This window comes from Typha angustifolia, chromosome 4 (genome assembly GCF_048772165.1).
Source record: "Typha angustifolia cultivar Huaian chromosome 4, ASM4877216v1, whole genome shotgun sequence".
Lineage (NCBI taxonomy): Eukaryota > Viridiplantae > Streptophyta > Magnoliopsida > Poales > Typhaceae > Typha > Typha angustifolia.
In genome coordinates this window covers 8806309-8878397 of record NC_133242.1, presented here as the reverse complement: position 1 = coordinate 8878397, position 72089 = coordinate 8806309, and the positions used below count along the sequence as shown (strand labels likewise).

Genomic DNA, 72089 nt, shown 5'->3' with positions numbered 1-72089 from the left:
AATTTATCTATGAAAAAATGAAAGCTTAATTCGAGAGGTAATCGGAGAAGATAAGGAATACTGATTTAGTTGGTTTGTTAGGGTTTCATATTGTTTTAGGACTCGTTGGCTAGCCTCTATAAAAATGTGGATAGCACCCAACTTCATTATGGATTGGATTATTGATTTCTTGCCTCTTATCTTCTCTTTAGACTTTCTCCCTCCTCCCTCTTCACCATCCTTCCACCTCTACCGTTGGCAAGGTTTCTCCTCGCTTCTAATCTCCCTCATCTGTCAAGTCACCACTCTTCTTTGGGATCTCGACCACTTCGTTCCCTCGTCTACTTTTCTTAATCACTTCCACAATCCACTCTCATCTCCATACCCATCCATAACCCTAACATCTACTCCTCGAGGACGAACAGAGTTTCAAGAAGGACCAGCAGTGGGAACCCATAGATACGATACCCTACTGGTCCAGGTGCATCATATGAGTGTCAATAATCCTCTCCTACCTATGCCTTCACATCATCCCCCACCTCCGTTACAAAACCCAAGACTGGCGGTGGTAGAACCCGAGAGGCGTGCGGTACCGGTGCGCTTCGTCGATGAGGAGGATTGGCACTATGAAGCTGAGATTGATCTCTATGAAAATGTTGATGGATGTGCTCGAGAATTTAGAGAAGGTGAAAACATAATTTCAAAAATCTAGCTCTAAAGGGTCCATGCTTGAGCATAGCTGAAGGTAGACAAAGGGATACACCTTTAGAATACAACAACTGTGAGGGGATTTTCGTTCCTAAAACCATAAAAAATGAAGAAAGAATTCAAAAATTAAAAAACATACACCAATCCTTTATGAGAGAAAGTTAACTTTTTAAGAGGTATTATAGCAAAGTCAATTAGTGAGATCCCCTTTTCTTTTTCTTTTTGAAATACAAAACTATTATTTTCATTTTTTGTGAGCAATATGGCATTTTCCCAATTATCCTTTGATTCATTCGTCTTTCCTTGACCATCTTCCATATTTTCCTTTTTCCTTTCAATGTTTATACTTTGAATTTGCTAGAACGATTAGAAGAAAAAAAAGATATACTAGAAATTTATGACGACGATCTACTTAGAGAAAAGATACTTTACGCACTACTGAGAATTAAGGAAGCCTTTGATGATCTAGTTATAAAAAAAATGAAAACGGAAACTTGCGAAAGTAGAATTAAGGCTTACTTAGAGGAAAAAGGATATCCAAAAGAATACACTATTGAAGAAATACAGGATTGGTGTATGTCACCTTGAATGCCAGAGTCCTCATTTGGTTCATGAAATTCATGAAAGACCCATAAATCATAATAGTCATTCGCTCCCGTAAAATCATTCCTTCTAGAACTTACAAAATAAATATTCAAAACTTTTTGTAAAAGTTGAAAAATTAAAGTTTTTTGTGTACTTGGTTCGCCATAGATGTTGTCAAAGAAGAATAGAAATCACTTTGGGAAAAAACTTTGATGAAACACTCCAAAGGGATACACCTTTAGAATACAACAACTATGAGGGGATTTTCATTCCTAAAACCATAAAAAATGAAGAAAGAATTCAAAAATTAAAAAACATACACCAATCCTTTATGAGAGAAAGCCCTTGCTTAAGTTCAGAACAACATGCACAAAGGTTTAGACCTGAATTGAGGATCTTTCACAAACCCGACAACGCTATTCGAGGGAGAACTGCATGCTTAGACTTTCCAAAATTCCAAGGCTGTGATCCAACGGATTTGGTGTTTCAAGTTGAACAATATTTTGATTGTCAAGGTACAGCGGAAGATGCAAAAGTCCAGATGACAAGCTTCCACCTCCAAGGAACAGCATTGCATTGGTATAGATCGGTTATTCATGGTGGTGGATTTATCGGATGAGCTAATTTTTGTAGAAGGATTACACGCAAATTTGGGACAGTGGTATATGAAGATTTTGCTACCATATTAAGCAAGATGGTTCAAAGGACTACCGTATTGGAGTACCAAGCTAAGTTTGAAAGAGTTAGTAGTTGTTGTGAGCCACCATGACCCGAATGTGCATTGATGAGTACATTTATTTCAGGGCTGCAAGAGAAGATATAAGCAGGTGTTTGTGCTCTATGTCCTAGTACTTTTGAGGAGGCCTTTGAGAAGGCCGTGAGGATGGAACAAAAGCATAGGGCTCTAAAGATGGCAGCGAAAACTAATTGAGGCAACCGAGATGGGCAGTTTGCACCTAGAATGCCGGCTGAAAATTCTACGGTTTCAAAAACAGCGGCTGCGACTACTAGACCATGATCACCTTTGAGACCTTCTTTTGATGTTAGAGGAGGTACTAGATCCCCCGTTTGAACTCTCACACCTACCGAGGTGGAGGAGCGAAGAGCGAAGGGCCTTTGCTTTCGATGTGATGAGTGTTTCAACCCCGGTCATCGGTGTTCTAAACCGATCGGGAGAGTGATGCTTATCGATGGTCCTGGGGAGGATGATGAGGTAGTTGATGATGGAGAGTGTCCAGAGGAGAACCATGAGGAGATTGTGGAGGAGGGCGTGGAGGAAGATATATAAGCTGAAATATCGATGCATGCATATTCGAGTACTTCCGTGCCGAGAACGTTACGAGTAGATGGACTCATTAGAAAGCATTGTGTGCACATCCTCATCGATTCGGGGAGTATACACAACTTTCTAGACGAGAGGCTAGTGAGGAGATTGGGTTTGGATACTGAACCGACTATGGGGTTTGACGTTGCTATTGGAGACGGCACGAAGCTTTGGGCGGAGAGCTTGTGTCGCCGAGTTGGTATACGGGTGCAAGGGCACGGCATCATTGTGGACTTGTATCCATTGGCGTTGCGAGGAGTGGACATTGTCCTTGGTTCTCATTGGTTACAAAGTTTTGGACCCGTCACACATTTGATTTTCGAAGCATATGGATGAAATATAAACAAGGAAACAAAGATGTGCGGCTTGATGGTGTTCGGACTTCGCCGATTCCTACGATGCAGTAGGTGCGTATGATTTGACCTATCTTCTTCAGTTAGGGCCAACAGGAGATGAGCCTCAAACGAGTTCAGGTACTACAATTAAATTATCGAATTTATCAGATAACTTTCCTAGACTGTTTGAGGAGTCGTAGGAGTTGCCACCGAGGAGAGCGGCGAACCATCGTATAGAGATTGTACCCGAGGCTGCACTGGCGAATGTGAGGCCATATCAGTATCCACATGCGCAAAAAGAAGTTATTTCAAAGATAGTAGCCGAGATGTTGGAGCAAGGCCTCATACAACCAAGTCATTGCTTATACTCATCCCCCGTGCTTTTGGTGCGAAAAAAGAATGGAACATGGCGTTTTTGTGTTGACTATCAAGCACTAAACGCTATTACCTTCAAGGACCGGTATCCCATTTCGGTTATCGAGGAGTTGCTAGACGAGCTTATAGGGGTGACTATATTTAGTAAGCTTGACTTGAGGGCCAGGTATCATCATATTAGAGTTCACCCAGCAGATGTGCACAAAACTGTATTTCAGACTCCGAATGGGCATTACAAGTTTCGGGTGATACCTTTTGGTCTCACCAATGCTCCAGCTACCTTTCAAGGCCTCATGAATGATATATTTTGGTCTCTATTGCGAAGGTATGTCTTAGTATTTTTTGACGATATTTTGGTGTACAATAGGACTACATTGGAGCATTGGCGGTATTTGGAGCATGTGTTGAATTTGTTGAAGCAAAATTAATTGAAGAACAAGAAGTCTATGTGCCTTTGGGGAGTACCAAAAGTGGAGTATTTAGGCCACATCATTTCAGCGGATGGTGTAGCGGCGGATCCACAAAAGGTTGCATGCATGACTGCTTGGCCTATTCCTACTACTACCATTGGATTAAGAGGATTTTTGGGGCTGATCGGATATTATCACCAATTCATCACCAAATATGGCAAAATCGCTGCTCCTCTCACTTCTTTATCAAAAAAAGACTCTTTTAGATGGACAGATGAAGCCACTATATCCTTTGAAAAACTAAAAACAGCAATAACGACGACACCCGTTCTAGTGCTACCGGACTTCACCAAAGAGTTCATTGTGGAATGTGATGCGTCGGGTGTTGGCATATAAAATGTCCCATTGCCTATCTTAGCAAGGTTTTATCTCAAAAATCTCAACAATTATCGACTTATGAGGGAGCGATGTTGGCAATTCTGTATGCGATGACAAAGTGGGGTCTTTATTTGATCAATAGGCGATTAATTATCTGAACCGATCAAAGGAGCCTTCCATATTTTATGGGACAGCGAATACACACTCCGGCACAACATCGATGGGTCACAAAATTGCTAGGATATGATTATGAAATCTAATACAAGAAGGGAACGGAAAATAGAGCGGCGGATGCACTATAGCACCAACCCGATACCGCCGAGCTTGCAGCCTATTCATCTCCTACCTTTCCCTTCCTTGATGAGCTGAGGTATGCATGTTCATCTGACCCAAATATTTTGAGATTGTTATAGGAGGTGATGGATGATTCAGAGCACCATCTAGAGTTGGAGAATCGAGGCGGGTTGTTGTTGGATCGCAGATGCATTCGGGTTTTGGAGCGTATTGGTCCGATTGCATATCGTTTGGAGTTGCCGGAGAGGTCGAGAGTACATCTTGTCTTCCATGCTTCACTACTGAGGGAGCACATTGGAGTTCATGAGATCGTTGAATTAGTTCTACTAGAGCAATTGGAGGAGATAGAGATTGTAGAGCCAGTTCGTCTACTTGCTAGGCGCCGACGATGATATGGTACTAGATTAGAGATGGAGATTCTAGTTGAGTGGCTTGGCAAGCCATTCGATGAGGTGACATGAGAGTTGGAGACTGACATTTTGGAGAGTTTTCCTGACTTTTCACCTTGAGGGCAAGGTGGGGGAAGCGTGGTGGATTGATATGAATCAGGTCAAATTGAATCACATCAAAAGGAGATTAGGCTCAATGGATTGAATCTAATTATCTCATTTGGTTATTTGGTTTAGTTAGAGTTTTAATAGGTTAGGATTTTATTTAATTAGCTAAATCCAACTCTAGGCAGTCTTGGAAAAAATTCATAAAATATTTTACACATATCCAAATAATATCAAACTAGTTGGATAAAGTCGCCAACCTCCAGATCTACAACTTTTATATTCATGACTTCTCCAGATTCAGAATTTATCTATGACAAAACGAAAGCTTAATCTGAGAGGTAATTGGAGAAGATAAGGAATAATGGTTTAGTTGGTTTGTTAGGGTTTCATATCGTTTTAGGACTCGTTGGCTAGCCTCTATAAAAATATGGATGGCAGCCAACTTCATTATGGAATTAGATTATTAATTTCTTGCCTCCTATCTTCTCTTTAGACTTCTCCCTTCTCCCTCTTCACCATCCTTCCACCTCTACAATTGGCAAGATTTCTCCTCACTTCTAATCTCCCTCATCTGTCGAGTCACCACTCTTCTTTGGGATCTCGACCACTTCATTCCCTTCATCTACTTCCCTTAATCACTTCCATAATATACCCCCATCTCCATACCCATCCATAATCCTAACATCCACTCCACCCGTCACCACCACCATCACCCACGTTATTCCGTATTTTTGTCCCTACTACAATTCAAATCTGCGAAGGGCATAATATGGAAATTGTAGATCAGGAAGTTACAGATCCAACCCAATTAGTTTCGTAATTTTTTGAGTACCGAAGAATAACTAATGAATATTTTTCCATAATTGCACGGACTGCTTCCTACAATAAATTCAGATCTCAAAGAATTGTTCGGTAGCCGATCTTTGGATTCTAGATCTTAACAATTTGGTATCCGAGTTTATCAATTTGGATTCAGAGTTTATCATGTTCCAGCAGCCCCATGGACTGCCACCACCTAGAGTGCAAGACCATCGCATCGAGATCTTACCAAGGGCGGGTCCAGCCAATGTGAGGCCATACTGATATCCATTTATCCCAAATGAGGCTATATCAAAGATAGTCCAAAAGATGCTGTCCAGCGGGGTGATAAAGCCAAGTAGAAGCTCATATTCTTCATCGGTCTTACTTGTGCAGAATGACGGGTCGTGGCGGTTTTGTGTGGATTATCGAACTCTTAATTTCATCACTATCAAGGATCGGTACCCCATTCCGGTGATTGAAGAGTTGTTTGATGAACTAGTTGAACCATTCGACGTGCACAAGACGGCGTTTAGAACTCATGATGGACACTATGAGCTCCTAAACATGCCTTTCGATCTTACCAATGCCCCAGCCACTTTCTAGAGCTTGATGAATGATATCTTTAGGCCTCACCTAAGGCAATATGTGCTGATATTCTTTGATGATATATTTGTATACAGCCGCACAAAGGAGGAACATTTGGGGCATCTTCGGACGGTTCTTGGACTACTTCGGCAACACGAGCTAAAGGCAAAGGATTCCAAGTGTTTATGGGGGCAACAAAGGGTCGACCACCTAGGTCACATCATATCAAAAAATGGTGTAGAAGCAGACCCTAAGAAGATCCAAAGCATGGGGGATTGGCCGCTGCCAAAGACTACCAAGGAGTTACGTGGTTTCCTTGGTTTAATCGACTACTATCACCGGTTTGTAGCGAACTACGACAAGGTGGTAGCTCCCCTCACGGCCTTGCTACGAAAGGGTGCATTCTTATGATGAACAAAGCGAGGGAAGCATTTGAAGCCTTGAAGAAGGCAATGGTTTCAGCCCCAGTCCTTGCCTTAGCAGATTTTACCAAACTGTTCACTATTGAGTGAGATGCATTCGAAGTCGATGTGGGGGCGGTTTTAATGCAAGAGGGAAGGCCTGTAGCCTACATGAGCAAAGCTCGTTTTGAGCGTTCATAGCTACTATCTACCTATGAAAGAGAGATGCTCGCTATCATCCATACTATCACCGAATGGAGACCTTATCTCATCGAGCGACGCTTCACGATCCTTACAAATCAAAGGAGTATACTATTTTTTCTTGGGCAGCGCATTCACACACCAGCCCAACAGAGGTGGGTGTCTATGCTACTTGGATATGATGATAAGCTCTGATACCACTTAATAGGCTCTGATACCAATCGATAGGATCTGAAACCAAAAGATCTGCTACGGAACAATTCCTTAAGATCTGAATTTATTATAGGAAACAGTCCGTGCAACTATAGAAAAATATTCGTCAGATATTCTTCGGTAGTCAAAAGATTATTAAATCAATTGGCTTGGATCTATAACATCCTGATCTACAACTTTTGTATTTACGCCCTTCATAGATTAATATTGTAGCAGGGACAAAAATACGAAATAACGTGAGTGATGGCGGTGGTGATAGGTGAAGTTGATGTTAGGGTTATGGATAGGTATGGAGATGAGGGTGGATTGTGGAAGTAATTAAGGGAAGTAGATGAGTGGAACGAAGTGGTCGAGATCCCAAAGAAGAGGGGTGGCTCGACAGTCGAGGAAGATTAGAAGCGAAAAGAAATATTGCCAATGATAGATGTGGAAGGATGGTGAAGAGGGAGGAGGAAGAAGTCTAGAGAGAAGATAGGAGGTAAGAAATTAATAATCCAATAGCATAATAAAGTTGGCTGCCATCCACATATTTATAGAGGCTACCCAACAAGTCCTAAAACAATATGAAAACCTCATTCTAGAGGGTTCCCATCGATCACGTTCGAACGCACTCAGAAAGCTCCATCCCTAGATGTGCGAATGAGATACAGGCATTCGAACGCGGGCGTTTGAACTTGCCTGACCGCGTTCGAATGCACAATATGTGTTCTCTGTTTTTACAAACCTAATGCAGGCGTTAACAAGGGTGTTCGAACATTACCCCACCTACGTTCGAATGTGATCTACAGAAATTTTATTTTAATAAATAAATACCTAATACAATAAAAAAAGATCCTAACTAAATGTATCATGGTCCTTCTTAAGGCATCGATCATCGTCGAGGAGATGACGAAGCCAATAGGTTCATAACATATTCCTTTAAATCATTGTGATCCTTCTACATTGCGTCAACTTTATACAGCAATGCTTGAAACATGCCCCTAAGTTCATTCGTTAAGCCCATATTCACACCCATGGATGTTGGTTGACTTGGTCATGCCGTAGTTGTTCCAAAGAAATCGGCCTCACGATTAGGGATATCGTGGGTTGAGTCTTCCCTTGTCGGTGTGCTCTCCATTGGTCTCCTTGTTGATATCATCTTCCTTGTTTCTACCATTAATGGAGAGGTATGAGGTTCGCCTGGCTCTGATACTAATACACTTAGTTAGGATTTTTATTTAATTAGCTAAATCTAGTTTTGCACAGTTTTGGGAAAATATTCGTATAATATTCTACACATATCCAAATAATATCAAACTAGTTGGATAAGATCGCCAACCTCTAGATCTACAACTTTGATATATATGAGTTCTCCATATTCGAAATCTATCTATGACAAAATGAAATCTTAATTCAAGGTATAATCGGAGAAGATAAAGAATAATGGTTTAGTTGGTTTGTTAGAGTTTTAACTTAGTTGTTGATTTGTTAGGATTTGTTGGAGTTGTTTAATTTAGTTGATGAGTCCCTAGGGTGAGCCTCTATATATATGCGGAGGAAACCCTAATTGGAGTATGATGTTGAAGAATGGAATTGGATTATTGATTTCTTCCCTCCTATCTTCTCTCTAGACTTCTCCCTCCTTTCTCTTCACCATCCTTCCACCTCTACCGTCGGTAAGATTTCTCCTAACTTCTAATCTCCCTTGACTATTGAGCCATCCCTCTTCTTTGGGATTTCGACCACTTTGTTCCCTTCGTCTACTTCCCTTAATCACTTCTACAATCCACTCTCATCTCCATATCCATTCATAACCCTAACATCCACTCCACCCGTCACCACCACCATCACCCACTTTATTCCGTATTTTCGTCCCTGCTACAGTTTGAATATTCAAAGGACATAAATACAAAAGTTGTAGATCAGGAAGTTACAAATCTAACCAAATTTGTTTACTATTATAGAATATTTGACAAATATTTTCTCATGATTGCACGGACTGATTCCTATAATAAATTCATATCTTAACGAATTGTTCCATAGCCGATCTTTTAGTACAAGAACCCATCAATTGGTATCAGAGCCTTTTAAAGTGGTATCGGAGCCTACAATTGGTATTAGAGCCTATGAAAGTGGTATCAGAGCCTATCAATTTGGTATTAGAGTAGGCGAATCTCAGACCTCCACTAATAGTTGAAACAAGGAAGATGACATCAACAAGGAGACTTATGGAGAGCACACCAACAAGGGAGAACTCAATGCACGATGATCCTAACCGTGAGGCTGATTCCTTTAGAGCGACCATGGCAGAACCGAGTCAACCAACGCCCATGGGTTCGAAAATGGATGAACTTAGGGGCATGTTCCAAACATTATTGCATAGAGTTAATAACATGCAAAAGGATCACAATGAATTCAAGGAATATGTCAGGAATCGATTGGGTTCGTCATCTCCTCGACGACGATCAAAGTTTCAAGAAGGATCAGCGGTGGGACTCATCGAACCGATACCCCACAGGTCTAGGTGCGTCATATGAGTGTCAATGATCCCCTCTTATCTATGCCTACACATCATCCTCCACCTCTGTTACAAAACCCAAGACCGACGGTGGTAGAACCTGAGAGGCGTGCGGCACCGGTGCGCTTCGTCGATGAGGAGGATTGTCACTATGAGGATGAGGTTGATCCCTATGGAGATGGTGATGGATGTGCTCGAGGATTTAGAGAAAGTGATAAACATACACAAAGGTTTAGACATGAACCAAAGATCTTTCGCGATCCCGACAACGTTATTCGGGGGAAAGCCGCATGCTTGGACTTCCCAAAATTTTAAGGCAGTGATCCAACAGATTGGGTGTTTTAAGTTGAACAATATTTTGATTGTCAAGCTACAGTGGAAGATGCAAAAGTCCAGATGACAAGCTTTCACCTCCAAAGAACGGCATTGCATTGGTTTAGATCGGTTATTCGTGGTGACGGATTTACTATATGGGCTGATTTTTGTAGGAGGATTACACACAGATTTGGGATAGCGGTATATGAAGATTTTTCTACAACTTTAAGCAAGAATGGAATTAGCTTATTGATTTCTTGCCTCCCATCTTCTCTCTAGACTTCTCCCTCCTTCCTCTTCACCATCCTTCAACGTCTACCGTTGGCAAGGTTTCTCATAACTTTTAATCTTTTTTGACTGTCGAGTCACCCCTCTTCTTTGGGATGTCGATCACTTCGTTCCCTTCGTGTACTTCCCTTAATCACTTCCACAATCTACCCTCATCTCCATATCCATCCATAACCCTAACATCCACTCCACCCGTCACCACCACCATCACCCACGTTATTCCATATTTTCATCCTTGATACAGTTCGAATATGTAAAGGGCATTAATATAAAGTTGTAGATCAGAAAGTTACGGATCTAACCAAATTTGTTTCGTAATTTTTTGACTATCGAAGAATATTTGATGAATATTTTTCCACGGTTGTACGGATTGATTCCTGTAATAAATTCAGATCTTAAGGAATTGTTTCATAGTCGATCTTTTGGTAGAAGAACCCGTCAGATACCAAATTGATGGGTTCTTACTGAAAGATCAGCTACGGAATGATTCCTTCAACATCTAGATTTATTACAAAAGTTAGTCCGCACAACCGTGGAAAATTATTCGTCAAATATTCTTCTATAGTCAGAAACTTACAAAACTAAGTGGGTTAGATTCTTAACTCTATGATCTATGAACTGCAACTGGGACTAAAACATGAAATCACGCGAGTGATGGTGGTGGTGACAGGTGGAGTGGATATTAGGGTTTTAAATGATTATAGAGATGAAGGTGGATGGTGGATGTGGTTAAGGGATATAGACGAAGGGGAAAAAGTGGTCAAGATCCAAAAAAGTATAGAGGACTCGACAGACGAGGGAGATTAGAAGCTAGATAAGACCTTGCCAACAGTTGAGGTGAAAGATTGGTTAAGAGGGAGTAGGGAGAGAGAATAGAGAGATGAAAGGAGGCAAAAAAATCAATAATCTAATAGCATAGTGAATTTGGTTGCCATCTACACCTTTATAAAGGCTAGCCAAAAGCCCTAATAATAATAAGTAACCCTAATCCTAGTGTAATCCCACCGATCGTGTTCGAATGCATCCGATCGTGTTTGAACGCACAAAAATCGTTTTGTATATGTGCGAATGTGATGCAAGCATTCGAACGCGACGTTCAAATGCGCCCGACCACGTTCGAACACAGATTTTGCATTCTCTGTTTTTGCGAACCTGATGCAGGCGTTCGTAAGGGCGTTCGAACGCGACCCCACCTGCGTTTGAACGTGACCTACAGGAATTTTATTTTAATGAAAATAAAAACCTAATATAATAAGAAAAGATCCTAACTAAATGTATCAGCCCACCACGGTTCTCCAAAATGTCAATCTCCAACTCCCATGTCACCTTATCGGATTGCTTGCCAAGCAACTCAACTAGAATCTCCATCTCTAATCTGGTACCATGTCGTCGGCAGTGCCTAGCAAGTGCACGAACTGGCTCTACGATCTCTATCTCCTCCACTGGCTCTGGTAAAACTGATCCAACAACCTCATGATCTTCATTCCACTCCCTTAGTAATGAAACAGGAAGACAGGATGCACTCTTGACCTCTCTGGCAACTCCAAACGATATACAACTGATCCAATACGCTCTAACACCCGTAATGGACCGAAGTAGCGATGTGCTAACTTCTGGTTTCGCATTGCACGCAAAGTCACCTATCGATACGGTTACACCCTCACAAACACCCAACTACCGATGTCGATCTCCTGCTCCCTATGGCTGTGATCATAAACTTGCTTCATGCAGTTTTGAGTAAGTTTAAGATGGGCAAGCAACCTCCTCAATGTGGCATCTCTATCAATCAAAGCTAAGTCCACCTCCGACCGATCTGCAGATGCCACTGGATCATAAGTGCGTAATGTCGAAGTCGTGCATCTATACACTATCTCAAATGGTGTCATGCTAATGCTACTATAGTAGGCGGTATTGTAAGACCACTCTGCCCATGGTAAGAACTATAACCATCATCTCGGCATCTCTCCAACAAAGCACCTCAATTACTGCTCAATATCTTGATTGACCACCTCGGTTTGGCTCGTCCGTCTATGGATGGTAGGCCGAATTGAAGTTCAATCGAATCCCCTATAATCTGAAAACTCCGTCCAAAAGTTGCTCATAAATACATAATCACGATCCGAGACAATCGTGCGTGGCATACCATATAACCGAGCAACATCTCTAACAAAAATTTTAGCCCCTAACTTGGCTGAAAACGAATATGACAATGTTGAAAAGTACATATACTTGCTCAATTTATCAACCACCACAAAGCTAATGGAATAACCATGTACCAGCAGAAGACCTTCTATGAAATCCATAAAAATGTTTTCCCAAAAACGGTCCGGTATAGATAAAGGTTGAAGTAATCCGATTGGTTTCAATTTGGTTGCTTTAGCCCTTTGACAAATTTTGCAAGCACAGACAAAACTCTTCACATCCCGCCTCAATCTTAACCATGTGCAACTCTGAGATATCCTCAATAAGTCCTCAAGACACCCTCATAACCAGCCTCTGGAGTTTGGCAGAAGTGCTCCAACAATTTCTGCCATAATCCATTTTTTGTAGGCACCCGAATGCTTCCGCGGTCCAGCAACAAACTGCCTCGGTTCTCCAACTCTGGATGGCACTTTGGATCATCCATCACCTCCCCCAACAATCTCAAAATATCTGGGTCAAATGTACATGTATACCTCAGCTTGTTAAGGAAGGAAAAGGTAGAAGAAGAATAGGTTGCAAGCTCAACGGTATCGGGTTGGCATGATGGTGCATCCGCCGCTCTATTTTCCGTTCCCTTCTTATATTGTATTTCATCATCATACACTAACAATTTTGTGACCCATCTCTGTTGTGGTGGAGTGTGTATACGCTGTCCGATAAAGACTAGAAAGTTCCTTTGATCGGTTCGGATAATAAATCGCCTACCAATCAAATAAAACCTCTACTTTGTCACCGCATGCAGAATTGCCAACATCTCTCTCTCATAAGTCGATAATTGTTGAGATTTTTGTGATAAAGCCTTTCTAAGAAAGGCAATGGGACATCCTCCTCGCATTAGTATAGCTCATATGCCAACTCCCGACGCATCACATTCCACAATGAACTCTTTGGTAAAGTCCGGTAGCACTAGAACGGGTGCCGTCGTCATTGCTGTTTTCAGTTTTTCAAATGCCATAGTGGCTTCATCTGTCCATCTAAAAGAGTTCTTTTTCAATAAAGAAGTGAGAAGAGCGGCGATCTTACCATACCCGGTGATGAAGCGGCGGTAATATCCGGTAAGCCCCAAAAATCTTTGCAATCCAGTGGTAGTAGTAGGAATAGGCCAAGCGGTCATGCATGCTACCTTTTGAGGATCTGGAGCTACACCTTCCGCTGAGATGATGTGGCTTAAATACTCCACTTGTGGTACTCCCCATAGGCACTTGGACTTCTTGATCTTCAATTGGTTTTGCTTCAACAAATTCAGTAAATCCTCTAAATGCCACCAATGCTCCAATTAAGTCTTGCTATACACCAAAATGTTGTCAAAAAAATACCAAGACATACCTTCGTAATAGAGGCCAAAATAAATCATTCATGAGGCCAAAAGGCATCACTCGAAACTTGTAATGCTTGTCCAAAGTCTCAAATGTAGTTTTGTGCCCATCCGCTATGTGAATTCTAATTTGATGATACTCGGCCCTCAAGTCAATCTTACTAAATATGGTCGCCCCTACAAGCTCGTCGAGGAACTCCTCTATAACCAGAATGGGATACTGATCTTTGATGATAATAGCATTTAGTGCCCGATAGTCGACACAAAAATACAATGTCCCATCCTTTTTTCGCATCAATAGCATGGGCGATGAGTATGACCTATGACTTGGTTGAATGAGATCTTACTCCAATATCTCGGCTACCATCTTGGAGATAACTTTCTTTTGCACATGTGGATACTGATATGGCCTCATGTTCGTCGGTGCAGCCTCGGGCACAATCTCGATGCGGTAGTACACCGTTCTCCTTGGTGGCAACTCCTTTGGTTCCTCAAATAGTCCAACAAATTTGTCTAATAAATTAGATAACTCAATGGTAGTATCTGGACTCATTTGAGGCTCATCTCCCGTTGGTCCTAATTGTAGAAGATAGGCCAAATTACTTGCACATGGCAACCCCACCATCGACTGCATCGCAGGAATCGGTGGAGATCAAATACCATCAAGCCGCACATCTTTGTTTCCTTGCTTAAATTTTATCCACATGCTCCGAAAATTAAATGTGATGGGTCCCAAGCTTTGTAACCACTGATGTTAAGAACAATGTTCACTCCTCGCAATGCCAACAGATACAAGTTCACAATGATATCGTGTCCTTATACCCGTATACTAACCCGGCGACACAAGCTCTCTACCTTAAGCTTCGTGCCGTCTCCAATAGCAACGTCAAACCCTATGGTCGGTTCAGCATCTAAATCCAATCTCCTCCCTAACCTCTTGTTTAGAAATTTGTGTGTACTCCTAGAATCGATGAGGATGTGCACACAATGCTTTCTAATGAGTCAATCTACCCGTAACAAGGCCCTTCGCTCCTCCACCTAGGCAGGTGTGGGAGTTCGAACGAGGGGATCTTGTGCCTTCTCTAACGTCAAGCCGAATCCAAGAATGCAAGACTTTGTCGGGTTCGCGAAAGATCCTTATATCAGGTCTGAACCTTTGTGCATGTTGATCTCCTTCTCTAAATCCTCGAGCACGTCTATCACCATCTCCGAAGGGATCAATCTCATCCTCAAAGTGCCAATCCTCCTCATCGACGATGCGCACCGGTGCCGCACACCTCTCGGGTTCTACCACCGTCGATCTTAGGTTTTGTAATAGAGGTGGGGGGTGATGTGTAGGCATGGGTAAGAGGGGATTATTGACACTCACATGGTGCACCTGGACCCATGGGGTATCGATTCGATGAGGTCCCACCATTGGTCCTTCTTGAGTCACCAATCGTCGTCAAGGAGATAACGAAGCCGATCGGTTCATAACATATTCCTTTAAATCATTGTGATCCTTCTGCATTGCGTCAGCTCTATGCAGCAATATTTGGAACATGCCCCTAAGTTTATCCGCCAAGCTCATATTCACACCCATGGATGTTGGTTGACTTGGTCCTATCGTGGTCGCTCCAAAGGAATCGACCTCACAATTAGGGTTATCGTGGGTTGAGTTTTCCTTTGTCAGTGTGCTCTCCATTGGTCTCCTTGTTGATGTTAAATTTCTTATTTCCACTATTAATGGAGGTCTGAGGTTCACCTGGCTCTAATACCAAATTGATAGGTTCTTGTATCGAAAGATCAACTATGGAATAATTCCTTCAAGATCTGAATTTATTATAGGAATCAGTCCGCGCAACTGGGGGAAACTATTCGTCAAATATTTTCCTATTGTCATAAAATTACAAAACAAAGTGGGTTAGATTCATAACTCCCTGATTTACAATTTTCATATTTATATCCTATGCAGATTCAAATTACAACTAGGACGAAAATATGAAATCACACGGGTGATGGTGGTGGTAACGAGTGGAATGAATGTTAGGGTTATGGATGATTATGAAGATGAAGGTGGATGGTGGATGTGGTTAAGGGATGTATACAAAGGGAAAGAAGTGGTCGAGATCTCAAAGGAAATTGAGGACTCGACAGACGAGAGAGATTAGAAGCTAGATTTACTAACGATTTAGGTGGAAGGTTGGTAAAGAGAGAGGAGGGAGAGAGAATAGAGAGAAGATAGGATATAAGAAATCAATAATCCAATAGCATAATGAATTTAGCTGTCATCCACACCTTTATAGAGGCTAGCCAAAACCCCTAATAATGATAATAAGTAACCATAATTCTAGTGCAATCCCATCGATCGCATTCAAACGTGCTCGATCGTATTCGAACGCACAAAAGGCATTCTCTATATGTGCAAACGCGATACAGGCGCTTGAACGAGCCTGATCGTGTTCGAACGCACATTTTGCATTCTCTGTTTTTGTGAACCTGATGTAGGTGTTCGCAAGGGCATTCAAACACGACCCCACCTCCGTTCGAACGCGACCTATAGGAATTTTATTTTAATAAAAGTAAACAACTAATGTAATAAGAAAAGATCCTAACTAAATATATCACAATGCCGTTAATCAATGGCTCGGGTGGCAATTAGTGATGGTTGATGATTGCTTTGGGATTCCTAGCTGTCAATGTGGGCAGCAAGGTCTCCTTTGATGGTGTTGTATACCTCGGTGATCCTTCGTCATGTTGTGGAGGTGCCCTCGGTGCAAGTTCAGCCTCCGTTGCCACGGCTTGATCTGGTTTGATAGCTGCGCTTTCTCTTGTCAGTGTGCCACTTTGATTGCCTTTTGGACAATTGGTATGCTTAGGTGTATGCCCTAGAAGCCTTTGGTTTCATCTCCACAAGGGTTGTATTCATCTCCTTTATCGCCTGCCTCATGGAAGCTACGGCTTGAGGTAAATCAGCTAAACTCGCTAGGCACTCCATGGGATCTTGCGGACGTGGTGGAGATGGCGACCTTGACAGAGCCATGTGGTCTGTCTCCAAGCCTTGGTTGCTCGTTTGCCTTACTACCTTCGATTTTGTGGTAGCCGTGACGGTCCAAGGAACGTTGGCTCGGATACCAATTGTTACGAACCAGTTTGATATGATTTGTAGGAATTCTACAAGATTCAGGTCTGCATGGGATTTGGGATCCGTGGGTGGAGAAATGAATTTCTAGGTATAGGATGGAGGTGATGATGGATTGGAAGCCGAGTAGTTGATAGAGGTGGCTCGACAATAGATGATGGTGGTGGTGGTTTACGGGTGCAATGCGATAGATGGTTGAAGGCTATGATTGGCCTACAACTATAGTAAAAATCGTACGAGAGGTAGAGATAGTTAAGATTAAGGGTGGCAAAACTTGACCCGACCTGATAACCCGACACGATAACTCGGCTATTAATCGGGTTTGGGTTTAGGTTAATCGGGTTCTGATCATAAACGGGTCAACCCGCCTAACCTGATTATTAATCGGGTCGTGTTCAGGTTTATGCCTCTGACCCGCTTGACCCGTTTAAGTAAACGGGTTGGGTGGGTCGGGTCGACCCGCCAACCCGCCAGACACATATATATTCTAAATTTCTAATTTTACCAAAATACCTTCATACATTGAGGACTTGAGGTTCTAATACATTTTAGTCATGATATTTTCAAATTTATTTTTAATTTTAAAAGGCAAAGTTTTATCTTTGATTCACCATGATCTGTACTTTTGGTCTTTGGATGATCTGTACTTAGTGTCCTTTTCTTCTCCAATTTCTCATATAAATTTTCCCTGAATATTTTCAGCAAAAGTATGTCTAGCTACATGTTATTGCTGTATTTACTTGTTTTGAAATCTTTCTTAGCATAGATGTGAAAAGGATTGGAATACGAGATGAACCATGAATGTATACTCCAAGTGATTTGAACCTTTGCGGCTCAGTTAACATGTTATTTAGATAGATCAATAGTCTTGATTTTCTTTTCAAAGAGAAGGAAGGATTCTAGTGTTATAATAAAAATTTGCATAGTAGCAAATGCAAGTTCAGAAAGATCTATTTTAGAATTCCAATTAATTAGCCATTTAGCACACCATTCAGCCAAGTTCAGAAATATCTATTTTTTTAACTTCTTATTAGATCTATTTAGTCAAGTCTATCTTACTTGATTTTAGTTCAATTTAGTTTCATAGCTTTGGTTCCATATTATGATATTATTTTTCTTGCTCTCATTTTAGTTATGGGTGATGATAGTATGGAGATATTTCCTAAAGATGGAGAAAATATTTCTAAGGAGGTTCCTTCTCCCATAGTTGGTGGAGAGAATTCTAGTAGTAAAAGAAAAAGAAAACAAGCATCCAGTGTTTGGGAAGTGTTTACGAAGCTACCAAAAGAATAAGATGGGTTACAGAAAGCCACATGTAAATTGTGTGGTGTTATATATATATCAGATAGTAAGTATGGGACTGGAAATATAAAACGCCATATACCTGTATGCCCAAAGTTGAAAACTAAAGATATAGGGCAATTATTCCTTGCCAAATCAGAAGGATCAATGTTTCTACAAGTTTCTAAGTTTGATTAGGAGAAATACTGTGAATTGATGATAATGACAATTGTTAAGTATGAATTGCCTTCCTAATTTGTTGATTATGAAGGAGTTAGAATATTGCACAGTTACTTATATGATGAGGTCAAACATATTAGTAGAAATACAGCTAAGGCAGATGTTTTGAAAATATACAGAAGGGAGAAGAATATGATACGATTCGGACTTCACCGACGTCGTCTTGAGCATGGAGTCACTTTAGGAGTGTCTTTGTTTCTTGTTTTAGTGTTTAATTTCTATGAAAATAAGTTTTCTGTAAGTCGCGTTCGAACACGGATGAAGTGAGTTCAAATGCGGTTGTGAACGTGGGTGGAGAGTGTGCATGTTCGAACGCACTGTGAACGCCTGCATCGCGTTCGCAAATCCAGAGAAGTGGAAAACAGGCGCGTTCGATTGCGCGTTCGAATGCTTGCATCGCGTTCGCAAATTCAGAGAGAAACGAATTCGGTGCGTTCGAACGCGGTTGGCGAAATTGTATTGTTTAGGGTTAATTTTGAGTTGTTGGTTAGCCTCTAAAAGGATGTGGATGGCAACCAGAGGTAATTATTTATTATTAAATAATTGAGTTTTGCCTTACCTCCTTTGCCTTCTTCGCTCTCGTTCTCTCAATCCCCGACGACGCCGCTTCTAACCTCCCTCGACCGGCCAATCACCCTAGACCCTTAGGGGCGGCCCTCTCCTCCCCCTTCTTCCAATCTATCCAACACTTGCCTTAACCCTTCCATTGACCATAACCCTTCACCACTTTTCCACCGATGCCACCCCATTAATACCGGTCCTCCACCAACCACCATTACCTAGGGTCACGTGCCTCCATCCACGGATCCTAAACAGACCACCCTGATCTTCGTCCACTAATTAGACTATATCTCAATATTCCTATGTCTGATTCGTCTAAAACTAGATTTGTTGGAAAGATTTTTTCTGGGGCTACAACATATCAAAATTTCACGTCAATCCGATTGCAGAATCTTTCGGGATCTTATTTTAAAATTCTGTGCCAGATCTAGTCTAAATAAGAGAATTGGAAGAGATCGAACCTTAGCCTAAGGGGAGATCATATCAGAATAAACTCAAAGATTGGTCATATTTTATTCCTAGAAGAATCAGTTTAATATCTGACTTGTGGACCTCCATAACCACTGATGGTTATCTATGTCTCACAGCACACTTTGTTGATGAAAATTGGGTATTGTAAAAAAAAATTATAAATTTTTGTGCACTGCCAACCCCACACACTGGAATAGCTTTGTCTGATAAGATTTATACATTGTTGACTAAATAGGGTATAGAGAAAAAGTTATTTTCTATAACACTTGATAATGCATCTGCAAATAATTTATTTGTTGAGTTGTTAAGGAGCTAACTTATGTTGAATGATGCTTTATTATGTGATGGTGATTTCTTTCATGTTCGTTGTTGTGCTCATATTCTTAACTTAATAGTGCAAGAAGGTCTGAAAGAAATAGATGATTCTATATTCAAAATCAGAGAAAGCATCAAATATGTTAAGGGGTCACAAATCAGAAAACAGAGATTTGCTAAGTGTGTTAAACAAGTTTCTTTAAATAGCAATCAGTAAAGGATTAAGACAAGATGTGTCTACAAGATGGAATTCAACTTACTTAATGCTTGACAGTGCTATTATATATCGCCGTGCATTTCTTCATTTACAATTGAGTGATTTAAATTACAAGTATTGTCCATCACTAGAAGAATGAGGTAAAGCTGAAAAGATTTGCAAGTTTTTGAAGTTTTTTTATGATATTACATCTCTATTTTCTGGATCTATATATCCTACAACAAATTTGTACTTTCCTAAGGTGGTTTTGATCCAATTGAATATAATGGAAGGCATACGAAGCTCAGATAATTTTATTAGTCATATAGCCACATAGATGAATGTGAAGTTTGAAAAATATTGGAAACAATACAATATTATTTTAGCGATAGCTATCATTCTAGATCCACGATTCAAAATATATTTTGTGAAATTCTCATACAACAAACTCTATGGCTCTTCTTATGAGATGATAAAGATCCGCGAGAAGTTGTTTGCTCTTTTTGATTACTATGTTCAGAACACTTCTAAAGTTTCCAAATATGATATCTTCAGCTACTTTATATAAAGTTTCAAATGATATCGAAGATAACAACTCTATGATGAAGGTAATTTAATACCATTAGTATGTTGTTATCATTATATTTTTTAATATTTTTTATATATTCAGAATAATAATTCTTTTTTTTTATGTAGGAGTTTGATTCATTTGAGAGTTTTGAGTTTGTGAGCAAATCACAAAAGTCACAATTAGAATTGTATCTTGAAGAGCCTCGAATTGATCGAAGTTCTAAATTGGATATTCTTAATTATTGGAAATCCAACCAATTTCAATATCCAGATCTTTCTCTCATGGCATGCGATATATTAAGTATTCCTATCTCCACAATTGCTTCTGAATCTACTTTTAGTGTTGGTGGTAGAGTACTGGGTCAATATAGAAGTACTTTAAAGCCTGAAACTGTGGAAGCTTTAATTTGTACTCGAGATTGATTGTTTCATACTAGAGGTAAGTATATTATTGTTTTCTTATATAAATATTCAAAAAGTTTAATCTACTAATTATTTTATCCTATTATGACAGACAATAGGGTAGCATTGGAGGAGCTAACGGAAGATATTACAAATTTAGACTTAATGACTAATGCAAGTAAAGTTGTAGAATCTGGTGAATGCTCAAATGCATAAATCTAAATCCGATGAATGCTCATTGACTAATGTAAGTGAGGTTTTGTATATATCTTATATTTTAGATGTTTACTTTTTGTTCTTTTTGGCAGGGTTGTGATATTTGGAGATGGAGAGTTTAATGATAGTGTTTACATATTTCAAACTATTTGTAATTTGTAATAGATTGTAAACTCTAAATTTTGTTCTAATTGTCATGGGATTGTATGGACTTTGTTGGAACTTTGTTTTAAACTATATTGTATGGACTTTTGATATGTTAAATTATTAGGATTGTAATTTTGATATTTTATAAGTTTTGAGTTGGAAATATATTATTTTGTTTGTATGAATATATGATACACTTTTTGAGAATTGAAACTTTGTTTTAAACTCTATTATATGGGTTTTGTTATAATGAACTATTAGGATTGTAATTTTGATATTGTATAAGTTTTGAGTTAGAAATGTATTATTTTGTTTGTCTGAATGTATGATACACTTTTTGAGAGTTGGAACTTTGTTCTAAACTCAATTGGATGGGTTTTATTATTAGGATTGTAATTTTGATATTGTATGAGTTTTGAGTTAAAAATAGGTTATTTTATTTGTGTAATACACCATTTATATATAATAAATCAGTAAATATTAAATTTTATATAGGATTTATATTAAACGAGTTAGATGGGTCGTGTTAACGTGTCGGGTTAACACGACCCATTTAAGTATACAGGTTAGACGGGTCGTGTTAGCGTGTTGTGTTAACTTGACCCGTTTATTAAACGAGTTAGGCGGGTCGTGTCGTGTTACCCGTTTATTAATCGGGTCGTGTTCGTGTTTACTAAATGCAACCCGTTTATTAATCGGGTCATGTTCGTGTCAAGGTAATGTTGACCCGACCCAAATCTGACCCGACTTGAACCCGCTTAACCCGACCCGATTGCAACCCGTAGTTAAGATAAAAAGACAAAGGGGGAGAAGTATGTCTGCCTTTGGGACTACGGGGATCGGCGGAAGGAGATTAGAAGTTTGACGAGACCGTGCCAAAGAAAGATGTGGCGCTGGTTAGTGAAGGAGGAGGGAGATGTAGAGGTCGATGGCCTAATTGAGAGAGATGCTAGGGTAAATGCCATTTAATCTTTCATTCCAAGTATATTTAAGATACAAGCTATAAGGACCTATTTATAGATATTAATTCAAAAAGTTCAAAACAAATTTAACTAAACCAGTCTTCCTTATCTTCTCAGATTAACCCTTCATTTTGTCATAGATAGATTCTGAATCTGCAGAAGTAATGAATAGAAAAATTATAGATCTGGACCTTGGAGATCTTATCCAATTAGTTTGATATTATTCAAACATTTGTAGAATATTTTATGAATATGTTCTCAAAACTGCACAGAGTTAGATTTAGGTATTTAAATAAAATCCTAATCTACAAAGACTCTAAGTAAATAAATAAGATAACTAGACTCAATTCATTAAGTCCAATATCCCTATGATGTGACCTAATCTGACCCAAATCGTATTAGTGCACATATATGAAATAAGAGTTGTACACTATAACTAATATTTTGACTGATATTTTTTAAGTCAGTGCACATATTTAAGAAACTAATGCATATATTGTAAATATACAATACACACAAATTGCACAAATGATGAACACTAAAACTAGTATTTTAGTAGAGAACTAATTGATATATTTTTCAATCGATATATACGTTATAAAAACTAATGCACATATTTTAAAAAGTCAATACCCATAAATTGAATTATAGATGCACACAAATTACTTTAATAGCTACAGTAATATAAGTTACAATTTGTTTGCATAAAAAATTTACCACTATTGTGCTATTTCAGTAACAATAGTAACTAACAAAATATTTATAAATATACTTTAGTAGCTACAAGTATAGTATATATAAGTTACAACTTTCTTATACAATAAATTTTGCTATCATTCTGCTATTTCAAAAGCTACATTAACTTATAAAATGTTTACGAAAAAAAATTTCCTACTATACTCTTTCTAACTTCAACTTTTGATACTCTTAAAGGTGCTATCCTTTTTCAATAGTAGTAGCCCAAGTGCAACTGTTTTTATTATGCCTAGAACCATGACATACTATACACCTCTTTTGGCTCCGGGTGTTTTATTCCCTAGACGATGGTTGTCTCTTTTTTTGTTTGTGCCCAAGCTTCAACTTAATTAAAAGTGGTAAGACAGGATAATCGTTATCATCATCAATCGATCAAAACTCCTTAGATGCAGTTGGACAAACTGAGCAGCATAAGTATTCCTAAATAACTCATTGGTAAACCATTTCTCACAAGTCATATTCTAAACATATACCGAATAACAGCAAGTGCTTGTTGACATAACAAACCTAACATTTCCCATTCTCTACCAGTACACTCTTTTTCCAAGATTAACTACAAAAGAACTATGAATGTCTTTGACTTGGAATTCAAAAATAGATGATGGCTCAACTACATGTTGTCTTCCTTTTTCTCTTACATTTTCTACTGTTTGATCAGCATATTTGGTAAATGTAATATTTATTATAGTAGCAATATTATGATGTTTCTAAAAATATGATGCTATTTTTTTCTTATTGTCTCGACCAGATATTGTATGAAAATAGCCTCTCACCCCTTTAAAAGTTGAATTGCAAATTTCTTAGAAAGCAATGATTGGCTTATTTTTATTTCGGAATTTTTCCAATGTACTCATATTGTTGTGCGAAAAATTCTTTCATTAGGTCCTTATGTTGATTAAACTCTAAGAGAGTATATGCACGAGTTATAGCCCAAAATTTATTATAAGGTACAAAATTTCTCGGAGCATTTTAAAGATTTCTTGTTAGGTGAACCATACAATATCCATATAATGCTTCTGAAAAAATATATCGCACAGCATTTATCAAGTCTTTTGTTTATTCGACATGATTATTAGCTCTTGAATTGGCAAAATGCAAGAAAGAAAGTGCCAAAGAAACCATGTCCAAGAATCTTCATTTTCTCTCTCCACAACAGCAAAGGTAATAGAGAGCATACGGTTATCACCGTCCACTACAGTTGCAATTAGTAACACACTTGGATATTTACCTATTAAGAAAGTGCCATTAATAGCAATGGGAGGGCACATGTGGTCCTTGAAGGTTCTCAAACAAGCTTCAAACGCCTAATAGAATCTATGGAAGTGTCCCTCAAACTCATATTTCAAAGTAGTGATGTTAATTAGATCCCTAACTCCCTCATAAATGGAGGCAACAAATTATATGATTCCTCAAAGTTTCTGCAAACCTCTTCTAGTGCTTTTACTGCTTTCCAATATGATATAATGATGCCAAACTTCTTTTATATGTAAGTTTGAATAGATTTTGGTCCAAAATTTTAATTTGTAATATTGCGTATTTCCTATAGAATAAAATCGCTTGTCACTTGTTTATGGCCATGTCCCGCTATTGATTTGTTATATGTATGTTGATCAACAAACTTTTTAATTCAGTAATTAGAAACTCCTCTAAATTTTCTTGCTTTTATCATCCAAGGGAATTCAAGAGTGCTGCAGGGAGCTACTACCTTGTTAGGCTTTTACATATCACAGGTTGATACTTAAAATGTTGGATAACTTCATATATTATGAGTGCACATTTGAACTCATACTGTCCATTAAACCGTTGTCCAACATATAAATTTAATGTAGGCCTATTAATCTTAGCCTTTGTTTTAGGAGTGTTAAAGTTGGCAATAAGTTTATCCTTGAAGGTCTTCAAAAGTTTCCTCAAAGAGTGCCTCAAGTCCTCTATCATGGCAACACTCATTAACAATATTTTTCCTAGGAAAAGCACTCATGGACTGTGTACATTCTTACAGTTGAGGACAAATATATTGAGCAACATCTCTTTTCCTCCAATCTTTCTTCAGGAAATGTCAATTCTGAGAAGAAAAAAAATAAGTTGTAAAGTAAAGGTCTGCATTATCAAAAAGATATAAATATGCATTATCAAATTAAATTATGAATTTGTTTAACAGTGTGCATTACTTACTAAAATTGTTCATGTAGAATGATGAAAATGTGTATTCATAATAAAATATGTGCATCTCCTACCTTTCATAAATGTGTATCACAAAAAAAAATATAGAAAGATGATTAATTACCTTAAAGATAATTTGAAGATTCTCTTTACAAATATGCGTAACATAGGAATTGAAAGATAGAATAGAAAAAAGACATGACTTCCAAGTCTCTATTATCTTGAACATTAACAAATGAGTCGAATATATCACTTGGGTAGAAGTATCTCATTTTGAGATCAAAGTTGTTAGGACTGCCCTGCATCAAAAGATATACTTGTGCTTTAAATTACTTATATCTTGTTTCCGAAGTAGTTTGCAACACTTTACAATTGCCTCCATTGTATATAATTTTTTCATTTTGAGATGATACATTTTCATCATAATGGATGATAATATTCACCATAGCCATAGATTGAGAAAGATTTACATAATAATGGAGGAGAGAAAAAGAGCCTAGAAAAGATTATATGGGGTAGATTTCAGATAATTGAGATTATACTTACTTAGGATGAGGGTTAGAGTTGATGGAAGAAAATAAGCCGGGAAAGAAATGTTGTTTTGACTGGATGATACATAGATGAGTAGGTGAGAGGAAATATAAATATATTTTTCCAATATTTGTTAGGAGTAAAATTATAAAAGGAGCTCATTGTTGCCAATCTAATGACTTTCAATTCGAAGTTGCAAAATATGTAAAAAAGAGTGCGATTAAATTGCAAATAACCCCAAGATCGATGTACTGACGTCGCTACAAGAACTTCTGGACGATAAATATAGTTAAAAACATTTATTGGGTGGAGAAGACGATCCTCCACCATTAACATTTGTAAGCTATAATCGTCTTAGGCTGTAGCTTTGCTCAATTCTTGAGCCAGTCGTTGCAGGTAGGCATAAGACGATCCTCCACCATTAACAGCCTGCCTACATGCCGCTCTCATCTCATCCACCTTCTCTTTCACCTTCTTCCTCTCCTCCGAGTCCTCCATCAAACGCCTCACCGCCCTCTCCAACTCCCCTGCCTCCACAAATACTTCCCTCTTCCTCGCCACCTTGAGCTCAACTGCGACGCCCATTACCCTCACCATCTCGAACGCATTCAACCGCTGCTCCGCGTACAGCGGCCAAGGGATCGTCGGCACCCCGAACCACAAGCTCTCCAGTATTGAGTTCCACCCGCAGTGCGTCACGAAGCCGCCGACCGCTTTATGCGACAGTATCTCCGTCTGCGGCACCAATCTCGGCCACACCAGCCCCCTCTCTTTGGTCCTCTGCACGAACCCCTCAGGAAGCATCACCTCAAGGTCGGCATCGACCGGATGCCGGATTTCGCCGGTCACCGTCGGAGACCGCAGAACCCACAGGAATCGGTGCCCACTTCGCTCTAACCCAACAGCTATCTCTTTGACCTGCGGTGGATCGAAGCAACCCATACTCCCGAAGCACAAGAACACCACTGACGACGGCGGCTGCGCGTCGAGCCACTCGATGCAATCATGCTTGCCGACGTCCGTAAATTTGATCACCGGTCCGATCGGATAGACAGGCGGAGTGGACTGGTCTTCGACGCACCGGCCGTCATTGATTGCTTCGAGAAGCCGCGGCTCGAGCTCCAGAACCGTGTTCACTATAACGCCTTTGGCTTCGAGGAAGCGCTTGCCATGGTAGACGAACCAACCGTAGCTCCGGCTCTTCTTGTTCATTATAGAAGTCGGCAAACACATAGCCGGTATCGGGGAAATCCCGGGAATGTCCACCTCCCCTTCCATTTCCTCGAAATCGAAGGGGATCTTCTTCTCGAGGGCAGGGAGGTGAAGGTTGAGAGCAAGACAAGCCGCATTCGACGTGAAGAAGATGTATGCCGGGATGCCGAGCTCGTTGGCCACGTCGATAATGGTGGTGGCGAAGAAGTCGATGAAGAGAGCCGACACCGGGGTGGTAGAGTCGGCAATGGCGGCCTTGACATGAGGTGCGTGGAGTTGTAAAAAGAGGGAGACGAAGTCCACCGGGTCTTGGAAGTCGGCGGGAGGGTCAGTAAGAGGGAGGTACTTGAAACAGATGCCGGCGCCGTATTTAGTCGAAGATACCTCATTGATGTAGGATTGGAGGTTGGAGATCGTAGATGGGTGTGGAGGTTGCACGACGAGCACGGTGATGGAGAAGGAGTCGTTGATATCGAATAGGCGCTTGCCGGCTTCTACCATGGGTATGAAATGGCCGGTTCCCCACAAGGGCAAGATGAAGATGCTCGTCTTTCCCATGGGAGTTTTGGAGAAAGGGTGGATGCTACCGATTCTAGAGGATGCTGGGAGAAGCTTGAGAGATGCTTCTATGTATTTGTAACTTTCAATTATTCAAAGTACTTTTTTCTAAAAGAAAAAAATTGCTGAAAAGACAAAATTATGGGTAATTGGCACAGAACAATAAATATTGCATAGACTAGAATAATTATTTCTAAAATAAAAATTTTATTTTAGGAATAATTATGTTTATGTTCACTTGTATTTTAAAATATAAGTATAATAATCACCTTTAATATGATATAAAGTGAAGAAAAAAAAAGAAAATAGTTTTTTACTTTTTAAAAAATTATCAAAATACCCTTTGATTTGATATAAAATTGGTTGGTGGGATAAATATTAATAAAAAAATTAGTAATTAGGTTAGTGTGTTATATAAAATATATGACTTCATTTTTATGTAAATTGAAGATTGGAATCAAGCTTGTATTGCGGCTGCTAGGGTGCATCATCGGTGAGTCCACCGAACTCGGCAGCTACAAAAAAGGGCCATAGCCCCATTGTAGGGGAGTGGTGGCGGCGGGAAGCCCCGGCAAAGCCATCCTAACAAAGGGATAGACCCTCATGGTGGTTGCCATCGGGGTTGTTGGCGGTTACGACAACCACCACTGGTTGCCAGTCGACCCGAAGAAGCTAGCTATGGCCATCGGTGGTCATGGGAGTGAAGAACCCATAGCCACTAGCTACGAGTTGGCTATAGCAGTAGTGGTTGTTGATGGTGGTCTTCCAATCGTCTCCAACGACTGCCACCAATCTTGCTCAGGTTTTAGGGTCCTATTGAAGGGACCAAACGTCAAGGTCTAGGTTAGTAGAGGCTAGATCTCCATTAGTGGAAAGCTGGAGTTTTTGGCTCTAGCTTCCACCGTGGGTGGGGAAGACAACCTCACTACCACTACTTCGGGCAGCTCTAGCATGGCAACGATAGCTGGGAGGATCTATAGGGATGGAGGGGTCTCCACCACAACCGGAGGAGCGGTTGAGGCTGTGGTTTGGGCCGGTATAATTGGGTATTGATGGTCGCAATTGGCTAATTTTTTCCTTGGTCGGCGGTGCTGACGGCATGGAGTGGCCTTGCTAAGTTAGGAGAGCTCCGCCAAGACTTGAATAGTCTTTTCCATCCTCTTAGCACTCTTTATGGCATATCTAGCAATCTCATTAGAATTTTTTTTTTGAAATGTCTTTGCCTATGCCGGCAACTCATAGCCGACGGTGGCTGTTGGGTTGGAGGTGCTGGAAAAACTCCCACAAGAATAGAGATGAGATCTTGGTCCTCTGTTTTGCTCCTTCGTTCATTTTGAATCATGTGTTAGCCATTGCTCGAAGAACGTCAGCTTTTGATACTAATGTTGCAAACTAGATCTAGACCATTATGGACGTAAGAAATTATGATATTTTTGTGGGTGGTAGATAACTCTCTAATTAAACTTGAATTGCCTTGAGGTCTTCCTTCGATTGATGCCTCAAACTTTGCCTTTGGTTCACTTTAATAGAGCTAAGAAAGGTCTCCACTTCATATTAGGAGAATCCTATAAAGAAAACAATAAATTTGAATTAGTCTCAAACTTATGATAGTTTTGTGAACGGTAGCATCGAAAGTTACAATTCTAATGACTTCATTTTTATGTAAATCAGAGATTAGTATGCAAAGATAAAAAATAAAAAAATGGAAATAGGTCAGAAATTAGATAACTCTCTAATTAAACTTGAATTGCCTTGAGGTCTTCCTTGGATCGATGCCAAACACTTTGCCTTTGGTTCACTTTAATAGAGCTAGGAAAAGTCTCCACTTCAGATTAGGAGAATCCTCTAAAGAAAACAATAAGTTTGAATTAGTCTCAAACTTTCCTGTTTCTATCTTGTCGCTTGGGTGTGCACCCAACTTACCATGTGTGCACCTAGCTCTATTAACATCCTTGGTTGTGCCACCTGACTCTCATAAGGCTTACCCCTTGCATGAGCATTACGTGGGGGTTTAGGAGCTCAACAACATGCCACTAGAAATGAGGAAATTCAAATAAATTAAATGGAAAGTAGAAAAGGGACCTACAAACCATAGCAAATCCATCCATAAGACAGTAAAATGGGGCAAACTTCCTAACAAGAGTACACGTCCAGTGAGGCTACAACAAGGGAACATAAATCCCTTCACATGAGTACAAAATAAAGCATGAAAGGAAAAGCCCTATCGCCCTACTAGCTAACTACTCCTGAGCATCCTACTGAAGTACAAGTCAATCTGCATCTAGTATCAACAAGGAATGAGTCTAACACTGATGTGATTTGGACCACACTAAGTCATCTCGAGCATGGATATAACCTATGGGATCTATTTCTTATTTTATTTTAGTTGATTTTTTAGAAAAATTAGGATTTTGAATGTCGCATTCGAACATAGAGAGGTTGCCTTCAAACGCGCATTGCAAATGCTTATAGGTGTTCTAATTGATAGAAAATGCAATTTGTGCGTTTGAACACGCTCTACCCCGTTCGAATGCACGCGTGCTAACACCTACACACGTTCCAATCAATAGTGAATGCGAATTACGCATTCGAATGAGTTCGACCCCATTAGAACGCGGTCGGCGAGAATTCATTATTTCTAGAGTTATTATTTATTATTTTGGCTTGTTAAGTTAGCCCCTTAAGATGTTGATGGCAACCTAAAGGAGGATTATGAATGAATATTGATTTTCCTTCCCTTCCCTTCCTTCTCTACCCTAATTCTTCTCCCTCCTCATTCAAGCCCTAGCTGTGTGCCATCTCATCGTCGGCTACCTCTAATCTCCCTCGACTGTCGAGTCCTCCTCCTTCTTAGGATCTCGACCAACTTCTCCCCCCTCATCCTTATCCCATCAATACCATGTGCTACCCAATCCATCACCATTATCACTCCTCTATTCTCATCATCATCATCACCCGTTATCACCACTTATACCCCGGTCTTGCATATTTTTGCCCCAAGTGTGGTCAGAATCTGCAAAGAGCATGAATACTAAAAACGTTAATCAAAAAGTTCGGATCGACCACCACTAATTTTGTAATTTTATGACTATGGAAGAATATTCTGAGACTATTTTTCTCTGAGGTAGGGGATGCACGGTCCACATCAAGTAGTATCAAAGCTACCGTTCCTCGAACACCATGCCAACAACCAAATCTATGGCATCTAGACCCAATGAAGGCACCTCCGCAGAGGGGGAGGCCATAGAGATTATCAGATTGAAGGCCAACCCAAACACACCAGTCGGGACTTCTCCAACAACCAACACAAATCTGATCAAAATGTTCGCATTTATATGATGGAAACACAATGAGCCATGCAAGCATCAATGGAAGCCATGACTCAAGTCCTCTTAGGCGTACTAAGGGGTGCGGCAATGGACAAATTCCCTACTCAAGCTCGGGCTGCACCACCGATGAAACCACATTTTCACCAAGGGACACCGCCTCCACCATTCTGTACCAGGTGAGAGGAAGATCATGAAGATCCGATGGGTGGTCATGCCAGGGGGCCCTTGCTGCCTACGCCGCCTGAAAGGCACAATGTACCACTACAGGTTTTTTACCCGATCGAGCACTGGATCCACCTCTCTACGATGACGTGACGAGTGGGCGGAATACGAAGAACTAGCGACCCCTCCATATCATCCTAGGGATGCTGGATTAAACCTAAGGGAAAGAAGGCCCATCCGACATGAAGAAGAATGTGGCATCTGTATAGGGACTGTTCACCTTAACTTCTCGCCCTTTAATGGAGGAGATTCGCTCGATTGGGTGTATCGAGCGAAGCAATTCTTCAAGTACCAAAGAACACCTAATGCACAAAAGGTGTTGTTAGCATTCTTTCATCTCGAAGAAACTACCATCCGATGGTACCAAGCCACAAATCGAGCTCAACCCTATCGAACATGGGAGGAGTTCATTGATGCTATTTGCATCCGATTTGGACCCTCCGGTTATAAAGATTTTTAAGCTGCTCTCACCAAGCTAACCCAAAAGACTACGGTGAGAGCCTATCAAGAGGAGTTTGAGCACATTAGCAATCGAGTATGGGGCTGGTAAGATTCCCAACTCAAGAGCACATTCATTAGTGGCCTTAGGCGATACATTTAAGTCGAAGTGAAGGCTGCTCGACCAACCACATTGTTTGAGGCGTTTGCAACAGCTCAATTGATGAAAGGGAAGCTTTGAGAGCTTCAGTTGGTGGCAAAAGAGGGCTGGAGCACCATAGATTTTAGAGGAGTGCCATGGCAAAACCCAGCTACACATCATCTATCAGCAACTCCACCGAGGACAACAAATGCAAGATTACCTCCACAACCATAATCAGAGGTGAGGGGACCTCCCCGAACTACCATGAGGAGACTTACCCCAGCCTAAGTTGAAAAAAAGAGCAAAAGGACTATGTTTTTATTATGATGAGTGATTCACTCCTGGGTACAAATGTGCCTAATCGGTGGCCACAGTGATGATGTTGGATGAAGCAGAGGATGTGGAGGAAGAGGAACTAGAGGACTTGGCGGTTTATCCATGCAGCGAGGAGATCCATGCCGAGATATCCATGCATGCCTACACCGGCACTAATGCACCTAGGACACTTCGGGTCGATGGCATCATGAAGAATCAAATAGAAAGGATCCTCATCAACACCAGGAGCACCCACAACTTCATAGATGAGCGTGTGGTCAAGGAGATAGGAATGGCTATAGACGCAACCTCTGAATTCAATGTAGCTTTGGGAGATGGCATAACGCTCCAAGCAAACGGCATATGCCAAGGTGTTCTTTTAAATATTCAAGGCAATCCCTTCACATTAGATCTTCACCCCTTGGCCTTACGAGGGGCTGACATTGTATTGGGAAGCAATGGATGCAAAGTTTCGGTGACCTTTAACTTCTCATAAATGTTGATGGACTTCAAATGAAGTGTCAAACGAGTGCGGTTAGATGGAATTCGACCGTGACTTGGAGCCCAACTTCAGTCAATGGTAGGACTACCAAAGGCTGGATGCCATGAACTTCTAATGCAATTAATTCAGAGTCAAGTAGACCATACAAAGCAAGAAGTACCCGCTGATCTGTGTACCTTACTGAATAAATTCAGCGAGGTGTTTGAGGAACCACACGGTATGCCATCGGCTCGACCCCAAGACCACCGCATTGAGATTACTCCCAAAGGTGAACCTACTAATGTGCGGCCCTACCAGAATCCATTTGTGCAAAAGGAGGAGATCACAAGGCTTGTTAAGGAGATGCCGAACAACGGAATAATCCAACTGAGTCGGAGCTCGTACTCATCACCAATACTCCTAGTGCAGAAGCAGGATGAAACATGAAATTTTGCCTGGATTACCATGCACTCAATGCCATTACAGTGAAGGATAAGTATCCCATCCCTGTCATTGAAGAACTCTTGAATGAGCTTTTTGGGGCCTCTTACTTCAACAAGTTAGACTCACTAATGCTCCCTCCACCTTCCAAGGGTTGATGAATGACGTCTTTAGGGCGCTATTGAGGTAGTTTGTGCTTGTCTTCTTCAACAACATCCTTGTGTATAGTTGTTCATGGAGGGAGCATCTTGTTCACCTTTCTTAGTATTTCAGATTTTGAAAGACAATGAGATGAAGGTGAAGGACTCCAAATATTTATGGGGCCAGTCGAGAGTGGAGTATCTCGGCCACATCATATCAGCAGCGGAAGTGGAAGTTGACCCCTCCAAGGTGAAGAACATGGTGCAATGGCATATCCCAAAGACACCAAAAGAATTGCAGGGCTTCCTTGGGTTGATGGGCTATTACTGTCAATTTGCTGCCAACTATAGCAAGATCACCGCCCCCTTGACATCACTACTGAAAAAGAGGGAGTTTCAGTGGACCAAGGCAGTAACGAAGGCCTTTGAAAAGTTGAAGAAGGCAATGACCACATCTCCAGTCTTGGAATTATCTGATTTCAATAAATCTTTTGTTGTGGAATGCGTGTTAGGGACTGAAATTGGGGCTATCCTCATGCAAAAAGGGAGGCCAGTTGGACATACATGAGTAAGGCGTTATCGATGAAGAACTAGATGATGTCAACAGTGAAGTCTTCCTTACTTCCTTAGGCAACGGATTCACACTCTGGCACAGCAGCGGTGGGTGACAAAGTTGTTAGGCTATGGCTATGAATTAGTGTACAAGAAGGGAACTAAAAATCGGGTCATCGATGCACTATAGCGGCAACTCGAACCAACCGACCTAGCCATGATTTCTACTCCAACCTTTCCTTTCTTTTCAGAGATTAGAGCAACATGTTTGGAAGATCCAGAGATGAGGGAACTCATGAAGAAGGTAGAGAAAGAACCATTTAGCTATCCTAGGTTAGAAGTGAAGGATGGTCTACTACGAGATCAAGGGCGAGTACGAGTACGAGTACTAGCCAAACCCAAATTACAAGTGACTTTGATTCGCCACTTCCATAACATTCCAGTGGTGGGGCATGAGAGAACCTTTAGAACCTATAAGAGGTTGGCACAAAATTGTGTATGGCAGGAGTAAGAAAAGAAGTGTTGTCCTATGTTTGAGCATGTGAAATCAGTCAATGCGCCAAGGCGAACTTGATATGATCTCCCCTTTTGGGGCCAAGGCTCGATCTATTCCAATTTTCATATCTGGACAAGATCTAATACGGAACTTTGAAAATAGATCCCAAAAAATTTAGCTGTCAAATCGACATGAAAGTTTGATATATCGTAGCCCCGGAAAAGAGCTTTCCAAACAAATTAAGTTTCAAGCGAATTAGGCAGTGGGATCTTAAAATTTCATCCGATTAGTGGACGAACATCAGGGAGTCTGTCTTAGGATCCGTGGATGGAGACACGAGATCCTAGATGATGATGGATGGTGGTGGACCGGCGTTAATGGGGTGGCACCGGTGAGTAAGTGGTGTTGGAAGGATTATGGATGATGGAAGGGTTAGGGCAAGGTGATAGATAGATTGAAAGAAGGGGGAGAAGTGGGCCGCCCCGCCCCTAAGGGACTAGGGTGAGTGGCCGGTCGAAGGGCATTAGAACGAGAGAACGAGAGAGAAGAAGATGAATGAGATAAGGCAAAACTCAATTCATTCAATAATGATTCCATAGTTGCTATCCACACCTTTAGAGACTAACCAAACAATTCAAAAATGGCAATTATTAACCCTAAAACAGTACATTTTCGCCGACCGCGTTTGAACGCACCCTATCATGTTCGAACGCACATTTTGTGTTCTTTGTATGTGAGAACATGCTGCAAACGTTCGTAGACATGTTCGAATGTGACGTTCGAACGCACATTTCATACTCTCTATATGTGCGAATTTGATGCAAGCGTTCACAAGCGCGTTCGAACACACTCTACCCGCATTCGAACACAACATACAGAAAACTTATTTTTTTTCTATGAGTTAAACACTAAAATAAGAATAAAAGACACCCCTAAAGTATATCGATGCTTGAAATGACATCGGTGAAGTCCGAATCGTATCAATCCACCATGTTTCGCAATCTTGTCCTTAAGGTTTAAAATTGGGGAAGCGATCCATGATATCTGACTCTAGCTCCGAGGTAGACTTGTTAGTGGGCTTGCGTAGCCACTCGATCAGCACTTCTGTCTTTAATCTAGATCTATGGCGTCTTCTCCTACGGCCTAAGACTCGGATCGGTTCAGCTAGGCCATCTTCCTCCATTGATTCGGGCAAGGCCGAACCTACCACACGGTTTGGCCTAATCTGGGCCTTCAATGTCGATACATGGAAAACCAGATGGATCCTGGTTCCCTCAAGTAGACCTAACCGGTAAGCTACTGGACCGATTCGTTGTAGCACTCGGTATGGACCATAGTACTTGTGACCCAACTTCTAGTTCAAAATTGGCCTCAATGTGGATTGCCGGTACGGTTGACCTTGAACAAACACCAATTGATCCACCTCAAACTCTCGCTCATGCTAGCCTTTGTCATGAGTCTACTTCATGCGGTTTTGGGCTGTTGCTAGGTGAATCTTGAGCCGTCTCAAGGTTTCATCTCAATCAGCAAGTTCCAAGTCGAGCTCGGTCCTATCCGCCACCTCGAGTCTATCATAAGCATGCAAGACAAGACGAGTGCGCCCATAAACCGCCTCAAAGGAGGTCATGCCGATCCTAGAGTAATAAGCTATATATTGTATGACCACTTGGCCCATGGAAGGAATTTGAAAATATTCAGTTAATATTATCAACTCATTAAAAAAAATGTTCCCAATCCTTTGGTCGATCTGCAACAAAGCATCACAAGTATTGCTGTAACAACCCAATCTTAAAAAATAAAAAATAATTAAAAAAAACTAACTTTTTTGCATGGCACGACGTGGCCGGCCACAGCATGGCCAACCTTGTGCCATGCAGTGGTAGTGGGGAGGGTGCCACGCACCCAGGCACCGGCCCGGCCAACCTGGCCGAGCCAACTAGCGCGGTGGGCCCCGCTGGCGCCGTCGCGGCCTCCCTCCCCACCGCCTCTCTCTCTCTTTTATTGCTCTCTCTCTCTCTTTCGGTCTCTCTCTCACTTTCCTCTCTCTCTCTCTCAAACAATCTTTCTCTCTCTCTCTCTTTATCTACTACCACTGCCACCCCAACTAACGTCGATAAGCCTCTTTCCTCCTCCTCTCTCTCTCCCATTTTCTCTCTATCTCTCTTGGGTTCGTCGGAACAGAGCCGCCGGCCGCTGGCTGGCCAGCAGCGGTCGAGCCTCTCCCCACCGGCCCGGTCCCCTCCCTCCCTTTCTTCCTCTCCTCTTCTTCTTCTTCCTTCTTTCTTCTTTCTCTTTCTTCTTTCTCTTTCTTCTTTCTCTTTCTTTTTTTACTTTTCTTCCTTCTTCTTCCATTCTTCTTCTCTCTTAGCTCCTTCTTCTGCTTCTGCAACAGTGCTAGGCTGAGCCCCGCACTAGTGACACTGTTTTTGTTATCTACTTTATTTTATGTTTGTCTATTTATTTAATTAGGTATTACTTTCTTAATTAATGCAGATAAATTATTTAGATATTAATTATGTTCATAATAATATATATATTCTTCAACATGATGATTATTAATTTTAATTAGTATAATTAATGATTAATTAGGTTATAACTATTACACATAAATATAGGTAATACTTATATTTATTTATTTATTTATATTAGATTTATGCATTTTAAGTAAATTTAACAATTTATTGTATACTATTGTGTGTAGAATAAGATAATTAATCTTGTTAATTAATTTATTTATTTATTATGTTGTGTAATAAGTAAATACTATATATAATTTCTAATTAATCAAATAGACTAAGAATTATAAATTTATTATAAAATAGATCTTATCTATACTTATAGTATAGCCAAGTGGTAAGGCATCGGTTTTTGGTACCGGCATGCAAAGGTTCGAATCCTTTTACTCCAGATTATGAACACCCGATCGGATTTGTCAAGAACGAGCTGACAACTACAGGGGAAGCGGCTCGGGCTAGGGATAATTCCTTCCCCGGCATGATGCTTCAATATTTCATTTTTTTCTTCTTTTCTTATATTATGGCAGTCTTTATCAATTCATAGATGCCTCTTCCGGTCCAAGCGAAATGGTCGCTGTAGGTCGGGACGTGACTCGAGATTTGAGTGCATCTGGCCGTATGTACCTGGCTGAATCTCATTTATAATTATTTAGCTTTTACTTTATAATTATATATTTAGAATATTATAAATAAAAAGAAACAAACCTTTCTCTTTATGTTATAACTAGCATTTTATGATAATAATATATTTATAGTATTTGAATCGTATCTATAATATAATTTAGTTATATAATCAAAAATAAAAGAGAAGTGATTCTAAATCTAATAAACATTTATATTTTACTTGAATTAATTCTAATTAAATAAACGATTAACTTCATGGTACTTAAATATTTTCAGACCCCAAACCCCCTTATGTGAGACCCCGTGAACCCTAACGATAAGTTGATGTTTCATTGACGGACGTGAGAGATGCGTGGTTCGTGTTTTCTGATCAGACTATGAGTAGTCATATCCCCTAGACGCTTTTCTCAAATTAGGTTATAGTATATATTATGTACATGCATGTTTTGGCCTCTAGCATGATTATATGACTTTATCTAGAGATGATTATAGTCGAGCATATTTTATCATGCATGTAATTAGGCTGATCTTGGATACGAGTATGATGATGATATATAGAGATGATTAGAGATAACTATACTATTATAATTTTATATCTAGTTGATCTGTAGCATGAGTATGCATGTTCTGATAGATTAGCATGGGTATGCATGTGTAGACTATATGATTGGAGACTACATTGTATTATTTTTCTCTTGATTCCTATTCCACCTAAATTCCTATTATGTATTGACTTATTATTGTACTAGATATATGCATATGATCTGTCATTTAGAACGAAAGCATGAAATGTGATTGATAGGATAGTTGATAGAAAGCGTGAGGATACCCGAGTGGGCATAAGGGTTAGGATACGCTTGGTGGATGATTGATCGCTCGACATAGTTGCAATCCTGTTGGCATTACATCTGAGATCGTTAGTTTGTGTGCATAGTAGACATTTGGACACATGCCGTTCGCCAAGGCATATGTGGCAAATTATCCTCATAAGATTTCTATCAGCTAGAAGGGTGCCTGATATGGATGGATGTTGATACCCTTAACGAATGGCAGGGTATGGTTATATTTGAGATACTCCTTGCGGATGACAGACTATGCTCTGAGCCTTTGGGCATGATATGGAGATCGAGTACCGGGTGTTGACTATGCCTGGTGGTCTAGTATGATGATGACAAATAGAGCTGACATTGATAACTGAGATGTTGAGAAATGTATATGATTTCATTATCATTTGATTACCTGATTATCGAGTGGTACAATATGATACGATTCGGACTTCACTGATGTCGTCTTAAGCTTGGATTCACTTTAGGAGTATTTTTGTTTCATGTTTTAGTGTTTAATTTCCATTAAAATAAGTATTCTGTAAGTCGCGTTCGAACACGGGTGGAGTTAGTTCAAACGCGTTTGTGAACGGGGTTGTGAACGTAGGTGAAGAGAGTGCACTGTGCGTTCGAACGCCCCGTTCGAACGCATTGTGAACGCCTACATCGCGTTCACAAATCCAGAGAAGTAGGAATCAGGCACGTTTGATCGCGCGTTAGAATGCCTGCATCGAGTTCACAAATCCATAAAAGAGCGAACTTGGTGTGTTCGAACGCAGTAGGGTGCGTTTGAACGCAGTCGACGAAAATTGTATTGTTAGGGTTAATTTTGAGTTGTGGTTAGCCTCTAAAAAGATGTGGATGGCAACCAAAATCATTATTGAATTGAGAATTGAGTTTTGCCTTGCCTCCTTCATCTTCTTCGCTCCCATTCTCTCAATCCCCAGCGACGCCGCTTCTAACCTCCCTCGACCGGCCAATCACCCTAATCCCTTAGGGATAGCCTTCTCCTCCCCCTTCTTCCAATCTATCCAACACTTGCCCTAACCTTTCCATCAATCATAACCCTTCCTCCACCACTTTTCACCAGTGCCACCCTATTAACACTGGTCCACCTTCAACCACCATCGCCTAGGATCACGTGCCTCCATCCACGGATCCAAAACAGACCACCCTAACTATCGTCCATTAATCGGATTATATCTCGAGATCCACACATCGGATTCGTCTGAAACTAGATTCTTTGGAAAGATCTTTTCTGGGGCTACAACATATCAAAAATTCACGTCGATCCGATAGCGGCATATTTCAAGATCTCATTTCAAAGTTCCATGCCAGATTTAATCCAGATCAGGAAATTGGAAGAGATCGAACCTTAGCCTAAGGGGAGATTGTATCACAATATACATCATATATGGTTGCATTTGATATCATAGCATGGTTATGGTCGGCATGCATCATGTGTCATATTTGAGAGAAAGTTATGATGATAGTATGACATGGAGATTTGTATACTCATTGTCGAGAATTATATACTTTTATCAATTATCACATATTATCTACTATCTATGCGTGATGAGCTCCACCCGACCTATTGCGTGGCACGCGCGTGGGCATGCACGTGCCTATGCTGGGCGGGGGCGTACAATTGCTTTAGTCCACGATTCACCACCTCAGTTTGGCCATCCATCTCAAGGTGATAAGCTGAACTAAGGTTGACTCGAGTCTTTCGCAATTTGAAGAACTCGAACCAAAACATGCTGATGAAGATGTGATCCTGATCTGACACGATCGTCCTAGGCATCCCATGCAAGCGCGACACTTCTCAACAAAAAATTTAGCAACCCTTTTCGCTAAAAACGGGTGCGTCAATACTATGAAATGAGCATATTTACTCAACCTATCCACCACAACGAACACCACTGATTGTCCTCGAACCTCCGGCAGCCCTTCGATGAAGTCCATGGAGATGTCCTCCCAAATATGCTCCAGTATAGGTAGTGGTTGCAATAGCCCGCTGAGCTTGAGTGTCTCCGATTTGACTTGTTAGCAGATTTGGCATTCACACACATACTTCTTCACGTCCGACTTCATCGCTGTCCATGTACAGTTTTAGGCCAGCTGCTTGTAGATACATAAGACCCTTTCATGGCCTGCTATAGAAGTATCATGGAAGTGTGCTATCAATATTCTTCGTAGCTCTTCGTCCACGGGTACCTTGATTTGCCCGAGCTCAAGTATCAACCCATCACGCTCCTCTTGCTCGGGGTGGCTTGATGGGTTCTCTCTCAGCTCCTCCATGAGCCGGACCAGATTACTATCCTCTGTGCTGGTTCTCCGCAGATCTGAGAAGAAAGGAAAGGTGGGTGCCGAGAAAAAAGCGAGCTCCCTTACATCCCCTATGCTTGGAAGTTCAAACAGTGGTTGACTTCCATCCAACAGCACTCTTCGGTCATTTATCCAAAATGTCAATATGAGGTTTGTAAAGTCAAATGTTACGAGCCCCAAACTTTGAAGTCATTGAGTCTCCAAAACTATGTCGGCACCTCGTAAGGCCAATGGATAAAGATCCAATGTGAAAATTTGGTCTTGCACCTTCAACTCCACACCTCTACAAATAAAATATGCCCGCAATGTGGTACCATCTCCAATCATCACATCGAACCCTTCCGTAGGTTCCGACTCAAGCCCAATCTTCCTAAGAAGCCTCTTGTCAATGAAGTTGTGGGTAAACCCGGTGTCGATCAAGATTCTCACTATAGTTGTCTTGATTACACCATTCACCCACAAAGTCCTTGGTGCGGCTGTCCCGGAATAGGCGTGGAGGGAGATCTCGGCCATCATGTCCTCCACAGGTCGCTCCTCAGCTACTCCTCCTTGCTGTCCAGCCACACCCTCATCTTCATTTGCAATCTCATCCTCAGCCTCCTCCAGTCCGTTGATTAGCATCACCGATCCCATCAGTTTAGCGCAACGATGCCCTAGTACAAATTTCTCATCACAACGAAAGCATAGGCCTTTGACTCTTCGTTCCTCCATTTGAGTAGGTGTGAGTGCTTGTCCCGGACCTCTAGGCACGTACTTCACATCTTGGGAGTGCTTCAGAGGTGTTTATTTTCATTAAAATAAAATTCTTGTAGGTCGCGTTCAAACGTAGGTGGAGTCGCGTTCGAACGCCGTTATGAATGCCTTGTGAAAGATTGTGAATGCCCTGTGAAAGCCCGCGTTTGTGAACGCCCGCGTTCAAACACCTTGTGAATGCCTGTGTCGCGTTCACAAATCTAGAGAAGGGGCTTTTTGAGTGCATTCGAACGCGATCAAGCGCGTTCGAACGCGATCGACGGGAATCCTCTAGAATTAGGATTTCATATTATTTTAGGACTTATTGGCTAGCCTCTATAAATATGTGAATGGCAACCAACTTCATAATGCTATTAGATTCATGATTTCTTGCCTCCTATCTTCTCTCTAGACTTCTCCTTCCTCCCTCTTCACTATCCTTCCACATCTACCGTTAGCAAGGTTTCTCCTCACTTCTAATCTCCCTCATCTGTCGAGTCACCCCTCTTCTTTGGGATCTCGACCACTTTGTTCCCTTCATCTACTTCCCTTAATCACATCTTTTCTTATTGCATTAGTTGTTTATTTTTATTAAAATAAAATTCCTATATGTCACATACGAATGCAAGAGGGGTCGCGTTCGAACGCCCATGTGAATGCCTACATTAGATTCACAAACACAAAGAACGCATATTATGCATTCGAACACGGTCAGGCGAGTTCGAACGCCTACATCACGTTCACACATACAGAAATAGAGCTTTTTGAGTGCGTTTGAACGCGATCGGGCGCGTTCGAACGCAATCGATGGGAATCCTCTAGGATTAGGTTTTCATATTACTTTAGGACTTGTTGGCTAGCTTCTATAAATATATGGATGGTAGCCAACTTCATTATGCTATTGGATTATTAATTTCTTACCTCCTAATCTTCTCTCTAGACTCTCTCCCTCCTCCCTCTTCACTATCGTTCCACATCTACCTTTTGCAAGGTTTCTCCTAACTTCTAATCTCTTTCGACTATCGAGCCACCCCTCTTCTTTGGGATCTCGACCACTTCGTTCCCTTCGTCTACTTCCCTTAATCACATCCACAATCCACCCTCATCTCCATACCTATCTATAACCCTAACATCCACTCCACCCGTCACCACCACCATTACCCACGTTATTTCATGTTTTCATCCCAGTTGCAGTTCGAATCTAAGAAGGGCGTAAATATGAAAGTTTTATATCAGGAAGTTATGGATCTAATTCACTTAGTTTCATAATTTTTAAATATCGGAGAATATTTGACGAATATTTTTCTACGGTTGCACAAACTGCTTTCTGTAATAAATTCATATCTTAAAGGAATTATTCCGTAGCCGATCTTTGGTATAAGAACTCATCAAATTGGTATCAGAGCACATCATTAGGCTCCTCTATAGTGCCTGGATTGATTTCAGTGAACTCATCAATAGCTTAACCTCCTTCCTCTCTAATAAGTGGCCCTTGAAAAACAACTATCTCTTTGGTTCGGGATCAAAATCGGAGAGTTCATTAGATTGTGAGGGTTTGTCATTGACTTCACTAATGAATGATTGAACACTCATCTTCGCCACCAATTACCAATGGTTAGGGTGGGGTAAATGACTCGAGCTTGAGCAAGCTGGGCCCAACTCAACTCAGCTCAATTGCTGGAATTTCCCAACTCAAGCTTGAGCTAGAAAAGCTTAGCTCATCTTAGCTCATCAACAGCATGATGGGAGGATTTGAGGGTTGGGCATCAATGAGGCGACGGAGGAGGGAGAGGGCCTTAGCTAGAGGAGGAGTCTTCGCAGGGCTCTCACACCACCAATATCAAGATGGCCAGAAGATGATGAGTCTCCATCCTCGGCCGCACCGGTCACACCCACTTCTGGGCCTCACAAAGGCCCTTTCCGAAACTATAACCCTAGCCTTGTTACCGCTCCAGGCTCAACTGCCAAGATTTGATAAAGGGATAGAGGGAGGGAGGAGAAGATGCTCAAGGAGCACAAGGGCAGCTCCACTCTTCTAGGGTTAAGAAATAAAAATTAAGAGAGAGCATCTGATATCACATGCACACAAATATATATAGTATCAAGTAAATATATATATATATATAGTTTTTTTAGATATCCTACAACACCTCACGGGTTCTAAATGAGCGGAGCCCACTAATTTTTTGACACCCTAGCAACGGTGTACGATTCGGAGTGATGGCACTCTCCTTAAAATTGCTATATAGGTGGAGTTCTTTTTCTTTAATAGTACAAGATTGCAGGATGGCTCTTCCCTGTATTTGTTTTCTTCCCTACGGATGCTGATGATTCTGTGAACAATCTTGATTTCTTTTGCCAAACAGTGAAGAATTTAGAATTTTGTGCACCACATGGAGGCATGCGATGCCTTTCAATCGATGGAGGGACAAAGTAATGTGCGGCACCGACAAAATGGCAGAGGGGTCTATTCTGCACTTATAACAATGTGGCCCTCTCTAGCTAGCCCATCACATGATTAAATAAGTGAAGTGACTAATAGATTGGAAGAGTCATTTATGCATGGAGGCCTCCCACATATCTTTGGATTTTGTCGACATTCTTCTCGAAATTAAACTACTGCACTGGAAAATAGTCTTTCTATGTTAGTAATACTATCTTTCTATACTATTACAGATAAGACTTTTATCTCTTATTATTTAAATTTTAGTCCCTCGAATCCTAAATAGTAGATTTTTGCTTTTAGTTGCATATTCTTATTTGTTTTATTTAGAGTAATTTGCACCGAAACCTCACTTAGTTTTCTATTTAGTGAGGCAAAGTCATTTTCGGTTTTTTTGCATTTGGAATTTTTTTCTTATTTCTCTTCTAACTTTGTCATTTATGTCATTTAGTGCATCATTAAATGTTGACAGGAAATAATAAGAGAAAGAAAAATAGCTTTGTAGTCAACTTTATTTTTATTTCTTCATCTTCTACTTCATATGTTGCTGTTAATTCTTTTTCTTTCTCTTCTTCATTAGTATTGTTATTGCTCTTTTTTCTATCTCTTAATTCTTTTTTTTTATTCAAATTTTTATAATCGCTCTTTAATTAATAAAATAAGAGATTAATAAAAGATAGTTGTAATATAATTATGATTAGTTAAATAACCAAAAACACAAATCTGCATGGTTAAATATTTGAGATTATTTTTCCAAAACTACACAGAATTAGAATTTCGTAATTTAAGTATGATATCTATAGTTTAATTATAAATTTCTCACTTAAACTACAAAATTTTAGTTTTGCACAATTTTGAAAAAAATATTCAAAAGATAATCATCTAATGTCCAAAAATTATGAAATCAATTGGATAAAATCTGTGATATCATGATCTAGAACTTTTGTATTCAGAGTTTCTTTAGATTTGAAATCTATTTATAGCAGCACGAATAATTTATAGTTTAAATACGAAATTTATAGTTTAAGTATGAAATTTTGAGAATAATTCACAGCTTTTTAAGTAAAAGAAGAAGAAGAAGATAGCATAAGAAGAAGAAAGAAGAAGAAAAGAAGAAGAAGAAGAAGCATAAAAAGAAGAAGAAAAAGAATATGAAAAAGAAAAGGGTACAGTCTACATAGTTTTCATACTTAAACAAAAAAAATTACGATTTAGCGTAGTTTTAGAAAAATATTCAAAAAATAATCATTTAACACCTAGATATTATGAAACCAATTGGATAACATCAATGACAACACGATCTACAACTTTTGTACTCAGAATTACTTCAGATTAAGGAATCTATCTATGGTGAAACTATGAATTACAATCAGAATTTTATACTTAAACACAGAATTTTAGTTCTATACAATTTCAAAAAAGAATATTATAAAGAAATTATGTGACGTTCAAAAATTATGAAACTAATTGAATAAAATCTATGACATCATGATCTATAACTTTTGTATCCATAGTTTCTCTAAATTATGAATCTATCTACGGCAAAATGAATAATTCCTAGTTTAAGTATAAAATTCTATATTTAAGTATGAAATTCTAACTGTAATTCATAAGTTTTTTAAATAGATACCATAATTTATTTGCAAGATGAAGTTCTCTTTTTGAAACATTAACTAAACATTGATTCCAACTATAATTCATAAATTTTTGAAACATGTCTTCTTATTCTAATGTTGCTTCTTTTTCTATCTCTTAATTCTTCTTTTTTTTTTGTATACAAATCTCTCTATTATTTATTTCTATGTAAATTATAATGGCGTAATATATAAATTCCATGATGTATAAAAAATGTATAGAAAAAACAATGAAAGTTATTAAAAGACTACAAAAATTGTTTTGCTTTTCTTCTTCTTCTTCTTCTTCTTCTTCTTCTTCTTCTTCTTCTTCTTCTTCTTCTTCTTCTTCTTCTTCTTCTGGTTTTATTTTCTTCTTTTCTGTCTTCTTTTTTTTTTTTTGTTGTTGTTTCTTTTTCTTATTTGCTACTACTTTTTTTTAATCTCTTAATTTTTCTTTTTCTAACTAATCACTCTATAATTAATATAATAAAAGACTAATTAGAGATAGTTTAAACAAATAAAAACTCTTTGATTAATGTTTTAAAAAGAGAACTTAATCTATATTGCAAATAAATTATAGTATCTACTTAAAAACTATTAATTACTATTAGAATTTCAACTTAAACTATGAATTACTATTAAAATTTTATACTTAAACTATGAATTACAGTCAAAATTTGATACTTAAACTATGAATTTTTTGTTTCGCTCTAGATAAATATCGAATCTGAAAAAACTCTAAATATAAAAGTTTTAGATCATGATATTACTGAATTTATCCAATTAGTGTTAGAATTTTTGGATGTCAAATGATTATCTTTTGAATAGTTTTCTGAACTAGGAGAACTAAAATTTCATAGTTTAATTACGAAATTTTTAACTAAACTATGAATTTCATACCTAAACTATAAAATTCTTATTCTACAAAAAATATTCAGAAAATATTTATTTGATGTCTAAAATAAAATAAATTAGACTAAATCGATGATATTATGATCTAGATTTTACTATTCAAAGTTTCTTTAGATTATGAATTTATTTGAAGGCTCTTTTGTACAAAGAAAATAAGAAGAAGAAGAAAATGTTATGGGTCACATAGTTTTTTAACTAAAACTACAAAATTCTAATTTAACATAGTTTGGAAAAGTATTCAGAAGATAATCATCTGACCTTCAAATATTATAAAACCAATTAAATAAAATATATGACAAATAATAATCATACGGAGTCATACTTTTGGTTATCTCACTAATCATAATTATCTCACCACTATCTCCAACTAATATCTTACTTTATTAACTAAAAAGTGATTAAATAAATTCATATAGAAAAAACACAAGATAACGACTAAGGGATAGGAGAAGAGGAAGAACAAGAATTTTTTAAAAGTTTTTAATATATTTTCTTAGTTTCCTTCTACTTCTTCTTTCTTCTTCTCTTCCTCCACCTCCTCCTCCAACTCCTCCTCCTTCTCCTTCTTTTCTTCTTCTAATTCTTCTTATGTTTCTTCTTCTTCTATCCCTTAATCATTTTCTTTTTTTTCTATACATATTTATATAATCTCTTTTTAATTAATAAAGTAAGAAATTAGTCAGAAATAGCGATGAGATAATTATGATTAGTTAAATAACCAAAAGCTTGACTATATATGTAACATCCCCCTCCCTCCCCCCTCCCCCCCCCCCCCCCCCCCCCCCACCCCCCGACACCTGCAAAAAAAAAAAAAAAAAAAAATTCCCGCACATGCTCGGCACCTACGCTTACCTTAAGGGTGTGCACGTGCATGGCATATGCACCATTTTTCCTCTTTTCACCTCTCCCTTCTTTCTTCTTCTCTTTCTTTCCCTTTTTTTCTCTTTTTAATCTTTCTTCTTTCTTTTCCCCGCCAGTAGCCTTTTCCCCCTTCCTTCTTCTCACCACGCCAGAGCTCCCTCGTCTTCCAAGTAAGTTTAATTTGCAATTCATTATTTAGTTTAATTTGCAATTCATTATTTAATTAGGATTTTTTTCTCTGGTTTTCTCCTCTTCTCAGTCTCTCCATGATATGGCTTGCCGGTGATCTCATGCCTTGCCATGTCGATCCGATGAACTTCCCCTCTTCACGAGGATTTCCTTCAGTGCCCTCATGGCTAGAGCCATCAAGCGGCCCCTCGCCTTGGCCGATGGCCGAGGCAAAGTGGATTCTCATCACCGGTCATCTCTAGCAATTGAGCTTCTCCTCAACTAGCTTCTGCTTATCGAGGGGAGTGTGTCAATGGGGTCGACTAGGTTGCCAATAGTCGGGTTCACTAGTAGCTCTTCCACCCCTCGATTGGGTTCTTGGCAATTGGTGGGTGATCCCCATCTTCCCCACCAGCAAGGTAGGCACCATGGCTGCCTTCCTCCACTGAGGGGGCATCGACCGATCTATTAGCCCCGACTATCGATAGTGGTGGCCATTAGCATCCATACTTTCTTCCTCTTTTTGATAGGGGTGAGGAAGGAAGGGGGTGTCTCGGACTTGGGCTGCCAGCTCGATTATCGGGTCGAGCTCGATGCAGCCAAGCCTATGTGTCGAGTCGGGCTCTACTAGGTGTAGCCTAACCCGAGTTTGGGGTTGCAAGCAGCCAAGCCCTTAGTTTCCTTAGGGCTTTGGGCCCAACTTTAGTGGGTTTGTGCTTGGCCTTGAGCTTGACGATTAGTTGCATCATAATCATTTTAATTATGTTAGTCATCTTATTCTTGTCAACTTGAGCCTTAATATTATTTATCGATAAAGAGTGGTTTGGTTAATTTTAATAATTACTCTTAATAGAGATTTAGTTATAGGTAGCGTTTAGCATGGTTGATTTTAACTTTGGTTAAATTAATTTTAGCAAATGAGTCGGTGATTTATTAATTGTTCACACTGGAGAATTAATACAGATTACTTACTATATGGAAATTATGCTAAGCAGTTTGTCATATTTAATGAAGTGAATAAACTCAGTGTTGCCCATGTGATTTATCTAAGCAATAATAATTTATGGAACAAAAATTCTAGGTAAATTATTTTAAATTACTTTCAATAATATGTTAGGTGCTAGTACAGCTATGCTAGCTTAACTTAATTAATGAATATGAGAATCCATAGATGGATCTATCCAAGCCTATAGTGAACGTTAGTAGAGTTATTTAATTAATTAGTGAGAGATATTTGTGCTTATGCTTTTTATTACTTTCCTTATTAAGGTGGACTTCGTACTCTATGAGGATGATCCCGTAGCATAGTGGCAACTAGTATTAGGAAAGCAGTTCATGTAACTGAACTTCTATAATTTAGGAGCAGTGTAGATAACGAAATAACTTACATTATGACATCATAACATTTATAGCATGCATGTGTATATATGTTCCTTACTGTTATTATTGCATGTCATGTATGTTAATTTTATTTTGCTGTTTAGTAAAATAAAAAGCTGAATATATGAATATATATATATATATATATAATTATAAATAAATATATAAATATAGATAAAAATCTAATTGTAACTAAATTGTGGTTCTCACTCTATCTTGATTAATTAGGGATTATGTAATCTTTACTTTAGAAATTAATAAATAAATAAAAAAATAAGCATAGTATTTTATTTGTTACAAAATAATAATATATAATAAATTATTAGAATTTCTTAAAATGCATATCATAAGAATATTAATATATAAATGTAATAATTATAATTTACAAATCTAGCTATTAATCTAATAGAAAATATAAATAAATAAATAAATATAAGTATTACCTACTAGCTAGCTAGTGTTTGGCCTCTCACCGATGGCTTGGATTCGGCGAACTTGAGAGTGAAAGAAGGAGTGAGTGAGTGGGTGACTGAGAGAGAGAGAGACGAAGAAGAGAGAGAGGCTCACCTCGATGGCAGTGGGCCAGCTACAGCCCAACGGTGGCACAAGGAAAAGAGAGAGAAAGAGAGTTTGAGAGAGAGAGGTAGTGGAGGGGGGAGGATGGCGGCAGCGGCAGGGCCCACTACGGCGGCAGCGGGGCCCACTGCGCCAGCTAGTTTTGCCCAGTGACGCGTGGCGGCCCCAAGGCTTGCCACGGTAGGTGAGAATTTTCTCCCCTGCTGGGCTCGGCTTAGGCACAAGGCCAGCCACAGTATGGCTGGTCGCGTCGAGCCCAAATAATTAATTTCAATTTTTTTGGGGCTTGGTTGTTACAGTTTTCTAGGTAAGAATAAAACTTATGATGATTTTATATGGTGAAAATATAGTATGCGATATGATAGATAATTAGGAATGTAAATTGATAAGATCTAGAATAATGATGTAGCAACAACCTGAAGATTACACCAATTCTTCTTAGAGAGGAACTTTTGAGGAAATCTGTGGGAGATCTAGCTGTCTAATAGATCTATAACTTTAGCAAGTTATTCCTCTTGAAGTGCAGAATGCAAAGCAAATGAGATCACGCTGATCAAACTTGTAGATCAAAAGTTATAGGAAAAATACTGATCGTTGGTCAGGTGGTGGTGTGGAGGACGTGAGTAATAAAATAGGTAGATCAAAACTTATGGGTAAAATACTGACCGTTGGTCAAGTGGTGGCATGGAGGACGTGAATAATGAAATAGGAAAATAATGGTTAAGTTTTGGGGAAGATGATGGCAGTGATGGTGGGGTAGAGCATTAAACTAGACGAAGAGGGAAAGAATGGATCGATCCTTGAGAGGCAAGGGGGCACGGTTAGATTGAGGGAGGAAGGACACGACATCCAAGATTGGATGCCATTAGAGGAAAGAGAGAGGGTTAGGAAGGAAAACTCAAATATTTCATCAATAATCCTCCATTAGGTTGCCTTCCACATATATCAAATAAAATAATTAAAAGATAACCCTAGGACCATGCAGTTGTCGATCGCATTCGAACGTGGTTAATGTGTTCTCTATCATTGCGAATGTGTGCAGATTTTCGAACTGTGTGTTTGAACGTACTAAACACATTCTCTACTTTTGCGAACGTGTGCAGGTATTCGACAGTCGCATTTGAACGCAACTTCCTAGCATTCGAACACGTCTAAAAATCTTATTCTTCTGAAACAAAAGTTATTTCTAAAATAACAGTAAACAAAAGTCATAACTAGCTAAATTGTAACAACCCATTACGCTTCCCCCACCTTGCCCTTAAAGTGTGAAGTCGAGGAATCAATCAACGATCTTCGAGTCAAACTCCCATGATGCCTTTGCCCAACCATTCAACCAAAATCTCCATCTCTAGCCTCGAGCCATGTCACCTCCGTCATCATGCTAGTACCCGTATCTGCTCCACTTGATGCAAATCCTCCTCGGGTTCTAGTAGAACCAACCCCGCCACTTGATCTGGCCTAATCTTCGCCTTCAGCAATGAAACATGGAACAGCGGGTGTACTCTAGACTCCTCTAGTAGCTTGATGGGTCTACGGTACCAAAAGATAAGCTTTGATACCAATGATAGGTCTACAAAACGATTCCTTCAAGATCTAAATTTACTACAGGAAATAGTCTGCGCAATCGAGAGAAAATATTCATCAAATATTCTCCCATAGTCATAAAATTACAAAACAAAGTTAACTCGATTCGTAATTCTTATCTATATTTTTCATATTTATGCCCTTCATAAATTTGAACTACAACTGGGACAAAAATACGATATAATGCGAATGATGGTGGTGGTGACGGGTGGAGTGGATGTTAGAATTATGAATGATAATGAAAATGAGGGTGGATGGGTGATATCGTTTAAGTGAGTAAAACAAACGAGAAAAAGTGGTCGAGATCCCAAAGAAGATGGAGGACTCGATAGACGAGGGAGATTAGAAGTTAAGAGAGATCTTGCTAATGGTAGAGGTAGTAGGTTGGTGAAGAGGGAAGAGGAAGATTAGGGTAGAGAAAATAGAGAGAAGATAGGAGGCAAGAAATTAATAATCAAATAGCATTCTGAATTTGGCTGCCATCCACATCTTTATAGAAGTTAGCCAACGAGCCCTAATAATAATAATTAACCCTAATCCTAGTGAAATCCCGCTGATCGCATTCGAATGCATAAAAGGCATTCTCTATATGTGTGAACGCGATATAGGCGTTCGAACGCGCTGTAGGCGTTCGAACGCGCATTTCGCGTCCTCTATATTTGAGAACCTGATGCAGGCGTTCGCAAGGGCGTTCGAACGCGACCCCTTCTGTGTTCGAATACGACCTACAGGAATTTTATTTTACTCCGATACCACCGATGTCTATGCCGAGTCAACAAGAAAAGCGGGAGCTACGCTTGTTTCCTCTACCTGGCCAATCTCTTGCTCAAAGCCAAAGGCATTTTAGTGAACACAGCTCAAGAGCTCGAGCCACAGATTTTTAAAGCAATCACCGACAGCCTATGCGTCGAAGACCGCCCCGCTCCACCCGTCTATCCTATTGGGCCGGTAATCAAAGTTAAAGGTGCCATCAAACACGACTGCACGGAGTGGCTGGATGCGCAGCCACCTTCATCGGTGGTGTTTCTTTGCTTCGGGAGCTTGGGCTGCTTTGACGCGGCGCAGGTGAAAGAGATGGCCGTCGGGTTGGAGCGAAGCCGGCATCGATTCTTGTGGGCCCTCCGGGTTCCACCTAAGCCAGGTAAATTCCCGACCCCGGTGGACGCCGACCTTGAGACGGCGCTGCCCGAAGGTTTCTTGGAGAGGACCAAGGAGAGGGGGTTGGTGTGGCCGACTTGGGCCCCACAGACTGAGATACTGCCGCATAAGGCGGTGGGGGTGTTCGTGACTCACACCGGGTGGAACTCGTCCCTCGAGAGCTTGTGGTTCCGGGTGCCCATGATACCATGGCCGTTGTACGCGGAGCGGCACCTGAATACGTTCCAGTTGGTGAGGGAGATGGGCGTCGCAGTTGAGCTCAAGGTGGATAGGAAGAGAGGAGGATTTGTGGAAGCAGCGGAGTTGGAGAGGGCGGTGAGGTGTCTGATGGAGGAGGTGAACTCCGAGGAAGGGAAGAAGGCGAGAGAGAAGGCGAAGGAGATGCAAGTGGCTTGCAAGAAGGCGGTCGATAGAGGGGGGTCTTCCTATGGTTTTCTGCAAAAGCTAGTGGAGGACATTGGTAAACGATCGATATAGGTAATTTAATTACCTTGGATTTAGAGTAAACTTTTTTATCATTATCGTACGTTTCTCGGGTTACGGAATGTCGTGTCTTTTACTGATGCTCATTAATATTAGAAACTCTCGTGGTCATTGAACGATCTTTTGGAATTAATCCTTTTATCATATATATTATGTTTACATGGATTCTGTTAGAAATTGAAGGAAATCAGCTTCGAATAGCTCAATCTTGCTATTATGAAAAATAATTTTGTGCAAATGGCACATTGTGATCATAAGAAGATTGACCAAAATAGGGAGATATATAGCATAAGAAAAAAAATCATCTTTAACCTACGCAAATTCTTAGACTCATCCAAAACTGATTAATCTTATATTACTAAGTAATAAAAATAAGACTTACAAATTCTTTTGATCCGAATCAATAATAAATGAGACAATGTAAGTAGCAAAAAATTTGATTAAAATGATCAAAGATATTAAGTCAAAAAATATTCAAGGAGTTGTGAAGGACCTTTGAGGCACTGCTACATGCAAGGCTCACCCATCCTTCAAAGGAGTCTCACAAGGTGATGGTGAGAGGTCAAAAACTCTCCAAACTTGTCGCAACGGGCAGACTAGCCAAATATGGATCAGCAAAGGGTTGATTTATACAAATTACTCCTGGCCATTTATTCCTAAAAAAAATGACTTATGAAGGAACCTCCCAAAGGACACCATGCTACCAAGAGAGCAAAACACCAACGGAAAAAAAAATGACGAGGGCGCAATTGAAAAATTGCAAGCATGCGACGAGACGATTACGCATTAGATAGGAGAGAATATGATGCCTTATTAAAAAATTTATCGAAACCAAAGTGCAATAGATGTTCAAAGGCCTAAGCGTCATGGCAAAACTAGATTCAAGGGACATTATAGTAAATAGACAAGACTAATACTTATTTGCTAGTATATTATTCAATAGATAAGTGTGTTAGCCACTTTTGTTGACTGTTGGGATAATGAAAGTCTCACTTGTGGCCTTATTTAGTTAGAGGAGATATTTAGAAACCTTGGTCTTACCTCTAGCCTGCTAAGTATCTAGAAAAGATATTACGAGTCTTGATTTTATCTCTAGCCTCATAAATTTTTAGAGAAAATATTTATGAACCTTAATAGCTAAATTTCATTTTGTCCCTATACAAAGCGGCGATGTGTGGCTAATTACGGTGAGATAACTATGCCGCTGACCTCCCTACTCTGTAAGGGAGGTTTCATGTAGACCGAGAAGGCCAATACGAGCCTTTGAAGAGCTAAAAACTACCATGACCACATCCCGATCTTGGTTTAAGTGGTAAATGACTATCATGCATCGTTCAAGTACTAGATGATGTCTATTATTAGAGTAATGATTTTAGTTCACACTCAATATTAACTTACAACCCCACTCTACTATTACTTGACTATATTGAACAAATCGATGAATTTAAGTAGATTTCAATGTTGTAATTCTACATTAGATGATAATTCATTGTTGCAGTTTGCAAAATATATGGGTCAAATGATCAAGTAGTTAATTCATGGTATTAGAGATATAGTGTAGACCTATTCATCTTAGGATGTGTTTAGTTGCTAATGAGTAACGAAAGAAAATACTAATTAAAAATTTATTTAATTTTAATATTTGCTTGTAAAACATAAATAAAAAGAAAATATTTTAATCTATCAAAAAATTTCACTCTCTTTTTAGTTTTCTGTCATGAAAGAAAAATCATTCATTAAAATTAATTAATTTATTAAACTCTATTTTTTAGTAATTAAATATATTGAGAGGAGATTGGCTTTGGTGGGACATGGAGGTTAGACACCCCCAATAAAGGTGTTTTTGTTTCCACCATTTTTCTCCTTTAGTATGGGGATATATATCTTGATAGTTAAACTACTATTTATATTCATTGTATTTTAATCAGTTATTATATGTTAGATATAGTAACTGTTATTTCATTTTTATCATCATCAATTAATATTATTTGAGGATTATCAATAAATTAACCTATATATAAAATTTATTGTAATATATTCAATAGTTAATGGATAACTTAGTGATATTTCATTTACAATACAAATTATTTAATTACAAGATTATTGGTATTTGAATTAAGTCACTCTTTGTTCATTTTAATACCTAAGATTTTTATACCTTAGTATTATCTTAACCATAGAAATTGTGTAGTTATATTTCTCTTCTTAAAAAGTTACATATTGAGAATAGTAACCCAAATCCTTATTCTGTGCCTTTATGATAAATTTATGTAAGGCTATAGTGATACAAATCTATTTTAGTATTAAGTTTAAGGTGTAGTCTAGTTTGGTCAAAAACCTCTAATATTGAAAACCACAATGTGTACCATATTGTTTTATTATGCTACTCTCATACTTATATGTTTGACATATCATAATTATCTATATTTTTTATGCCATGTAATGTTTATTGTGATACAGTGATACTGGAATGAACTCATGGGTGTAAGCACCACACACACATGTACCAAACTCAAAAGATACACCGTATACCAATGTAGATCACTCTATGAAGTCAATCCAAGGGGTTGTTAGACAATTCTTTAGGGTGAGAGCAGAGATAGATCATGTGATGCATGATGCCGCCGGTGGCGATCTATATACTATGCTTAGTTATAGAAGAAGTTTTTTATGTCCCCATAGTAAGGCCTAATTACACTTCATTCACTTATAATTTTGTTTGTGTCACTTTGCACTCTTATAATTATATTCAAACTAAAGGTTTTTTTTTTCATCATATTTGATTAATCTACAAGTTGAATTTAAAGATACTTATTAAAAAAAAAGTTGTTAATAATTGGATAAGTTTTCTAACGCATTTAAAATAGTACCAATTAGATTTCAGATAACAAAGATATGACAAAAATATATAAATATCCAATATATTTATCATATCTTTGTTATTTAAAATCTTATTGGTATATTTTTAGATGTATTGAAAATTTTGTCCAATTATCTACAACTTTGTCTCTAATGAGTATTTTTAAATTTGACCCACAGATTAGTTAAATATGATAAAAAAGAAGTAACAATTTCAATATAAATATAACCATAAGAGGGTGAAGTGATACGAATAAAACTTTAAAGATTTGAAATGAATTTAGGACTAACCACAGGGGAATAAATAAATTTCTCCCTAATTTACATGTAGGAGTCAGGCTGAAATGGATCCATAGACAATTTGACAAGTTATTTGCCAAGCTTGGAGGGCACAATACTGTCATAACTTAACATCCGATCTCGGTGAGGTAATCTATATATTGTGAATAAAAAAGGTTGACTTAAAGTGAATTGCATAACCCGATTGGCTCAACGTTAGAATTGTTTGTTTGAGCATGAGACCTCCCCAACGCACGGCGTACATAGTAGTGTGAAACTAACTCATTGTGAGATGACTATGTATTAGGTGGATAATGGGTTAAGCGACTAAGATCCTTTATCTGTGGTGGTAGACTATCAACGAGCTTTGTTCACTAGGTATGGGCAGGTGATATATTTGCTAGAATCACTTTTCCTCTTGGAAATGCCAGGTGAGTGCTAGAAGATGAAAGCCATGAGTGAATTTGATGTGATGATTTGATGACTCATATGGTCAAGGCCCAAATGGGTCAATGTGATAAAGTAGGATCATCACAATTGATTGACGTCCAAGTCTAAGAGGTAGTTAATAAAAATGAGAATAAAGCTTAATATGGGAACAAGTAGAGATGACAACGACACAATAATTGTAGCATATTTGCGCTTATGTTCTGCATTGTGTGATGTTGACCTAAGATGTTCCATGTTAGTTTATATTGGTTTGATTATAGCCTTGGTAGTTACATATGTCATTAATTTCAGAATTAATTTATATTTAAAATTAGTGATTAAAGGAATTTAAAACTCAAAACATTACAAGAACTTTACAAATTTTGTAACGGCCATAATGGTCATTTTAAAATGATTAATAGGTTGAATTTATTTAGAAATTATAAGTTTTGAAGAAATTCAAAAAGCCTCAAATACTTATGCATACACTTTTGTTCATGAGAAAATATATCACAAAAACTCCAATTCAAATACAATACTTGGCTACTTCTTTTTTAATTTTTCTCTTATTTATTATTTTGAACAGATCGGAGAAGTATAATTCAGAGAGAGAAGCGTCAAAGACCTTTGCTATCCAGCGACACATAAACTAGGTTCTGGATTGTACTTTGAAGGAAAGATAGGCGAGTAACACTGCATAGAGGGTGTCACTTTTCTTTAGGATAGCTAGACTTTAGTGTGCCTCACAAGCCAGAATTGCTTATCTTTTTATATTATTATTTATATTAAATAATATTTATTATTTGTTTTTAAACACAAAACTAGATATACTCTATGCATAAATATTTTATGTTAAATTTTAGAAATAAAAAAACTAACAACATATGTATGTATAAAAGACATGATTAAAAACTACTAGTGCCCATATCTAGTACAATTTTGAAATAATCATAAACTTTTGGTTAATTGTGACCGATTTGCAAATCTCCTTTAAAGAATAATCTAGCTCCTCCTAACCGAACAAACTAATTATTTGTATGTCTTTATCATAACCTAATTAAGCTGTCTATAATATATAAAGAGCCTGAGTATCCCATCTTTCTTCTGAACAAAAAGAACTAATGCCTCATAAGGTAACACATAGGTCATATAAAATCTTTCTTTCAGTTGTACCGGTGTCATTCTACAAAGAGCCTTAGAATTTCATAGATATTCTCCATACCTATGATGCTACCCTGTGGCCACTTAGAAAAGCTCGAGTATTACTTTGTCATCTATCAAGACAGACGAAGGTGAGTCAGATGAGAATGAGAATGTTGATCCTGAGATGATGGAGCTTCTTCCAAAATCGCTTAAAAAACTTTTCAAAAATTTGAAAGGTGCCACAAGAAACAAGCTAAAAAAAAAAAGTTTCTAATAAATCCTTCATCATCTCTATTTGGAAGGCTCAAACCCAAAAGTAGATGAGATATTTAGTGTTATAATCAAGGTTTTGAAACTCAGTAACGATATCAAGATTGACCGTTAGAAAAAATGATACATATCAATCGTATCGACTCTTGGTCATATCAGCCGCTCATATCAAAATAGACTATTTTTAATTACGTAAATTCTAAATATCATTTAAAATACAGCAAAAAAATTCTAAAAATTTATATTAAAAAATAAGAATTAGTCATATATGAAGCCTAAAAACTAAATAAAAAAATTCACTCAAAATTATAATGAATTTTGATTTGAATTAGATAAATTTTTATACTCATAAATTACTGCTGCAGAACAATATGAAGAGAGATCTTTCTAAACTTGTTCTATAGTAGTAAGAAAAAGAGGGATTGTTCCATCATTATTGTTTTTCAGTTTATCCTTAATTAAATTTTTTTAGATATTTTTTCTATTTTGTAACTTTTGAATTTCTCAAAAGCTGATGTCTTCGACTTAGTATTCATGAGAAGCAATAGAACTATAAAAGAGTTTTTGTGTTTCTCTAGATGCCTTTGAATTAGTACTCAGTGAGTCAACACATTAGAAATTAATATTGCTGCCTTCATATATTAACTTGTGAATCGATAAATCGCTTTATTTATCTTTTAATTAGCCCAAAAAGTGGAGTTAACTAATGTTTTCAATTTGCCAAATACATCTCGGAATTCAAACTTAGGACATCTACTTTGATGTTATGTTAAGTCATCGACTACCTAAAATCTTAACTACCATCCACTAATAAATGTATGTCTTATCTACCCTTTTGAACCAAACATCTAATGGGGGAGAACGATGAGAGTTGTTGGCCAAACTAGGCCCTCACAAATATTTATTTTACGTATCTAATACATTTTAAAACTTAAATACAAGATTAGGTGTATTTAAAAATCGCTAACCCAGTCATTGACTTAAATAGAAATTTTTAATCCTCTAAAAAAATTGTCTAAGTCTGAGGAAGAAATTTCTTAATATTTTTATACAAATTGCTTTCCTGTTCCCTGTCGCTGATTGAATCAACATATATAAAAATTTCACCCTAAACTTGGCAACTTTTTAGCAGATTTAAAGTTTTCTATCTACTTCATCTTGTGTTAAGTATTAAAAGAACAATCATCTTATCTTGAGTTTTCTACCACAAGTGTAATCTCGGGTCTTCTTGCTCATTACAAGATTCGCCATCCAAATTTGGTGGTATGGGAGAAATTTGGGGTATATATCTCGACCTCCCCGTCCATTTTCTCGAACTTCATTGTGATTTCTCGCGGAGGGCCAAGAGGCAGAGCATGAGGGCCAGACCAGCGAGACTCGAGGTGTTGTAGACGTAGCCTGGGATGCCAAGCTCGTCAGCCACGAAGAAGATAGAAGTGGTGAAGAAGTCGACAACAATGAGAGCAGTGGAATCGGCGATGGCGGTCTTGACATGGGGGGCGTGGAGTTGGATGAATACGGAGAAGCAATCCCCAGGGCCTTGGAAATCGGTGGGGGTTTCAACCAGTGGAAGGTACTTGAAGGTGATGTCGACGCTATACTTGGAGTCATATATGGTAGCTATGTATATGGCGTGGAGGAAAAAATGGAAACCACAACATATTTGTAAGCTATTTTTAGGTAAGCATATCTTTGTAATAGAAAACACTAATAAAAAAGGAAAAAACCAGAAAATGGTGTAGAAAAACTTTCAGCACCACAAATCCTCTCTCTTTTACTGTGTTTCCTGGTGTGATTCTAACATTTGGTATCAGAGCACAGGTTAGAGAAGGGAATGGGTGATACTAGTGAAGAGAAGAAGATACAGACATCTAAAGCAATGATGAGAGGAGGTGGTGTGCCAATTTAGTACCCTATCTTGAACGATGCAAACTATGGCCTGTGGGCTGTAAAAATGAAAATCATTTTGTGCGCACTTGGTGTGTGGGAGGCAATAGAAGGTAAAGCACCAACCAAAGAAGACAAAGATCATGGCGCTCTAGCTGCGATCTCCCAGGCCGTGCCAGATGCTATAATCATGGCAATTGTAGAGAAGGAGTCGGCAAAGGAAGCATAAGAGGCTATCAAGGAGATGAGTGTAGGAGAGGATCGTGTCAGAAAGGCAAGGGCACAAGTGCTTAAACGACAATTTGATCGTATGGTCATGAAAGATTCTACAAACATTCTTGAGTTCTCTCAAAAACTCACTAGCACAGTGGGTGAAATCCGATCTCTTGGAGTAGAGTTGAAGGACAACACAGTTGTCGAGAAACTATTCAGTGCCGTCCCAGATAGATTTCTTTCTATCATCAGTACGATAGAACAATGGGGAGATATGTTGACGATGTCCGTTACAGAGGCAGTAGGACGCCTGAGGGTGTTCAAGGAGAGTCTAAAAGGGCGGCGACATCACAAGCAAGAAGAAGAGCAAGTGATGCTCACACGTGCACGATGGGAAGCATTGTCCATAAAAGAAAAGAAGGGCAGTGAAGGATTTGACAGTAGACAAGGTTATAGCCAAGGAAGTGGACGGGGAAATGATAACGAGAAAAAATCATACCGGAAGTTTGACAAGTCCAGAATTAAGTGTTTCAACTGTTCAAAATATGGGCATTTTGCATCAGAATGCCGCAAGCCCAAGAAGGAGAGGGCAATTTTGGCAGAGAAGGGAGACGATGAGCCTGCTCTCTTAATGCTTAAAACGTGTGAACTGATGGAAACCAAGGAAGCAACCATTGATGTGGTAACACTCATGGAGGATGATATTCAACTCCATCTGGGAGTGAATGAAAAAGATGACAGAAATGTTTGGTACCTCGACACGGGTGCCAGTAATCATATGACTGGCTATAGGAAGCATTTCACCGAACTTTCCACGTGTATTGGAGGCATGGTTAAATTTGGCGATGGATCAATGGTATCCATCGGTGGTCGTGGCACCGTGCTAATCAAGGGACGCACGAGCAAACACAAGGCATTAACTGATGTGTATTATATTCCAAAGCTAACCATCAACATCATCAGTTTGGTCAACTCGAGGAACGCGGATGCAAAGTCGTGATGGAAGATGGCTACCTTCACGTGTTTGATCACGAGGGACAGCTGCTGGTTCAGATCGAAAGAGCAAGGAATAGACTGTACATCCTAAATCTTGATCTTGCACAGCCAATGTGCTTAATGGCATGCCTCGACAAAGATGTTTGGAGATGGCACGCACACTATGGGCACCTAAATTTCCAATCACTACGTAAACTGGGCCAGGAGGGTTTAGTCGAGGGCCTCCCGCGGGTTAACCATGTAGAACAATTGTGTGACGGCTGCCTAGTTGGTAAAAAACGCACACCATTCCCATAAGAGGCAAACTTCAGAGCAAGCGACGTGTTGGAGTTAGTACATGGTGATCTGTGCGACCCCATAACACCTCCAAACCTAGCTGATAACAGGTACTTTCTACTGATGGTTGATGACTATAGTAGATACATGTGGATTGTACTGTTGAAATCAAAAGATAAAGCTTTGCAAGCGTTCAAGGAGATCAAGGTGGCGGTTGAGGTTGAAACAAGTGTGAAATTGAAAGTATTCCATACTGATCGTGGAAATGAATTCAGGTCGAATGAGTTCACTACCTATTGTAAGCAGATGGGAGTCAAAAGATACTTGACTGCCCTTTATTCTCCTCAGCAAAATGGGGCGGTCAAGCGAAGAAACCAGACAATCGTTTCCATGGCATGCAGCATGATGAAGAGTATGAATATGCCTACGAAGTTTTGGGGAGAAGCTATAACAACTGCAGTATACATCCTAAACCGTGCACCAACCAAGAGTGTGATTGCGATGACGCCGTATGAAGTATGGCACAAACGAAAACCAACAGTACATCACATGCGCATGTTTGGGTGTGCAGTACATGTGAGCAGGTAAATGGCCATATCAGAAAATTCGTGGCCCGTAGCTCCCCGATAGTGTTTATTGGATATGAGAATGATTCGAAGGCATACCGCGTGTATGATCCCTCTGCCATGAAGGTATATGTAACACGTGATGTTGTTTTTGAGGAGGAGAAGGCGTGGGACTGGGGCACCATGCAACATACAGAGGCAGTCCCATCTGGTGAGGTGTTTTATGTAGCTTATGAACAAGTTACGACTGCAGGCAGCAATGAGAACATCGGTGAACATGAACCACAACAGACGCCGTCCACTCCAGTGCAAGGAGAGGAAGGTGAAGTAGAGGAAACAAGAATATTGACATCCCCTGCTACATCTGAGGCACCTTCAGCACAAGGCACAATTGAGGAATCGGATTGATCATTGAAAGCACCGGTACGAATGCGCATTTTACATGAACTTTACGATGTGACTACACCTATGCAGCTTGATTTTTCTGGCCTCTATTTGCTAGGTACAGAAGAGCCAACAAATTTCCAAGATGCCAAGAAAGAAGAAAGCTAGAGGTGCGCTATGCAGGAGGAGATTGACTCCATCCGCAATAATCAAACATGGAGTTTAGTAGATCCTCTTGTTAGTCAACGAGTCATAGGACTCAAATGGGTTTATAAAGTAAAGAAGGATTCTGATGGAAAGGTGGTGAAACACAAAGCACGCCTAGTGGTGAAGGGATACGTGTAGAAACAAGGAATTGATTTTGAAGAAGTGTTTGCACCAGTCGCAAGAATGGAAACAGTGAGATTGCTCATTGCTCTAGCAGCTCAAGAAGGATGGTGGCTTCATCACATGGATGTTAAATCGGCCTTCTTGAATGGAGAATTAGAAGAAGAAGTGTACGTAAAACAGCTGCCTGATTTTGAGGAGAAGGGAAGTGAACATAAGGTACTGAAATTGCACAAAGCTTTGTACGGTTTAAAACAGGCACTGCGTCACTTGGACTTGAGAAAAGCCCATTTGAGCATGATGTATACAGGAAGGGCAAAGGGGAGAATTGTCTCCTTGTCGGTGTTTATGTGAATGATTTAGTAATTACAGGAAATTATGAGGAAGAAATTGCAAAATTCAAGCAGCAGACGAAGGAGATGTTCAAGATGAGTGATCTAGGCTTGTTGAGCTACTATCTCGGCATAGAAGTTCGTCAATTGCCAAATGGTACCTTTTTCTGTCAGGAGGCTTTTGCAAAACGGATTCTTCATGACTGCAGTATGGCATATTGCAATTCAACTCAAACTCCAATGGAAGCAAGACTCAAATTAAGAAAAGTTCTTCATCGCTAGTGGATCAAATCACATTCAGAAGCTTTGTGGTAAGTTTGAGATATCTCATAAACACTAGGCCAGATCTAGCCTATTCGGTTGGAATTGTGAGCATATACATGGAGTCTCCAACGACTGAGCATATGGCTACTGTAAAACAGATAATGAGATATGTTAAAGGTACAATAGGTATAGGTTGTTACTATGAGAGAAAGAAAGGAGTAGAGATGCGCTTGGTTGGTTATAGTGATAGTGACATGGCCGCTGATGTAGATGATTGTAAAAGCACAACCGGTGTTGCTTTCTTCTTGGGCTCTAATCTGATCAGCTGGCTGTCAAGAAAGCAAATGGTGGTTGCACTATCCTCATGTGAAGCAGAATATATAGCAGCAGCGTCCGCAGCGTGTCAGGGAGTTTGGTTAGGATCTCTCCTTGCCGATCTCTTGAACCAAAATCCTAGTAAGGTGATGCTCAATATTGACAACAAATCCACCATCTCTTTGTGTAAGAATCCGGTACACCATGATAGAAGCATATCGATACTCGTTTTCATTACATAAGGGAATGTGTAGAAGAAGGGAAGATTGTGATCGAGCACATTGGAACAAATGATCAGCTTGCTGACATTCTAACTAAACCTTTGGGAAGACTCAAATTTCTGGAAATGAGGGAAAGGATTGGGTTGTAGACTGTGAAGAAGACACAACAAGCTTAGGGAAGTGAATGTTAGTTTAAGCTAGTTGTGTCACGTTAATTTTTTTTAATTTCCGAGTTATATTTGAAGCACCAATTATGGTGCAAATCAGATTTTTTTTTGTTAGTAAGAATTTTTTTTGTTTTGGTAGCTATGAATATGGCGTGGAGAAAAAATAGAAACCAGAACATATTTGTAAACTATTTTTAGGTAAGCATATCTTTGTAATAAAAAACGCTGATTAAAAAGAGAAAAACTAGAAAATAGCGTAGAAAAATTTTCAGCACCACAAATCCTCTCTTTTACTGTGTTTCCTGGTGTGATTCTAACACGCTTAGCGGTTTCTACGATGGGTATGAAATGGCTGGCTCCCAAGAAAGGAAGGTAGACGAGGTCAGTCTTTGCCATGCTATTGAATTAAAAGTTAATTAACCGTGGAGATCTAAAGTGGTGGTTTAGTGTATCCGCGAGTACAACTACGTTGATTACACCTCTTGTGGATAACTTTGTGTAGTTCGTGACCAAAGTGAGTTACGATCAATACAAACTTTTCTTTTTACATAGATATCAATGCAATACTTTGTTCCTTGAAATCTTCCCGTCTGCCTGGAATTCTGTGCCACAACGATGAGTAGCTGACAAAAAGAGCCGACACGGTTTCATAAATAAGAATTGGTGGGCAGGCATTCTCCATTTTAATAATAAATTAAATGTAATGGGTTCAAATCTCACCTTATTGGGAGAGAGGAGTTTTTTGTGGTCAACCCAGGATGCACATGATTTGGATCTGTTATGACTCTACTAATCTATCACTTACTATTCTAACTAGTCAGCTTGCTCCAAAATACTAACATAAGAATATTTTGTATTGAATTGTATATCTATTTTCTATGGACTTAAAGAATTCATCTGAGCTCCGGTGGATATTCACTCTTAACCTGATCCTTCGGATCAAATTCAGTTGGATTTTAAACTACCTATATAACTCATTTATAAATATTTTCATATGGATCGAAAACCTAAGATTTATATTCGAGTTAGTCGGATCAAGAGTAGATTTAGTACCAAATAATTTGGATCCGGTTATAACTTTGATTTAGTGTCTCATGTCTTTGATCATCTTGCTGTATAACCAAGTAAAAAAAAAAAAAGCAATGCAGTAGACGCCAAAATGAGAGAATCTCTATGTTAACTGGCGCATAGTCCAAATATCAACCACTAGTTGATAAAACAGCCAAATTACAAGTTGTTACAAACTATTAAGTGGTTTTCTGCCAAAGCCTCGATCGATCCCATTAGCCTTCACTACTAAGCTTTGTTGATAAGATGGCAACGGCTATCAACCTCTACTTCCTTCCTCTCTGGCTACCCGGCCATATCATACCCATGATAGAAGCCGGCAAGCGCCTCCTTGACGTTGTCGACTCCTTCTCCATCACCGTCCTCGTCATCCGGCCCCCACCCGCGATATCAATCTCCGTCGTCCAATCCTGCATCGACGAGGTGTCCGCCTCCAAATACGGCGCCGACTTCAGCTTCCAGTACGTCCCACCGGTCGATCCCCCGGCCGACTGCGAAGTGGAGAACTTCATGTGGCACTTCATGCAACTCCACGCGCCCCACGTCAAGGCCGCCATTGCTGCCGAGTCCACCACCCCCGCGTCGGCTCTCGTCGTCGACTTATTCGCCGCCACCATCCTTGACGTAGCCGACGAGCTCGGCGTCCCCGGATACATCTACATCAGCTCGACTCTCACCAGTGTCGCCCTTGCGCTCAGCCTCCCTGCCCTCCACGAGAAAATCCCAGTGGATTTCGAAGAAATGGAAGGGGAGATCGAGATCCCTGGGATTTCTCCGATACCACCGATGTCTATGCCGAGTCCTTTAATGAACAAGAAAAGCGGGAGCTACGCTTGTTTCCTCTACCTAGGCAATCTCTTGCTCAAAGCCAAAGGCATTTTAGTGAACACAGCTCAAGAGCTCGAGCCGCGGATTTTTAAAGCAATCACCGACGGCCTATGCGTCGAAGACCGCCCCGCTCCGCCCGTCTATCCTATAGGGCCGGTAATCAAAGTTAAAGGTGCCATCAAACACGACTGCACGGAGTGGCTGGACGCGCAGCCACCTTCATCGGTGGTGTTTCTTTGCTTCGGGAGCTTGGGCTGCTTCGACGCGGCGCAGGTGAAAGAGATGGCCGTCGGGTTGGAGCGAAGCCGGCATCGATTCTTGTGGACCCTCCGGGTTCCATCTAAGTCAGGTAACGTCCTGACCCCGGTGGACGCCGACCTTGAGACGGCGCTGCCCGAAGGTTTCTTGGAGAGGACCAAGGAGAGGGGGTTGGTGTGGCCGACTTGGGCCCCGCAGACGGAAATACTGTCGCATAAGGCGGTGGGGGTGTTCGTAACTCACACCGGGTGGAACTCGTCCCTCGAGAGCTTGTGGTTCGGGGTGCCGATGATACCATGGCCGCTGTACGCGGAGCAGCACCTGAATGCGTTCCAGTTGGTGAGGGAGATGGGCGTCGCAGTTGCGCTCAAGGTGGATAGGAAGAGAGGAGGATTTGTGGAAGCAGCGGAGTTGGAGAGGGCGGTGAGGTGTCTGATGGAGGAGGAGAACTCCGAGGAAGGGAAGAAGGCGAGAGAGAAGGCGAAGGAGATGAGAGTGGCTTGCAGGAAGGCGGTTGATAGAGGAGGGTCTTCCTACGGTTTTCTACAAAAGCTAGCGGAGGACATCCTTAAACGATCGATATAGGTAATTTAATTACCTTGGATTTAGAGTAAACCTTTTTATCATTATCGTACGTTTCTCGGGTTACGGAATGTCGTGTCTTTTACTAATGCTCATTAATATTAGAAACTCTCGCGGTAGTTAGAACGATCTTTTGGAATTAATCCTTTTATCATATATATTATGTTTACATGGATTCTGTTAGAAAATGAAGGAAATCAGCTTCGAATAGCTCAATCTTGCTATTATGAAAAATAATTTTGGGCAAATGGCACATTGTGATCACAAGAAGATTGACTAAAATAGGGAGATATATAGCATAAGATAAAAAATAAAAAGAATCATCTTTAACCTAGGCAAATTCTTAGGTGGTAAAAAATTATAGACTCATCCAAAACTGATTAATCTTATATCACTAAGTAATAAAAATAAGACATAAAAATTCTTTTGATCCGAATCAATAATAAATGAGACAATGTAAGTAGCGAAAAATTTGATTAAAATGATCAAAGATATTAAGTCAAAAAATATTCGAGGAGTTGTGAAGGACCCTTGAGGCACTGCTATACGCAAGCCTCACCCATCCTTCAAAGGAGTCTCACAAGGCGACGGTGAGAAGTCAGAAACTCTCCAAACTTGTTGTAACGAGTAGACTAGCCAAATATGGATCGGCAAAGGGTTAATTTATACAAATTACTCCTGGCCATTTATTCTTAAGAGAAATGACTTATGAAGGAGCCTCTCAAAATCTACCATGCTGCCAAGAGAGCAAAACACCAATGGAAAAAACGTGATGAGAGCACAATTGAAAAATTGCAAGCACGCGACGAGACGATTGCACATTAGATGGAAGAGAATATGATGCCTTATTAAAATTTTGATCGAAACTAAAGTGCAATAGATGTTCAAAGGCCTAAGCGTCATAGCAAAACTAGATTCAAGGGACACTACAGTAAATAGACAAAACTATTATTTATCCGCTAGTATATTGTTCAATAGATAAGTGTGGTAGCCACTTTTGTTGACTTTTGGGTAGGGGTGAAAACGGGTCGGAGTTAAGCGTCATAGCAAAACTAGATTCAAGGGACACTACAGTAAATAGACAAAACTATTATTTATTCGCTAGTATATTGTTCAATAGATAAGTGTGGTAGCCACTTTTGTTGACTTTTGGGTAGGGGTGAAAACGGGTCGAATTAACTCCGACCCAACCCGACTCGGATCGGATTCGGATAAAAAATTTCTATCCGACTCGGATTTGGATTCAGATATGGATAGAATTTTTGAAAAAAATTTGGATACCGATTCGGATACGAGTCGGATAAATTTTTCGGATTCGGATACGGATATCGGATATCCGTTTACCCGCATATTTTTTTAAATGATTTACAGTTTTTAGTTTGCTTATTTAAATAGTAAGTATTAATATTATTAGTTTTTTTAAATGATTTACAGTTTTTAGTTTGCTTAGTTCAAAGGCCTAAGCGTCATAGCAAAACTAGATTCAAGGGACACTACAGTAAATAGATAAAACTATTATTTATCCGCTAGTATATTGTTCAATAGATAAGTGTGGTAGCCACTTTTGTTGACTTTTGGGTAGGGGTGAAAACGGGTCGAATTAACTCCGACCCGACCCGACTCGGATCGGATTCGGATAAAAAATTTCTATCCGACTCGGATTTGGATTCAGATATGGATAGAATTTTTGAAAAAAATTTGGATACCGATTCGGATACGAGTCGGATAAATTTTTCGGATTCGGATACGGATATCGGATATCCGTTTACCCGCATATTTTTTTAAATGATTTACAGTTTTTAGTTTGCTTATTTAAATAGTAAGTATTAATATTATTACTAATAATGCATTATATACTATTTATAGAGATTAATTTCTCTAATTTTATATATTTGACATACAAAAAAATTATTTATTGTAAAACTCTTAATAATTTTGTGTTAATTATATTTAAATAAAATATTACAATTATTTTAAATTTAATCAATACCCGTTTAAGATCCGATCCTTTATCAAAATTATTTGTATCCGTTTAGTTATAATATGGTTTTAAATTTTGTTATCCGTCCAATATCCGTATCCGAATCCGTATCTGAACTAAAACTATGGATCCGGATATGAGTTGTAAAATTTTGCTATCTCTTCCAATTTTCTGATCTAGATTAGATCTGGCACGGAACTTTGAAATAAGATCCCGAAATATACCGACATCGGATCGATGTAAAATTTTGATATGTTGCAGCCCCAGAAAAGAGCTTTCCAACAAATCTAGATTCAAGCGAATCAGATGTGGGGATGTGGAGCTATCATTCAATTAGTGGACGAAGGTCAGAATGGTCTGTTTTGGATCCGTGGATGGAGGCACGTGATCCTAGGTGATGGTGGTTAATGGAGGACCAGCATTAATGGGGTGGCAGTGGTGAAAAGTGGTGGTGGAAAGGTTATAGTTGATGGAAAGGTTAGAGCAAGTGTTGGATAAATTGGAAGAAGGGGGAGGAGAGGGTCGCCCCTAAGGGACTAGGGTGATTGGCCGGTCGAGGAAGGTTAGAAGCGGCGTCGCCGGGGATTGAGAGAACGGGAGCGAAGAAGATGAAGGAGGCAAGACAAAACTCAATTCTCAATAATCAATAATCACTTTGGTTGCCATCTACATCCTTTTAGAGGCTAACCACAACTCAAAATTAACCCTAACAATACAATTTTTGCCGACCGCGTTCGAACGCACCTGGCCGCGTTCGAACGCACAGAGTTAGCTCCTCTCTGGATTTGCGAACGTGATGCAAGCGTTCGAACGCGCGATCGAACGCGCCTATTTCCCACTTCTCTGGATTTGCGAATGCGATGCAGGCGTTCACAGTGCGTTCGAACGGGGCGTTCGAACGCACAATGCACACTCTTCACCCACGTTCACAACCCTGTTCACAACCGCGTTCGAACTCACTCCACCCGCGTTCGAACGCGACTTACAGAAAACTTATTTTTCTTGGAAATTAAACACTAAAGTAGGGAACAAAGACACTCCTAAAGTGAATCCATGCTCGAGATGACGTCGGTGAAGTCCGAATCGTATCAGACTAACTCAATGTGAGATGACTGTGTTAGGTGGATAATGGGTTAAACGACTAAAGTCCTTTATCTGTGGTGGTAGACTATCAATCAGCTTTGTTCACTAGGTTTGGGCAGGTGATATATTTGCTAGAAACACTCTTTCCTCTTCCTCTTGGTAATGAGTGCCGGAGGATGAAAGCGATAAGTGAATTTGATGTGATGATTTGATGACTCATGTGGTCAAGGCCCAAATGGGTCAATGTGATGAAGAGGATTATCACAATTGATTGACGTCAAGTCTTAGAGGTAGTTGATAAAAATGAGAATAAAACTTAATATGGAAACAAGTAGAGATGACAAAGACACAATAATTATGGCATATTTGCGCTTATGTTCTGCATTGTGTGATGACCTAAGATGTTCGATGTTAGTTTATGTTGGTTTGATTATAGACTTGGTAGTTATATATGTCATTAATTTCAGAATTAATTTATATTTAAAATTAGTGATTAAAGGAATTTAAAACTCAAACTTTTCAAGAACTTTAAAAATTTTGTAACGGCCATAACGGTCATTTTAAAATGATTAATAGGTTGAATTTATATAGAAGTTAAAAGTTTTGAAGAAGTTCAAAAAGCGTCAAATACTTAGCATATCCTTTTGTTCATGAGAAAATATATCACAGAAACTCTAATTCAAATACAATATTTGGCTACTTCTTTTTTAATTTTTCTCTTATTATTATTTTGAACGGATTGGAAAAGTGTGGTTCACAAAGAGAAGCGTCAAAGGCATGTGCTATCCAGCGACACATGAAATAGGTTCTAGGTTGTACCTTGAAGAAAAGATAGGCGAGTAACACTGCATAGAGAGTGTCACTTTTTTTTAGGATAACTAGGCTTAAGTGTGCCTCACAAGCCAGAATTGCTTATCTTTTTATATTATTATTTATATTAAATAATATTTATTATTTATTTTTAAACACAAAACTAGATATACTCTGTGCATAAATATTTTATGTTAAATTTTAGAAAGAAAAAAAAAACTAACAATATATGTATGTATAAAAGACATGATTAAAAACTAATAGTGCCCATATCTAGTACATTTTTGAAATATCCTTCTCATGAACTTTTGGTTAATGATGACCGGTTTGTAAATCTCTTTTAAAGAATAATCTAGCTCCTCCTAACTAAACAAACTAATTATTTGTATGTCTTTATCATAACCTAATTAAGCTATCTATAATCTATACAAAGCTTGAGTATCCCATCTTTCTTCTGAACAAAAAGAACTAATGCCTCATAAGGTAACGCATAGGTCATATAAAATCTTTCTTTCAGTTGTACCGGTGTCATTCTACATAGAGCCTTAGAATTTTATAGATATTCTCCATACCTATGATGCTACCCTATGACCACTTAAAAAGGCTCGGGTATTACTTTGTCATCTATCAAGATAGACGAAAGTGAGTCAGATGAGAATGAGAATATTGATCCCGAGATGATGGAGCTTCTTCCAAAATCATTTAAAAAAAATTTCAAAAATTTGAAAGGTGCCACAAGAAACAAGCTCAAAAGAAAAAAAAAAAAGTTCTAGTGAATCTTTCATCATCTCTATTTGGAAGGCTCAAACCCTATGAGCAAAAGTGGATGAGATATTCAGTGTTATAATCAAGATTTTAAAACTCGGTAACGATATCGAGATTGACCGTTAGAAAAAATGATACATATCAATCGTATCGACTCTTGGTCATATTAGCCGCTCATATCAAATTAGACTATTTTTAATTACGTAAATTCTAAATATCATTTAAAATACAACAAAAAAATTCTAAAAATTTATATTAAAAAATTAAAAAATAAGAATTAGTCATATATGAAGTCTAAAAACTAAATAAAAAAATTCATCAAAATTATAATGAATTTTGATTTAAATTAGATAAATTTTTATACTCATAAATTACTACTGCAAAACAATATGAAGAGAGATCTTTCTAAACTTGTTCTATAGTAGTAAGAAAAAGACGGATTGTTCCATCATTATTTTTTTTTTCAGTTTATCCTTAATTAAATTTTTAGATATTTTTTCTATTTTGTAACTTTTGTATTTCTCAAAAGCTGATGTAAGCAATAGAACTATAAAAGAGTTTTTGTGTTTCTCAAGATGCCTTTGAATTAGTACTCAGTGAGTCAACACATTAGAAATTAATATTGCTGCCTTCATATATTAATTTGTCAATCGACAAATCGCTTTATTTATCTTCCAGATGCTCCAAATATTTTAATTAGCCCAAAAAGTGGAGTTAACTAATGTTTTCAATTCGCCAAATACGTCTCAGAATTCAAACTTAAGACATCTACTTTGATGTTAAGTCATCGACTACCTAAAATCTTAACTACCATCCACTAATAAATGCATGTCTTATCTACCCTTTTGAACCAAACATCTAATGGGGGAGAACGATGAGAGTTGTTGGCCAAACTAGGCCCTCACAAATATTTATTTTACGTATCTAATACATTTTAAAACTTACATACAAGATTAGGTGTATTTAAAAATCGCTAACCCAGTCATTGGCTTTTAAATATAAGTCATTGACTTAAATAGAAATTTTTAATTCTCTAAAAAAATTGTCTAAGTCTGAGGAAGAAATTTCTTAATATTTTTATACAAATTGCTTTCCTGTTCCCTGTCGCTGATTATATAAAAATTTCACCCTAAACTTGGCAACTTTTTAGCAGATTTAAAATTTCTATACAGGTCAACGATTTTCAAATATATCTAATCTCGTATTTAAATTTCAAAATAACTCTACTCTCATCATCTCTCCGGTGTAAAGAATACTTTTATCATTTACAAAACATATTTCTACTTTTTAAATCACATCAAGTGTAATAATTATACAAGTATATCAGTTTGTTACCAAACAGCATAATAGTTTAAACCTATATAAGATTTTGTTACAAACCGGTCTAGTCCGATCCGCAACAGTTTTAGAGTCAATGAAGCACGTAACTTCTAAGGGAATCTGCGAACAATGTAACCAACGGATCCTCCTAAATTTTGGATATGTTGTTACCCTTGAAGAGAGCTTTCCAATAAATTCAAGATCATAGGATTTGGATGGTTATATCTCAAGATATCGATCAAATAGTGATCGAAGATCAATTAAATTCTAGCTTGATAGCCCTTTAATGACTAGATGGATGCT

At 39.1% G+C, this 72089-nt stretch overlaps 4 protein-coding genes and 1 pseudogene across 4 annotated transcripts; 4 read left to right on the top strand and 1 right to left on the bottom strand.

Annotated features, from left to right (window-relative positions):
- Nucleotides 1-6013: 6013 nt before the first annotated feature.
- LOC140759193 (uncharacterized mitochondrial protein AtMg00860-like) lies at nt 6014-6682 on the top strand. The gene is made up of 2 exons (XM_073095684.1): nt 6014-6213; nt 6367-6682. Exons 1-2 carry the CDS (start codon nt 6014-6016, stop codon nt 6680-6682), a joined length of 516 nt encoding a protein of 171 aa, XP_072951785.1.
- A 19150-nt stretch (nt 6683-25832) lies between these two features.
- Nucleotides 25833-27472, bottom strand: LOC140759259 (malvidin galactosylase UGT88C3-like). The gene has a single exon (XM_073095766.1). It carries the CDS (start codon nt 27400-27402, stop codon nt 25987-25989), a length of 1416 nt encoding a protein of 471 aa, XP_072951867.1. The 5' UTR covers nt 27403-27472; the 3' UTR covers nt 25833-25986.
- Nucleotides 27473-37041: 9569 nt separating this feature from the next.
- Nucleotides 37042-52267, top strand: LOC140759191 (malvidin galactosylase UGT88C3-like). Its single transcript, XM_073095682.1, has 2 exons — nt 37042-37090; nt 51355-52267. The coding sequence occupies exons 1-2, from the start codon at nt 37042-37044 to the stop codon at nt 52155-52157; spliced, it is 852 nt and encodes a 283-aa protein (XP_072951783.1). The 3' UTR covers nt 52158-52267.
- Nucleotides 52268-53974: 1707 nt separating this feature from the next.
- On the top strand, nt 53975-60243 carry LOC140759190 (uncharacterized; annotated as a pseudogene).
- A 4026-nt stretch (nt 60244-64269) lies between these two features.
- Nucleotides 64270-66064, top strand: LOC140759347 (malvidin galactosylase UGT88C3-like). Its single transcript, XM_073095883.1, has one exon. It carries the CDS (start codon nt 64406-64408, stop codon nt 65828-65830), a length of 1425 nt encoding a protein of 474 aa, XP_072951984.1. The 5' UTR covers nt 64270-64405; the 3' UTR covers nt 65831-66064.
- The last annotated feature ends 6025 nt before the right edge of the window (nt 66065-72089 follow it).

Coding starts and splice junctions, on each gene's coding strand:
- LOC140759193 (XM_073095684.1), top strand. CDS start 6,014: ATGCTGTCCAGCGGGGTGATAAAGCCAAGTAGAAGCTCATATTCTTCA. Junction 6,214..6,366: donor TTCGACGTGCACAAGACGGC/GTTTAGAACTCA, acceptor ATTTGTATACAG/CCGCACAAAGGAGGAACATT.
- LOC140759259 (XM_073095766.1), bottom strand. CDS start 27,402: ATGGGAAAGACGAGCATCTTCATCTTGCCCTTGTGGGGAACCGGCCAT.
- LOC140759191 (XM_073095682.1), top strand. CDS start 37,042: ATGGTCGCTGTAGGTCGGGACGTGACTCGAGATTTGAGTGCATCTGGC. Junction 37,091..51,354: donor AGATTTGAGTGCATCTGGCC/GTATGTACCTGG, acceptor TCTTGCTCAAAG/CCAAAGGCATTTTAGTGAAC.
- LOC140759347 (XM_073095883.1), top strand. CDS start 64,406: ATGGCAACGGCTATCAACCTCTACTTCCTTCCTCTCTGGCTACCCGGC.